Source organism: Benincasa hispida, chromosome 8 (assembly GCF_027475165.1).
Source record: "Benincasa hispida cultivar pf3 chromosome 8, pf3_genome.v1.1, whole genome shotgun sequence".
Classification (NCBI taxonomy): domain Eukaryota; kingdom Viridiplantae; phylum Streptophyta; class Magnoliopsida; order Cucurbitales; family Cucurbitaceae; genus Benincasa; species Benincasa hispida.
The window spans coordinates 34,257,916-34,330,004 of NC_143485.1; the positions used below are offsets into that span (position 1 = coordinate 34,257,916).

At 34.5% G+C, this 72,089-nt stretch overlaps 2 protein-coding genes and 1 pseudogene across 3 annotated transcripts; 2 read left to right on the forward strand and 1 right to left on the reverse strand.

Annotated features, from left to right (window-relative positions):
- Positions 1-31,099: 31,099 nt before the first annotated feature.
- Positions 31,100-41,688, forward strand: LOC120082888 (eukaryotic translation initiation factor 3 subunit A-like). Its single transcript, XM_039038274.2, has 14 exons — positions 31,100-31,346; positions 32,330-32,414; positions 33,206-33,687; positions 34,826-35,041; positions 35,164-35,532; positions 35,621-35,650; positions 36,047-36,274; positions 36,396-36,557; positions 37,048-37,269; positions 37,348-37,560; positions 37,640-37,846; positions 39,525-39,605; positions 40,314-40,515; positions 40,873-41,688. The coding sequence occupies exons 2-14, from the start codon at positions 32,369-32,371 to the stop codon at positions 41,319-41,321; spliced, it is 2,907 nt and encodes a 968-aa protein (XP_038894202.1). The 5' UTR covers positions 31,100-31,346; positions 32,330-32,368; the 3' UTR covers positions 41,322-41,688.
- A 2,086-nt stretch (positions 41,689-43,774) lies between these two features.
- On the reverse strand, positions 43,775-52,400 carry LOC120083071 (eukaryotic translation initiation factor 3 subunit A-like). 2 transcript variants are annotated; one of them, XM_039038603.2, is made up of 14 exons: positions 52,262-52,400; positions 51,367-51,464; positions 50,445-50,926; positions 49,479-49,694; positions 48,988-49,356; positions 48,870-48,899; positions 48,003-48,230; positions 47,715-47,876; positions 47,115-47,336; positions 46,819-47,031; positions 46,532-46,738; positions 46,062-46,142; positions 45,025-45,226; positions 43,775-44,493 (listed from the first exon to the last, which is right to left on the reverse strand). In XM_039038603.2, exons 2-14 carry the CDS (start codon positions 51,410-51,412, stop codon positions 44,036-44,038), a joined length of 2,916 nt encoding a protein of 971 aa, XP_038894531.1. In that variant the 5' UTR covers positions 51,413-51,464; positions 52,262-52,400; the 3' UTR covers positions 43,775-44,035. The 2 variants fall into 2 exon arrangements, with proteins under 2 accessions (XP_038894531.1, XP_038894532.1); XM_039038604.2 differs by having other exon boundaries at positions 51,731-52,269.
- Positions 52,401-58,492: 6,092 nt separating this feature from the next.
- LOC150034531 (uncharacterized) lies at positions 58,493-60,184 on the forward strand (annotated as a pseudogene).
- Positions 60,185-72,089: the final 11,905 nt, after the last annotated feature.

Below are 72,089 nucleotides of genomic sequence, written 5' to 3' on the forward strand. Positions count from 1 at the left end.
ATATATTAGGTATAGTACATAACATTGCATACATCAGGCTCTCTACTGCGGAAGTATAGGGAATCGTCTCATATCCTCAACCTCTTGGGGTGTCTTAGGACATTGATCCTTTGACAAATGAATTCCATATCTGTAAGGTAATAGACCTTTTTTGGAATTTTGCATCTTATACCTAGTCAACATTTTGTCTATATAAGTTGCTTGAGACATGGTTAGTGTTCTGTTCTTGTGGTTCCGAATAATCTGAATCCCGAGAACATACTGCGCATTTCCTAAATCTTTCATTTGGAACTACGTTGCTAGCTATTTCTTGATGTCAGTTAGGTAACCTACTTCATTCCCAATGAGTAGAATATCGTCAACATAAAAACTAAGAACGCTATAGTAGAATTGACGATCTTCTTGTAAACACAAGGCTCGTCAACATTCTGCTCAAAGCCATAAGATTTGATCGCAATATCAAATCTTATATTCCACCCTCTCATTGGCTCGAGAGGGATTCTGCTTATCGATTGGATCATAAACAAATTATTCATTAGAGGATCAATAGAACTTAAGGAACAAGAGGTAATCTCGGGGGTAAAATAGTCATTTGACCCAAACGTTATTACGAACAATCTATGAAGGGTTAACTTACTAATTATGGTTATATCGAGTGGACATGATATATCTACAGTGAGTGGAGTGCAACTACTGAGATTTAGTGGAGTGATCTGGTAGTTAACGAATGAGGGTTAATTTGGTGTAAAGAGTTTGCCAATTAATCTCAAATCGTTGGAGCCCATAACTTGTAGGTGCATTAGGTTCCCCTACTAGCTCACAAATAGATTAGCCTTAGAATAGCATGATAAGTTGATTTGAAACGTTTAAATTTGAATTAAGGGAATTAGTAATTGTATGTGATGTAATTACACGTTTAATTTTGGAATTAAACATAATTGGAGAATCAATTAATATATAAATATGATTTCAATATGAATTTCATGAATAGGGATTCATGGTAATGGAATTGGTGACAAATTAATTTAATATTTGATATTAAATTAATAAAACTAATTAAATTGTTTAATTTAATTATTAATTATTAATTTTATTAGAAAAATTAATTATTGAATTAATAGAAACCACTTCTGAAACGAAGGGGACTAAAGAGAAACAAGAAGGAATTAAAATTGAAAAAAGTTTTAATTTTGAAAATCAATTTCAAAATTAAAAAAATAATAATAAAGGAAAACTGAAAATGGAGAAAAATTCCAATATGAGATTTTCCCACTTTCAAGCAAGAAGGTTAGCCATATTTTTACACATAGTTCTACCACCAAATTCAAAGAACAACTGGAATCACTTCAAGTGATCAGTTTGCGTGAGAGTCATGCAATAAAACCAATCTTTATTGAGTGGAAAACATGATGCAATTGCTGAATTGTTGAGTTTTAAAGGTTGAAGAAGTTGTCATTCAACAAGCTGAAAAACCAGAAAACCTCTCCTCCAATTTTCCTAAGTTAAAGCTTATTTTGAGTCTCACAACTCAATCTAGTGCTCCTAGAGAATAGTATGGAAGCTCTAGTGGTGGCCCACAACAAGAATTAGCGAAGATTATAGCTGAATTTTGAGTTTGAAGAGGATCTTCAAAGGTATGTAATGAAACCCTCCAATACTCTATAAACGTGCTTATTTTGATGTCAAAATTGAGGAATTAGAATGCTTAATGATCATGTTTTCTTTTGCTGCATGTTTCTGCTAACAAACAATGACGTGCCCAGTTCCAACACACAACATCATCTACCCAACCTCTAGTTGCGGCTAGGAACTAATTCCCTAAAATGAAGAACAAACGTGTGGCGTCTAAATCTATTATCTAAGCTGAATTATCATTCTCCACTAAACAAGTCTCCAAAACAAGTAAATCATTTTTACTTTGTTTGACCTTCTTCTTTTCTACCAAGTATTTATGACAATTCCTCTTCCAGTATCCCTACTGGTTGCAATGGAAATAGATTCTCTTTACGGCCTTGGCCTTGTTGCCCCATCTGGGTAACAACTGATGGGTTAGTTTCCTCTTTCCATCTTTCTTCTTCTTCCGCTTTTTGGTGTCGAAAGAAGAAGGCATAAACTTAGTTCCAAAGGTCGAACCTCTGTAGAACTTCTTAGAGGACGAGGCAATATTTGTCTCACCCTTCTATTGCTTGGTTTTCATCAAGGATTGAAAAGTCTGTAGCTTGTTGAGCGAGGTGGTCAGGTTGTAGTCAATCCTGTTCATAATAGCATTGCTACGGAACTGCAAGAAACTTTCAGGTAATGATCCTAGTATGAAACTAACCTGACCGGCTTATTCGATGACAGACCCATTCATCTCTGCCATGTTGAAGTGGACCATCAAGTTGAGAATATGTTCTCTAATAGATGCCCCTTCTTGCATACGAGCATTGAAGATGTTTTTTAGAGCGTCATGTCTGAGTTGTGTGGACTGTTGTTCGAACATCCCCTGCAGGGACTCCATGATCTCACGGGCAGTGATCATGGGCTCATGCTTCTTGGCCAAGACTTCATAAAAACTTACCAAGATATACGCTCGGGCCTTCTCATTTGACCGTATCCAACGCTCGTATGCCTCTCAAATGTTTCGAGGAGCATTTTGAGAAAGAACAAGAGGACAATCTTCCATTAGGAAAAATCTCAGATCATAAATGATCAATTTTGTGTTGATTTTGTTTTTCCATGTAGTGTAATTTTTATTGGTAAGTTTGTCGATGACGAGTAAATTAAACGTTGCGGATGTCATTATGAAATTTGTTGAAACATACAATTTATTTATATTAGTATTCAAGCATTACCCATTTGGAAAGAACCAATCAAATTTAGAAAAATAATTTAATGTATCCTATATGACATCTATTTTGCAATTATGTTCAGTGAGACAGGATAAAAAACCACCGTAGGATGATCAGGTACTCCTTCACTAAAGTGAGACCATCTCAACCAATATACAGAACAACTCCTTGTTACTGTAAATATTAGTCACTATTGCTCGGTCTATAAACTGTTGACTAGCTTAACATTTTATTGTAAGTGTAACCTTTCATTTTAGATTCTAGAGTTTCACCCCAATGAGCTAACTGTAGGAAAAAAAATTGATTGGGACAAAAACTAAAGTAATCCTATCCATTTCTGAAGTTTGAGTAAAGAGTCATGTAAATGTCATCCGTAGGAGTACACAAGCAAAGGTGCCTCAAGGTTGAGTATGAAAATTTACTACAAACTAATGAGAGAGACTTTGGGATGTGTCCCGCTCCCCTTACTATAAGCATTCTCTCCATTCACCTCGATATTGATCAATACAAACACCATCCGTAGGGGGACACAAGCAAAGATGCCTCGAGGCCTAATATATATCTCACGGTGTGAACTTATAGAGAGAAACGTGAAAAAGGAAAGACGAAGTATCATATACCTCATTTTCCTTCCACCGAGTATTTTACCTAGTGTTATTTAACTTAGAAAAATATGGCTAATTATTTTATTAAATGATTGTTTAAATTTCTGCAAAAGTAACACTTACTTTGGATAGTTAAACAACTTTGATTAATGTCTATTAAACACTTTAATAAACTTTAATCAATGATTGCATACTTGTAGCAAATTTATCTAATTCACTTTTCCAAAACAATTCCCAGGTAGGAGTGTTCCGTTTTCGTCAACTTAAATTACCCTAACCTAGACCGAACTTGCCTTAAACAAAAGGTCCTTGATAGATACATTTTCTATAAATTTAATCTTTTAATTAAAACCAATTTAATCTTATTAAACTGATTAAAAGATTAAATTTGTTTCTAATCCATTATAAATGTGATCTTAGGTCTATGTGAGCCATATTTTAAAACTATTTTAAAAAATAATTTTAACCTAAGATTTGCATGCAATTCTGAATTATTGATTTTAATTTTTAATTTCATTTAATTATAACAGTTATAAAAGAAATGAAATAAATTAAAACCAACCATTGCATGTAAAAGCATACTTAGGTAAATTATAACAATTATAAAATAATCTAAGGTGGTGTGGTCATTCATGCAATTCCATTTCATTGCTTAACATACATAATACTTATATAATAAAGTAATGAAATAATTAATAACATACATTCATCTATACATCCAAACTATATATTATAACACTTATAATAATAATGATGCACGACTATGTTATTAATGTATGCAAACATATATCATAACATTTATATTATATGATATATGTGCATGTTATAAAATTAAATCATGCAACTAGATATTATAACATTTACAATATAAGTGATGGATGTAAAATGCATAACCTATGGTGGGATTTTACTATATGGCATATGATAACTTGTAGAAATACAAGTTATTTATACCATCTTATTTAGAATATGCGGCAAAAAGAAGGAAAAAGTTGCATCGAACGTATAGAAATTGGCTTAGAAACGAAAAAGTTGTAAAGTGTCGGAAACACACCCGCTAACCCCATTACGACGGCAAAAAAGGATGTACAAGTCTTTGTTTTGCAGGAAAGGTCATCGCTTGCGACAATCGATCAAGGACAAAAAGAGCAACGTATTCACCGAAAAAGAGCAATGCAATTGCAGCGCATGTGACGATCGATCATGGACAAAAAGGTCAATGCATTTGCACCGCATGCGGCGATCGATCCTGGATAAAAAGATTAACGCATTTGCACCGCATGCGGCGATAGATCGTAGATGAAAAGAGCGATGCATTCACGGGGAATTCTGAAATTGTACAACTTTTATGTTGTACAATCTGACAAATTGAATGTGGAGTAGAGCGGACGTTTGCACAAGCCGTGGCAGAAAAAGTAACTTTTCAGAGCGGGACCACTGACAAAGGAGGTGCCAAGGTCTATAAATAGCTACATCAATTCTAAAGAAAGAAGGCTGGTCTGAAGAGACATTTAAGAGAAAATCCGGGAGAAAGATGAGACAAGTCCGAAAGGCAAGTCTCGGGAGCAAGAAATTCATTCACATTCCCGAAGAGAAGCTCTGTGCAAAGATCATTTCTACCTGGGGAAACCAGCCTGAGAAGGAAGTTTCCCATCTCATTCCTCCTACACGCTGGCAAGCAAATCGTCTCCGATCAGGATCCGTGTCAAGACATTGACACGCTTTCCTTATTTGTTCTCACTTTCTATTCATTAATTGTGTTCATTTCTAATCTTTCATTCATCCATCTGTAACAAACGCTTTATCGTTATCTTTTAATATCATTATCATATTCATCGTCATTTCTCTGTTCACCACCATACATCCATCTTCCACTTCTCTCACTATGTGTAACCAATCCCCCAGGGTAAGTAGGAAGGATTAAGCGAGTAAGTTAATCCATGTTGAAGAAATTAGCTAAGTTTAGTTAACGCATGCTCAATGGTATCTTCATCTGTGAGAGCAGAAGTGAAGATGTTAATCCATCTCTCGAAAGAAGGTTGGAAGAATGCGTTAACTAAAGCAAGAAGTATTTCCAGAGATGAAAACAACCTTGCGTTCCCAACGTTCATCCCTGATTCACTATAGACATATGGGAACGCGGCCGATCATTGAGAGGTGTAAGCCAAGGGAAAGCAAAACTTTAGTTGCATCCTCAACAGGATTGATGAACTTGCGATATCCTTTCCCCCAACCCATTCTCTTTTTGACACATTTCACAAGACTTGCCACCCGAATTCCATCAGATACTTGCACATCTTCACAGACAGTCATCTATTTGATTATTTATTTGTTTATTTACCTATTTGTCACTGCATTTTATTTTATCATCGCATTTTATTTCATCACTGCATTTTATTTTGTCACCGCATTTTATTTTATCACCGCATTTTATTTTATCATCGCATTTTATTTTGTTTTCGGTCGCATATATCACATTAGTATTGCATTGATCATCGCAATCCCCGTGTTCGACCTCAAATCACTCTGAGAAACTTGCGTTGGAATTATACTTAGTTCCAGCGCAAGAAAACTTGTGACACACGCGTACTACATGAATGCATACTACGAGGGCATATCATCATCATCATATACATTATTTTAGAACGTAGTATTGCATTTATTATCGAGAAGCGTGATTCATCACCGCATACACATCATCCACACGTCATCATCCACTTCATTCAGCACCATCAATCCATTTCTCCATCCTTTGCGGCGGCATTACATTACATTGCATTATGCATTATGTTCCGTCCATCGCAATTAAAATTCCATTCAACAGCATACATTATGACGTATATAAATAAAATTAAATCATACATCAAATTCATAATTTAAACAACAATTATTGAACTGGGATTGGACTCCTAAACAATTAATTAAATTAATATAACACTTATATTAATTTAATTAATTAAAAATAACTAACTATTACATAATTAATTGCCAACCGGTTCAAAACAGGTGAATCGGAGCTTGAATCACTCGAACTGACTGCCCAACACCCGAATCGCCACTCGCAAAGCGAACCAAACGCAAACCAGATGAACCACAAACCGAACCACACGCGAACCGAAAAACAATTCCATCTTGGAGCGTTGCAATGTTGACCACCTAGAATTGCAACGCTATAAAAAAATCCTTTCATCGTGGTTTGCAGCGTTGCAACACTACTACATAGTAGCCACTGTACAACTGCGAATTTCGTCGATCCTTCTCCAATTTGGGACTCGTTTTCTCTAAAAACTCACTGGAAAACTCACAAACGACTTAAGACGTTCAAATTACAGACTTTATAACATAAATTATGCCGAAAACAATGGGTCTTACAAATCAAATTTGTAAAATAAAGCTGTAAATCTCAAATCCAATCTCGAAATTATCCAATAATTGCAAACCATCATACACTCATCACATGAACAAAAAATTACATAATGCAACCCACCATTAAACTTAAATACTGTTTTGGAAAATTAAAAAATTGGGACAAAAAACCACGCTCTGATACCAATTGAATGAACGGTGTATTTCCATTGCGGAAGCGGGGATTGTTCCCAATTTCTAATTTTACATATAATAGGATTTTACATAACACAATTATACAAATTACATAAATTTTGCAATATGTAATTGAAGGGAGAATAGAAATTAGGGTTAGGAGAAATACGTATCCTTGAAGAACACAAATATCTTCACGAATTTCCTCTTCTCTAGTCACGAACAATAAAAAACTAAAGGATTTCCAACGAAGATACCGCCATAAGAGATCCTCTATATTCTCTGTAGGGGAAGAGAAATACATGAGGTATGGGCTTTGTGTTTTTGGAAGAGAGGGAGAAGATTTTTAGAGAGGAGATTTTCTTTTGCAGGGAGATCTGTAAGAACCTACCACACAGACTTTCTATGTGAAGAAGAAAAATAAGAAGAAGAAGATCTCACGTTAAAACTGCCCCGCTTACCACGATCTCATGAGAGAAATAAGGGTAGGGAAGTTATTTCCCTCCTTTTAATTTTAAAAAGAAATTAACAATAATTTTAATTTAAATATATATATAATATAACTAATTTATTACATATACACACACATATATATGTATAACTATATGTTATATCATATATAACACATAACATATAGTTTTAAATCCTTTCATCAATGAATGATATGTAATATAAATCACATTTATACTAAAATTGATTATATGAATCTCGTCCATATAATTAATATTTGAATCATATTCAAATATTTATTTCCTTTCAAATAAACTTTACATTATAATGTATCAAATGCATTATAGTAATTATATTATATATAATTAAATTAAATTAATTATATCACATATAATTAATTCCCTCAATTAATTTGAACAATTCAAATTAATTCAAAATTGATTCTCAATAATCTCTGTTGAGCTACAGAGGGGACCTTATGGACCTATAAATTGAAGCTCCAATGGTACTTGAATAATTTAATTAAACTTCATTAATTAAATAAGTAAATTATTCAACATCCATTAACGGTCGATCACTCCACTAAAGATCGACAGTTGCACTATTTGCACTACAAATATATTTCTGTGTCCATTGGATATAACCAGTCAATAGTGCGATGACCTTCACAAATCACTCGTACGTATAGTTAGCCAAAATTACAGTTTTGTCCTATAGTTTCATCTCACTCCTTAAGTACCATTGATCCCTCTAATGAACAATAAGTCATAGTCCAACTATGACCAAACCCCTCTCGGGCCAAGAGAGGGTATGGCGACACATTGTTCAAGCCCTGAAATTAGCCCTTAAGGGAGCAATTTCTCTACTAACCCAGATGTTGGGGAATGAGTGAATTCTGTCTTGTGTAGTTGTGTTTCCAACTCTCCAATCAAACAAATCCCCAAAATGGTAGGCTTATTGAGTCGATCTGACCACTCTCACCCATGCAAATCAAATGATCGCTTTCATAGGCGAAAGTTCACAACTCAGTCAGGATTCAGGTCATGTCACCTATGGTCATCCTGGTGAAATGTAAGTCTCTATTATCGACGGTGTTATATAATGAGACTAATCATTTCGTGGTCTGGTCTTATACAAACCTCTTTGTATATATTCTGTCTCTACATGAATGATTATGATCAGATCATTTGTAGTATTTTACAACAATTATAACATCTATAAAAGTGGGTCGTCTTTGTGAAACACTAAGATAAGGTATCCAGCCTTATCCACCTACTACAAACCATTTAGGTTATCACTTAAACATGATCCACTTGTATACCTCTACACACATGTTTAAGCTATAGAAGATAACCTTGGATATTAGTTTATTGGTTTGGGGTTAATGCTACTAAAAGTCGAATAAAATATCTCATATTTTATTACATAAATAAAATTGTTTGTACATTACAATTACAAACTACAGAACCTACGAGATTTAGGACATCAACCCCAAAGAGTATACTGGGAAGTCCAAAGTAACATGGGCATATGGTGTGTATCTATATTTAACATTGAGGCAGCTTTGTGTGCACATATAACCTTGTTTTTTGGTTTACATCGTGGAGGACATTCCTTGTCCAGAGTAACCCACCGTGGTAAATGCTTTATAATGTGCTTTCTATGAGATATAACTCTTAAATGCTTTATAATGTGCTTTCTATGAGATATGATCATGTCATTATTTTACTAGCACGTGTCTGAAATGTTATTGAATCTTATAACTTCCCAATGATTTACTGAATGATTTTAATAGGTTTTTTTTTATGTTTCACAAAGAGAAAACTTATGTTCATATTAAATTACCATTCACTGGGCTTTAGGTTATGCTTTCAATGTTTTATGTTTTTCTTCCCTAGGTAGCGATGAAGTTTTTGGTGTCAGCTGAGCTGTCAAACGCCACTAGTGTTGTTAATCATTTGTTGTATTATTTGTGTGCATATTTGAGAGTATTTCAGAGAGTCAAACTTGTATGTTACATGTCAAAGGAGGTTTTGTTAAAAGTGATCCTTGTTTTTGACTTGTAAATATTTTTAAATAGTATATGATTTAAATTGAGTTGAGTTCTTAAACTTTCTTAATGAATTTAAACCATTTTTGAAAATTGGTTTGGAAGTCTTGGTTTGGTCTTGAGCGCAGGATATGTTAGGAGTTGGGACATTGGATATTGCAGATATAAGTGATGTTTAACGTCTTCACACTTCGTTCTAGGTTAAAGGAGAAATCTAGAACAGGGTGTGACAAATACAATCATAAATCACATTTAAATGGGAAGAAACACATAGCCAAGATATAAGATACACATTCAAATGAAACTCCCAGAATTACATAGAGTTCATCCCAAAAATTCTCTAAACTAGAAATCCATAGAACTTACCTTCCTATGGGGATGGAGAAGACAAGATTCGACATCATCTTTATCAATTATATGAGAGGAAAGGAAGAAAAAAAATAAGTAAAAGAGTGAAAAGTAAAAGAAATTCGGTTGGAGGCTGAATGGGAGGTTGATATATGCTATAACAACCCGACCTCCTAAGACTTATACTAGGTTTACTACATGCATGCATAAATCTCAAAATGACTCTCTCATAAATGTTAACAAACACCAAAAGAATTTTATTGAATAAATAGCTTTCATAAAATCTAAATAACTGAAAAATCTTTGATAAGGGTCCCTTGAAGTATAAGTTCGAATTAAATGTCATGAATCTTTATAACTAAAAATTCTAAACAATGGAACTCTAAGTTCGAATATCAAGAATGAAATTTAAATTGTTAAAACGTGAAAACATGAGCGGAAGCATCTCTCTGGTCCTAATGGCATAGTCACGAAGTCCTTTTGTCATTCGTCAATGTGTCCTTATCCTTTCCCAAAAAAAAAAACATAACATAACAAAGAATGAGCAGAAGCATCTCCCTGGTCCCAATGGCACAACCACGAATTCCTTTTGTCATTCGTCAATGTGTCCTTATCCTTTTCCGAAAAAAAAAACATAACATAACAAAACAAAGAATGAGTATAAAATACTCAGTAAGTAACCCCACTACCGGAGTCAGGCTATGCATTTATGTCCAATAAATGTAACATTCTCGCGAGACTTGCATAAAAACCACTAATTATCATGGATGACCATCTAGTGAATAATTGAACTCGCCCTACCGTAGGTGAGATATACCCACCAACCTCTGGTGAAATCTCGAAGGAGATCATTAACCTCTGGTGAAGTTCCAAAGGAAATCACAACCTCTGGTGAATCTCGAAGGAGACACTAACCTCTGGTGAATCTCTAAGAAGGCACTAACATCTGGTGAATCTCGAATGAGACACTAACCTCTAGTGAATTTCGAAGGAAACATAAACCTCTAGTGAATCCCGAAGGAGACACAAACCTCCGGTGAAGTCCCGAAGGAGATCACTAACCTTTAGTGGGCACATGACTATAGGTAGGACACAATTATCACTAACATGTTTATCATGCAATAAATCAGAGTTCCACAACATGGTAACATAACATCAAGCTCATAATTCCTCATAACATATCATATAAAACTAGTACACGTTCATTCATCCTCATAAAATTATAGATCATGCTCATTCACATATCATTCTTCGAATAAAAATTTTCATTATGCACATATGTCCTCATTAATATATATGGTCTTCGAGAGCCATAAATATTATTCTAATTGTATTACCTGACACAAAGGTGGTTCTAGTAGTAAGATTACTTACATTGATAATAAATGCAAATATGATCAAGCAAGCTTATCGCTTATGTGTCCAATAAGATCTTGAATCAAGTCCTATGGCATAATCCAGATTTAAAATTAACTATTAAGGCCAAAATTCCAACCACCAAAATTGTCCAAACTAATACTAAATAATTTTGTTGGCTTTTTGGCTCTTAATCTCAAATTAATTAATTATAATTAATTAATTAATATTTTGATGATAACAAATCTAGTAATTTTTACTAACAATCTTATTATTTTGAATAGTCCATAGCGTAAAGGTTGGAACAACACCTCTTGAATCATCCAAATCAGAGTTTGGATGAAAAACATATAGCAAAAAGAAGCGTAACAAAAAAAAACCTGAGATAGTGACGTGGCAAATTGATCATCAAATTAGACCAGTTAGAGAGTGCCACTTAGAACTATATGGCGAGTGACACATGGGGCTTTAATTTTGCAATCGGTGGATTTTAGTTTTTATTTACAGAAAAGAGAATTAAAAGAAAAAAAATTTGTAAAAATTTTGTTGAATGAAAAAAAAATAAATTTAATATAATTTTATGTTCGTGTCTAATAGCTAGATTTTGACCAATGGTGAGCTTTTATTTTTTTTTTTATTGAGTTTTAAAAGAAATAATTTTAAAAGATATATATGATTATATATTTTTTTTTTTTTGTGTCTAATGGCTAATTGAGTTTAAATCTCCACCATTCAATTTAACTTTTTGAACAATCGAATGGCTCAATTAAAATCCACTTTTTGCGCTACTTCCTTCTCTTTTTATACTTCATCCTCTCTAAAATTATTTCAACTTTTCACATTTTACAATCCTCAAAATTAACCAAAAAAAAATACCATTGTTACTCTCTTTACAAGCTTCCAATTTTTTTCCCATCTTATTCTTGAGAGAAATTTATATTGTATTGTGAGGAGTAAAGTTCATAAGCTCAAATTTGTATACCCATTATTTTTAGAGCGTTTTATTGTGTGGTTTAAAGCTTAAAAAAAATACTGTAATGATTGGATCCAAACTATAGAAAGGATCATCCAAACTATAGAAAGGATCAAGCTTACTCTTGAACCAGAAAAGGAGCAAGGTAGAGGTTCAACTCTTATCCGTGGAAAGAGTCAATGAAGATATTTTAATCGAAGTCCTAACATGCGCTTGGAAAAGTGGATGTAGGTTGTTTGACCGAACCACTATGAAAACCACATTGTCTTCTTCTCTAACTCTTTCCTAATTATTTTTTCCTTAATTTTAATTACTTCCTCTTGTGGTTAATATTGATTGAATAGATTATCACATTTTTTTTTTATCAATATTGTTATTTAGTATCACTTAGGGTTTTGTTGATTTAGTTTAAAAATTATCTAATTAGATCAAATTGAGCATATTTTAAGAAAATTTTAATTAAACCCTATTCACCCCCTCTAGGGTTGCCATACTGGTCCAACAAATTTTATCCAAATTTACCAGTAACTTCAATCAATCCACAAAAGGGACATTAAGGCTTAAAACTTACCAAATCTTGCCACAATCAACCTTCGATATCGCTAGACAGCCCTTCAACAACTCTAAAATTCTTGATTCAAATATAAAAATTCATGGGTAAGCTAAATTCCAAGCTGAAACGACTTCTAAACCACCACACAAGAATTCATCCAAAACATACAACACAAATAAGGGTTTTAAAATCTAATTCAGGACAACCACAACAACCAAAACGATTACAAATCCATAAAACTTACCAATAATTGTCGATTAGTCTTAAATTCGCTGAACAACATTCTTTCAACATCAGAACTCCTCCAAAACTCGAGTCTAAAGTCGAAAATTAATGGGCATCAACCAATTGACGCCAAAAGTTAAAGGATAATCAAGAACCTCCAAGAAAACTTCACCAACACTATCCAAAATCGTCAAAACCTTACCTAAGTCTGAGATTTTGGTGAAACCCACTGAAACACCGTGCAACTATTTACATGCACAACCATTATAAAATATTTAATTGATTGGACATAACTGGTGATGGTGACAAATCCATTATTGGCCAAATGGGACAATCTAAACTTACATAGTAAGTCAATCTACATTGAAGGAACTCTTATCAAAGAGTACCTTTGAGCGGAAGCAAGATCGTTCCAAACTCATTGTGACTGAATTACCGCATTCACAATCAAACATACAAGTTATGCATTAACAACAAATTACAGGCATGCTTTGAACTTTAACAACAAAAAGAGAACAAGATACATACCAGTTGAAAAACCTTTCTTCACAGAAATCTCGCTCTCGTCAAACGGATTGCACCTCTCTCTCTCATTGAGATCATCCAAACCAATCGTCCACCAAATCGTTGTCGTCTAGGACTCCTCACGAACAAGGCAGCAAAGAAGACATCACCATTTGGAACCCTCGGTATTCTCGAAGTGAGAATCCAAGAGGTGTGGGCTCTATGAATTTAGTAGAGGGAAGGAGGAAGAGGCGATCGTTTACCACGACCAAGCAAGTGGGAGATATCGGGTGTCTATTGTATAGACGATGCTTGATCGTTTAGGTAAAGGTACATGATCGTGTATTAAAAGTGGCAAGATCGTATAGGCGATCGTTTAGCAAAATGCTCAGATGCGCGATTGTGTAGAAAACACTAGATGATCGTTTAGGAAAAGGCGCATGTGTATACGATCATTTAGTAAACACTGAGCTATCGTGTATGCTCTCGATTTGCTATGCGATGGGCAGTATACACAATTCAGTGAGCAAATGTCTGATTCTTTGCAAAATGAAAACAATTTTCATTTTATCCTTCAGTTACGAAAACTGAATGCAACCTCCTACTAACTTATTCGGTTACAGAGAAAAAGTCGGCACAATTATCCAATAATTGTTAAATAAAAAAATAAATATAATCTTATTATATTTATAACATATGGTTTAATATCACATCATATACAATACATTAACATAGTCCTTTTTCTCCCACACTAGATATAAATCATATTTATATCATTTTCCTCCAATTAATGTACTCATACATCATATCAACTATATCATATATAATTGACTAATTCAATTATATCATATTATCGAATTCCCTCCTGTCAATTTGAACATTTCAAACTGACCCAAAAATTGATTATTAACTTGAATCCATTGAGCTACCAAGGGGACCTTATGGACCTATGGCTCGAAGTTCCAACGATACGTGAATAGTTTACTAAACTCTTTAGCCAAAAAATCCACCATCCGTTAACTGCTAATCATTCCACTAAAGACCGATAACTACACTCTTCTCACCACAGATATATTTCTGTATCCATCAGATATAACCAATCAATAGTATGATAACCCTTCACAGATGCTTGTAAGTACAGTTGACCCAATTTACCGTTTTGTCTCTGTAGTTACATCTAACTCCTTAAGTATCATTGATCCCTCTAATGAACAATACAACATAGTCCTACTATGTGTGGATACCTCTTGGGCCATGAGAAGGTGTGTGGTGCCACATCGTTCAAGCCCCGAAATCAGCCCTTAAGGGAGCAATCTATCTACTTACCCCTGCTTCGGGGAAGGAGTGAATTCCATCTTGTGTAGCTGAGTTCCTAGCTCCCAAATCAGAGGAATCCCCAAAGTGGTAGGTTTGAGTCGGCGATCTGACCACTCGCACCCGTGCAAATCAAAGGTCCGCCCTCAAAGGCAAGAGTCCCTACTCACTCAACATTGAGGTCATATTACCTATGGTCATCCTAGTGAAATGAAGTCTCTATCATGAACGACGTTATATAACGAGACTACAATACTTCGTGGTCCGGTCTTATACAAACTCCTTTGTATAGGACGCCCCCGCTCGCATGTCTCCATATGAATGATCAGGATCAGACCATTTGCAACAAGTCACAACACTTGTAATTATTCTACAAAGCGGACCGCATCTGTAGCGTTACCAAGATAAGGTATCCCTCCTATATCCATATACTACCGACCATTTTGGTTATCACCCATCGAAACAGCGAACAACAAAAGTTGGGCAGTGGTGTAGAAACTTCCAAATCTTCAATCGGACATTCAAACATCAAGCGTCAGAGTTTAAATCAAAACTCAAAGGGTAACTAAGACTCCTACAAAAAAAAACTCATAAAACACCCAAATCTTACCCATAACTTCAACTCCGGCAAAGTTTGACAACAACGACAGTGAGAGGTGGCAGTCGAAGACGTGGTCAAACGGAGGGCAGCAACATATGCTTAAGCGGTGGCTCATAGCTGTGAGAGAAAAGAAGGGGGGGAAGGGGCTTGCGTGAGAGTGAAGGAGAAAAAGAGAGAGAGAGAAAAAATATATATATAACATCGATGTTATATATATATGTACGCGTATGCATGTGCGTGTACATATATAGACTTAACCTAGATTTTATTTTCCCTTCTTCTTCTTCTTGAATTCCTAATACTCCAAAATCCAAATATTTTATCAACTTAAATCCACAAATTGTAAATCTCTAATTAAATTTAAATTAACTAATTATCTTTACCATATTAACTTCAAATTTCTTTTAACAACTTAAACTAAATTAATTATCTTCTCAAATTTGGCTTCCAAGAACCAAAATTAAAATCCAACAACTTTAAGATAATTAACTTAAATTCACCTTAAATTCGGGATGTCACATCTCCCCTAAAGATGAAGAAACCAATTTATATCATCGCGGTAGAGTCGCTGCGCTAAGGGACAGCGTCACGATGATGGGCCTTTTTTTTTTATTAAAACGTTGCGCCCTACCTCGTGTACGCCTTCGTTTATTTGGAGCATTGCACGCTCTCGCCATGCGCGCATTCTGCTTTCAAATGCATTGAAATGCACACAAAATGTGTATTATTTGCCTTAGATTTAGGATAGTTTTGAATGTGATTTTATGAGATTTGATGTGTTTGATAGTAATTTTTAGAGTTTATGATCGATAATTGAATTTATAGACAAAATGAGCCAAAAAAGACCAAAATATGCTTAAAGAGGTCAAAATCGAGCTATGAATCAAAGAGAGTGAATAGAATAGATGAAAAATGCCAAAATTTAAAAGGTAGGGTAGCATAACGCATTGCGTAGCTATGCTGCCCTTTTACGCTGAAGACTCGAGAGCATGGTTTTGAAGAGCATTGCAGCGCTTCAGATGGGTGTCGCTACGCTAGGCCAGCATTGCAACTCTGCTTTTGAGTGTTATATTACGTTGCGGTAACAATCAGACCAGTGTCATAACGCTGCAATCGAGTGTTGCAATGCCAAACTTTTCAATTTTGAAAATTATGCATTTTTTTATAATATCTTGGGCTTCAAGTTTGCCTCATCTATATATTTGGATGCTCTTCAACATTTAAGGCACAAAATACAGGACAAAATTTAGCACGAATTTCAGGAAGAAATTAGAGGACATTTTAACCTAATTTGAGACCTAAGAGAGAGTTTATGCTACAAAATTAGAAAATTTGAGGGATATTTTGGAGATCGTTCGAGTTCTTGAGGTGATGATCGAGGCAGACTTGGAGGATTCAAGAGATTAAGGAAGCCTTCGAAAGAATTCTTATTCAGTTCCTTTTATTTCTTTAATATTTTTCCTTGGAATTATATAATATTTATGAGAATATGTTGTTGCAAGCTATGAGTGCTAAACTCGATAGTTTTAGGGTATTGATGAAGTTGTTATGGATTTAGATTAAATTTAGTCTTTTAATGAATGTTTGTTGAAATTATTGTTTTTTAGTGATATCATGCTTCATTCTTATTGATTGACCATCGATGATTGTTAGGTTAATTATTTAATTGAGAGATTGAATGCATAATCAGATTTATATCATCAAATCATTGTTAATCTTTCATGCAAATAGTTAGGTTAATAGTGAAAATACTGATAACAAATCTTAATGCATTGTTTCTTAATTTGATTTCAAGAAATTGGTTATCATTTAAGTTGCATGAGAATAGGTTATTTTTTTAGAGGATGTAATATTGATTTAAGTTCCTAGACTTAAGCATAATGTTTATATACGAGTCCATAAATTGACTATAGTAGATCTAATGAAGTAATAATAGATTCAATAGCTTAGAAAACTTTTGCTCTTGGATTTTCAAAACAAATTTATTGCTTTCTTTTATTTCTATAAACAAAATTCAAAATTGATTTCGATTCCTTGGCTAAAATTGATACTATTCTAAGATAGCTAAACAATAATTGTTAAATTGACCCCTGAGGATGATACTCGACCCTTAAAATCGTTTTATTATAATATAACTTGATCATGTACACTGCTGTTGCGCTCTCCCTAGGGGCATTTTCATAATTTTGACTCATTTGAAGCTCGATTGCTCAATTTAACTTCTAATTGCTTTAAATTAATCCTAAATGGCCCGTAATGCTATCGAATGCATGAATTACTCGAGATCCTTCAAATATATTCATATAAGCACCTTAAACTTCACAAACGAGCTAGATTAAAGGTAATAAGATAGCACATTTGAGGTGCTATCAAATCACCCCCAACCTAAACATTGCTCGTCAAAAATGAATCATCTGCAACAAGTGAGTGACTTTAATCTCAAAGTAAAAGATGACAAAGTATCCACAAAGATGGAATCACTTACATGCACACAATCAATAGGAATTTTAAAACTAATTGTTTATCTTTTACGTGTATGTGCTTAGCCATTCTACCTAGGTGCTTATAAGTCTAGGAAGATTTTACAACTCTCAACTCGTTTTCCCCCTACTCTAGCTCGAAGGCTCAAGAGTTAAGTATCTCAGACTTGAAATGGCAATGAAATTCTTAAGGAAACTAGAGTTTTATTTTATTTTTTATCTTTATGTCCCGTCCCCCCCCCCCTCCCCCCCTCCCCCCGCCCACCTGCCCTTCCTTAAACTTTACACAAAAGAGAAAATCTCATCTAGAAACATCATCTTTGTTTTGGCTTGTCCACACGGGTTATGTGGACATCCAACTACTAACAACGTCTCCTAACAAGGTGTCGAAAACTTACTCATTTCTCGAGGATATTTTAGCACATAGGGAAACTATGGGTGTCATAGCCACCCTAGGTTAATCACATCCTCAAGAAATAGGAGTAATCCACTTAAAAATATCAAATAAATTTGATTTTACTTTACAAAATGCTTTGCTTTTTACAAATTTCTTTTACTTTACAACATAAGACTTTTACAATACAAAACAAGAATTTGGCAAAAAAAAAAAAAAACTACTAAGCATGCATTACTAGGTTGAGCTTTTGATCACTTGACATCTATTACCTATACCTTTCAGGGTGACAACAAATATATGGGCCAAATAATCCAATCCTAAGCATTCAAGACCAAAGACAAGATGGCTATATGCTCAAAGGTGCAAGAGAATCAAGAAATTTTTTTTAATTTGGCCTGAGATCATGCATACATGCTCATGAATCCTAAATAATGTGAATACAAATTGTCTAAAGCTAATCATAGAATGTCATCATCATAGTACATGTAGCAGAATCATCACATAATATAGCTCAACCACAACATATGAGCTCAGATGCTCGACGACTTACCAGGCATGCATTCTAACCACCCCCAACCTAAAAATATACATAATCCCCAATGTATCTAATCTAAGTTCAATAGGAATAAATGAATCAAGGGAACAGAAAGCCTCTCCTGATGACGGTTTTTAATAGGACTCGCCGCTTCAAATGACGCTTTTAATTTTAAGGGGTCGTTACAAAAGAAAAATAAGACGTAAAACTATAAAGCAACAAAGGAAAATTGTAAAAAGTTTTCACTGGTTCCCAATGGCAAATTATTGCATTTCTCTAGTCTTATTGGATGAGTCAACATAGCTTGGTAAGGCTATAAGGCTCCTCATCTTTTGAAGAGAACCAATCAGGCAATGACTTTGAACGATGACAATGTTTTTACACAAACAAGAAAATGAAAAGTGAACATTTATCTATTTTATATTGATATTTACTCATTATGATGAAGTAAAAGTCAGTATGAAAGTTTGACCATTTAAACAATTGTATTATTAACATATTCAATTGTATCTAAATCGATTTTATTAACCGATTCAATTGCATCTAAATCTTTCTCATTATTTTACACATATTGTTATCAAATTAATTTCATATTTTTCATATTTTCTAGTTTTACAAGTTTGCATGTTTGCTTGTTCTTTTTTTCTCGTTTTGATTTGTGTGATTTCGAATTATGATAGAATCTTCCTGATTTTTCTCCACCAATATCTATTCAAATCTATTTTTATTATCAAAATTCTTATTTTATTTTTTTATATAAAAAAATTAGAATTTGAGAGGGAAAATATAAGACTATGTATATAATTCAAGAGAATTAAAAAATAGATTTTTTTTTTAGACCCATGTGTCACAATAAATTTTACTAGAATTTTAAATTCTAGATTTCCTTTTCGAATATAATAAATTTTAATAGAATTTAATTCAATAAAAAGTTTTTAAAACAAGAAAAAAAAAAGTAACCCTTCGTTATCTTTCTCTCTCCGTCTCCCCCATCTATTTGTTCTTCCATTGTTGCAACACTCCACCACCACATTCTTCGTACTCTCCAATTGGCAACCACACACCAACTTCCATCTCTGATTTTTTTTTTCATTCGTTTCTTTTTTTACGTGATGCTATCACTAATTTGTTGGTCACCAACGAGCTCCATCTCTACTTTTTTTTTTCCTCTTCATATTTCACTCTCTACTTCGACCTCACACCACCATGATAATTCCATTCTCTGTTGCAATCATCCACCAAATTAGTTATTTGCCTTTAAAATGTACCTAAATCAATCTTTTTTTCTCTTTTTTTATCATCTTCGTTGTGTCACTGGTTGGAACTCCGTGTATTGTACGTGTTGTTAGCATAAATTCTTTATATCTATATTGAATAGATAAACCCTAGGATCATTCATGTCAAATTGTCGAGAATAACATACCGGATTCCATTGCAAAATTGATGATAGCTTCAGATGATGATGGATGACTATGGTCTTCCTCAACCAAAACTCTGAATGCCCTTAGTGGGATCTCTCTCTATATAGGATTCAAGAAAGACTGAGTGCTTCGCCCTGAGGTCTTTTTATATACTAGTTCAATTAGGGTTCTCATTAAACCCTAATTAACTAGGAATGGGCTTATAACCCAATGTGATAAATTATTAATCCACATACATAGCCCATACTTTAATTAAACATATTATTATTTAAATATGTCTAACCATCTCCCACTTGGGCTATGTCTATGTACCTAATATAATTAAATCACATAAACCTTAAGCGCGCATAAATATGTTATTTCAATAATAGAATTCCCTTTAGTTCAATCTGGTCCATCTCCTGTTTTAGCATGGAATCAAGACGGCATTCATCACTACCCTTGTAACTAAACCTTCCTTGATCACCAATTCCAATACATTTAATGACATAGATCAAGTATGGATGATAGCATGGAAACTACATGCAAAGTGATCTGGATCATGTCTGTTTCCAACTGGTCCAAATTCCTTAATGAGATCATTCTAAAAAAAAACTTTATGCTAAATTGCATGCATGATAAATAAGTTCATATAATAAAATATAAACCATCAACTTTATTCTATATAGAAAATAAACAAAATAAGGTCAAAGAACATCCTCAATAACAAACTCCCACTAAACCATGGAATCAGAAAAGTGACTAACACCCATGTGAGCAATATGCTCGTGAAAAACTTTAGGTGGTAAATCTTTAGTCAATGGATCTGCCACCATAGAGTTTGTTCCTATGTGTTCTATCGAAATTTGACCATTCTGAACTCTTTCTTTAACAACCAGAAACTTCACGTCTACATACTTTGATTTCGTATTGCTTCCGTTGTTGTTGGAATACATCACAACCGACTTATTGTCGCAAAATAATTTTAGTGGTCTTTCTATGCCAACCACTATTTGTAGCCCAGTCAAAATTTCGCAACCATATTCCATGATTGGATGCCTCATAACATGCTATAAACTCCGCAACCATGGTAGAAGAAGCCATAAGTGTTTGTTTAACACTTTTCCAGGATACAGCTCCTCCAGCCAACATGAAGATATAGCCTGAAGTGGATCGCAAAGTGTCTTGACATCCAGCATAATTAGAATCATAATACTCAATGATCTCCAAAACTTTTGATCTTCGATAAGTGAGCATATAATCTTTTGTTCTCTGTAAATACCTCATAACCCGTTTGGCTGCTTTCCAATGATCCATCCCCGGGTTACTCAAATATCTGCCTAACACTCCAACTATGAACGCAATATCTGGACGTGTACATACTTGAGCATACATTAGACTTCTAATGGTTGATGCATAGGGAACCTTCTGCATCTCCTTAGTCTCGAGTGTGGTCTTGGGGCATTGACCTAAATGAAATTTATCACCTTTAGCGATCGGGGTATCTCCTGGCGCACGGTCTTTCATGCCAAATCTACTCAAGATCTTTTCAATGTAGTTCTTTTATGACAATCTCAAAATACCTTGAGAACGATCTCGCAGTATTTCAATTCCTAATACAAAAGAAGCACCACCAAGATCCTTCATCCCAAAATTTCTTTTGAGAAATCTCTTAGTGTCATGCAATAAACCTACATCATTACTAGCTATGGGTATGTCATCAACATATAACATCAGAAAGATTGATTTACTCCCACTGAACTTGTGATATACACAATCTTCCACAATGTTCACCTCAAAACCAAATGAGGTTATCACTTCATGGAATTTGTGATACCATTGACGAGAGGTTTGCTTAAGACCGTAGATGGATTTCTTTAATTTACACACCATAGACTTTGAATTATCAGACACAAAGTTTTCTGGTTGCACCATATAAATCGTCTCATCAACGTTTCCATTGAGAAACGCAGTTTTTATATCCATCTAGTATAGCTCTAAATCAAAGTGAGCTACCAGTGCCATGATTATCTTAAAAGAGTTTTCGATGAAACCGGAGAGAAAGTCTCTTTGTAATCAATGCCTTCCTTTTGAGTAAAAACATTTGCAATAAGACAAGCCTTATATCTTTCGATATTGCCATGTGAATCCCTTTTGGTTTCAAATATCTAATTACAACCTATGGGTTTCACTCTTGATGGCAGTTCGACAAGTTCCCAAACGTCATTGTCTTTCATGGATTTTATTTCCTCTTCCATAGCATTTATCCACTTTTGAGAGTTAGAACTTTGTAAAGCTTGTTGGAAGTTGATTAGATCATCTTCCATTACGCCCACATCATCCTGATGTTCTTGAAGAAACACAATATAATCATCTGAAATTGCACTTCTTCTCTCTCTAGTAGATCTTCTTAGTGGCACTTCTTGAGGTTGTTGAGTTTGAACTTCAGGTTCAATAACGGGGACTTCAATGTTGTCTTGTTCTATAAGTGGTTCAATAATGAAGTCAGGAATTAGAGTCTGAACATCAGTTATAATCACATGAGGAAAAGAAACCAATTCCTCTTCAAAGACAACTTTCCTTATGTTATCTTCCCCCCAAACTCAACATCCCCAAGGAATCTAGCATTTCCTGTCTCAAACAATGATCTAAAAATGGGATCATAAAACTTGAAACCCCGAGAGTGCTCAAAATACCCAACAAAATAGCAACTAATAGTTCTTGAGTCCAATTTTCTTTCATTAGGCCTATAAGGCCTAGCCTCAGCTGGATAACCCCATATGTGAAGATGCCTAATACTAGGCTTCTTTCCTGTCCACAACTCATAAAGGGTTTTGGCTATTGCTTTACTAGGTACCCTATTAAGGATATATGTTACAGTCTTTAGTGCCTCACCCCAAAGGGATTCTGGTAGAGAAGAATGACTAATCATACTTCTTACCATATCCTTAAGTGTTCTATTTCGCCTTTCCACTACACCATTCATGCTAGGTTTGCTCGGCATAGTGTATTGCGGGACGATTCCACATTCCTCTAGGTATTTAGCAAAGGGCCCTGGATGTTGTTCACCTGATCCATCATATCTACCGTAATATTCACCACCACGATCAGATTTGACAACCTTAATTTTCTTTCCAAGTTGAAGTTCAACTTCAGCTTTGAAAGACTTGAAAACGTCCAAGGATTGAGACTTCTCCTTAATTAAATATAGGTACCTATATCTTGAATAGTCGTCTATGAATGTAATAAAATATTATTGTCCATTCCAAGAGACCGTAGGGAATGGACCACAAATGTCTGTATGTATTAGTTCTAAGACGTCTGAGCACCTGTTGGCACCTAATTTTCTTATGTTTGTCTGTTTTCCCTTAATACATTCCACACAAACGTTGAAGTTACTTAAATCAAGGGAATCAAGAATTCCATCTGACACAAGTCTCTGAATTCTCTGTTTAGAGATGTGACCTAAACATTTGTTCCATAACATAGCAAAATTCTCATTTAATTTACGCTTTGTACCACATGAATTAGATAACAGGATCTTATTAAATGAAGCAAAAGAATCAAGCATATATAGATTATCAATTAAAGAACCGGTACCAATAAGCTTATAATCTTGAAAAAAAACTAACTTTATTATTTCTAAAATAACAAGAAAAACCAAATTTGTCCAAACTGGAAATAAAAACTAAATTCCGTCTAAATGACGGTACAACAAAAGTCTCATTTAGATCCAAATAACAACCAGTTTTTAAAAGTAATCTAAAATTTCCAATAGCTTCGACTGGAACTGCTTTGCCATCGCCCACATAGATGAATCTTTCAGCATCACTTGGCGGTCGACTCCATAGGCAACCCTACATTGATATACTTATGTGAGTAGTAGCACCAGAATCTACCCACCAAGTATCTGTAGATACAGAAGCTAAATTAACTTTAGAACAAACTAAAGTAAGAAGTTTACCCTTCTTTACACGCCACTTGGCGTACTTGGGACAATCTTTCTTGAAGTGACCTTTCTTTTTTGCAGAAAAAACAAGGATTTTCAATAGCTTATTTTTTGTTTTTATTTTGCTGAGATGTCCCTTCTGCAATATCCACAATTCTCCTTTTCTTATTATCACGAGAGCCTATTGCCAAATGAGCACTTTCTGTCCTTTCTCTTTTAATCTTATCTTCTTCTTGCACACTTTGTGAGATAAACTCATTAATACTCCATTTATCCTCCTGAGTATTATAGCTTATCTTAAACTGAGTGAATTGTGCAGGAAGAGAGATAAGTACTAGATACACGAGTAAATTTTCATTTATCTCGATATCAAGTGCCTTTAATTTACCTGCGAGATTGGACATTTCCATAATGTACTCCCTTATATTTCCATTGCCCTTATACCTCATAGAAGTTAAAAGAAGTCAAAAGACTACTTGTTGTTGGCTTTTTGGCCCTTAATCTTAAATTAATTAATTAATCAATATTTTGATGATAACAAACTCAATTTTTAATTACTGAAAATCTTATTATTTTAATATGTCTATAGCGTAGAGCTTGGAACAACGATTTCAACACCTCTTGAATCACTCAAATCGGAGCTAAAACGAAGACGATACGACCGAAACAAGTCTATAGAGAAAATACCATGGTGGATGACGTGGCATAACCAGACCATTTGCATGTATACATGGAATATTGGTTGAATGGTGGATCATTAAGAGATTAACATATGATGGACTTTTGATTTTTGGATTGATTTAAAATTTAAAAAGAATGAATTTAAAAAGAAAATGAATTAAAAGGAAAATAAGTTTAATATTATTTTATGTTTGTGTCTAACGGCTAGTTTTTTACACATGGTATGTTTTTTATTTTTGGATTGACTTTAAAAAGAATGAATTTAAAAAGAAAATGAATTAAAAGGAAAATGAATTTAATATTATTTTATGTTTGTGTCTAACGGCTAGTTTTTAACACATGGTATGTTTTTTTATTTTTTGGATTAATTTTAAAAATGAAACGAATTTCAAAAGAAAATGAATTTAATATTATATTCTGTTTGTATCTAACGACTAGTTTAGTTTAAAATCTCCACCATTGATTTTTCTTTTCCAAAATCCAATGGTCTAAATTAATTGTGGTTTCTAAAAATTTTCCCATCTCTATATAAACCATCTTTCTCTCCAAATTTTTAACTAACAAATTTTACATTTCATAATCCTCCAAAACTCAAAAGTCCAATTGTTGCTCTCTCTAAGTTCCCAATTTTTTTTTCTTTTCATCTCATTCTTGAGAGAGTGTTATTGTATTGTGAGAATAAATTTGTTGAGTGCTTAAACTTGTAAATCCACTCTAGTGAGAGTTGTATTGTGTTTTTTTAAAAATTCCAACATTTGTAACTCCTAAATCGTGGAAAGGATCAGGTTTGCTCTTGAACCCGTAAAAGGAGCGGTGGTGTAACGGTTGGACTCTAATCCATGGAAAGAGTCGGAAAGATTTTATTCAAGTCCCCAAGAGGCGCTTGAGGAGTGGAGTCGGTCGAGTTTGACCGAACCACTATAAAAATTATGGTGTCTTCTTCTCTAACTCTTTCCTTTTTATTTTTGTAATTAATTTAAGCAATTTATTGTATGTTTTAGTTTGTTCTTATTTATTTGCTAAAATTTGATAAAATTAAATTATCACACTTTTTGTCCTCTTATTTGTTGCATAAATTGAATTTTTCTTATTATTTATAAAAAGTATATTAATTAGTTTAATTGGATTAATTTAGAAAAAAAGTTTAATTAAACCCTATTCACCCCTTTAGGGTTGCCATATCGATCAACACTTGCTTCCCCTTTTTCATTTTTAGCAAAATATTTATCAATTTGAGCAAGGAACTTATTGACATTTTCACTTTCCGTGATAGAGCCCCGAAAAGACTCCGGAATGGAGTGCCTAATGATCATCAGACACATGCGATTTGACTGTTCCCATTCTCTATATTAGTCGTATTTGACTGTTCCTCAGTAGAAGTAGGCTTTGAAGTTTGATCCATAACAAAACATATGCTCACAATTAAAACATAACAAAATAATTTCACATATGTGGTGGGCCCCTTTAACATGATACCTAGCACAACATTGATGTCCAACCTTGGGCAAAAAATACCAACTGTAAATGGTACTCTCAACGTAGTAATCAAAGTACAACAGCCTTTCCAGCCTTTCTTTAGACCGACTACTTTTCACGTGAGCAATCCTTATAATTGCCACATTCTCATTACCACATGCATACCCACAATTTGGCCAAATAATTATCTTCCTTTAGGGCGATAATTATCGGCATAAATTCATGAATATGCACATCTTGTATTTCATAATTAAAACAATCTAGATAATAGAGGCTACTTTGGTAACATGTTAGTTTTTACCAATTCAATCTAAAATATAAGATACAATAATATAATAATATTATTGTATACAAAAATAAAGGAGGAAGAACACCAAATAGTCTTTTACAAAATTCACTTAATAATTGCATATATATAATACAATTAAATAACATAAACATATGAATATCACAAAAACATTCAAATTGTAGATTTTAATTCACAAACTTATCAATCAAGAACTAAGAACCCTTTTCAAGAATTTTACCAAGTTATTTATCAATAAAACTTAGAAACGGGCAAGAAGTTCAATCAGCAATTAATCCAAATAGTTGACAAATTCAATATTATCAAACTATTAAAAAATAAATTCACTAAATTCAATCATTTTTTTAAACTGAAAAGTTATGTTAATACTTAATTGATGAATATGAGTTTAAACAAAAACAACGATAACATTAACTTTTCCATTATTAATCAAATTTAAAATCGAACTCATAAAGTCATCCATTAAGAATTAAAGAAAAAAAACTGATAATTAAAACCAAGAACCGCCGGCAAGACTTTAATTGGTAATTGACCGATACCTTCGCCCAACAGCAACTCCAGTCAGTCATTAACTGAAAGTCTTGATGGGTAAAACTTGTAGCAACTAAAGACCTAACTTCTTCGATCGGTCTTTTAACTTTTTTATAGTGGATTTCATCACATTTTGTCAAGAATGTTGAACTGAACATCCTTAATTTTGATAATAATAGAACTAAGATTTTTTTCCCTTAAGAAAAAACTTTAGGAAACCACATTCAATCAAAATAATCAACAAAAAAAAATTCACCACTGGCACATCATTCATGATCAGTGATGGGTATGCCAAATACTACAGACAAGAATACGGGTTGCAAGAACACATATTGCCAAAGAAAAAAATGACCACCGAGATTTCCATCCTACCGTCGATGAGTTATGAGTTTACAATGATGCTATAGTAAGCCGACCAATTTTTTTTTAAATTCTTTACCGAAACAAAATTTAATCAATAATGCCAATGGAAAATGCATAAACTAACAATCAAACATGAAATTCATGCTCTCATACCATTTGTTAGCATAAATTCTTTATATCTATATTGAATAGATAAACCCTAGGATCATTCATGTCAAATTGTCGAGAATAACATACCGAATTCCATTGCAAAATTGATGATAGCAAGATGATGATGGATGACTGAGATGGGATTCAAGAAAGACTGAGTGCTGGTATATCGAGGGCTATAGCCCTAAGGTCTCTTTATATACTAGTTTCCCATTAAACCCTAATTAACTAGGAATGACTTCTACATTAAGTCCATACTCAATTAGGAATCTAGGGCCTTAATTAATTAAATCGCCCAATCTAATAAAATAATCCAATGTGATAAATTATTAATCCACATACATAGCCCATACTTTAATTAAACATATTATTATTTAAATATGTCTAAGTGTTTCATTTGGTTGAAAATTGAATGTATATGTATAAGTTGAAAAGTTGAAAAGTTGAAAAGTTGAAATAAGAGCCTTGCATAGATATAAAACGTAATAAAGCAAATTTGAGTACTTTTAGACTTGAATCATCTCACACAAATGAATAAAAAATTCATTAAATAAATGTAAATATAAAGAAGATTGTCGGTCCTCCTTCTCCTTCACCGAAGTTATGGCTACACTTGTTAAAAGAAAAAACAAACAAACAAAAAAAGTTTGTAGTTACACTTGTTCAAAAAAAAAAAAAAACATATAAGGTTAGAAGTTTAGTGAACAACAAAAGAAAAATAGTTTAAAAGTGTGAGAAAAAAATGCAAAAACAAATATATGGATTGGTGCACCACAAATAGAGATGTCTACGGGGCAGGGTAAGGTCGGAGATGCCATTTTTCATCCTGTCCCCGCCTCCCATTTCGTTCCGTGAAATTCTCCATGGGATCGGTTTTTTTTTTTTAAAAAAATAAATATAGATCAAATTATTCACATATATAATCTAAATTTAAACCTTCAATTTAAATATATTCATTATGTTTCCCAATAAATAATCAAATTTGAAATTTAAATGTAATATTTATATAATAATAATAATAATAATAACATAACATTAGATAATTATACTAAATAAATATGATCGGGACGGGGAACGGGGCAGGGACGGGGAATGCATTTCTCGTCCCTGTTCCCATTTAGCTGGGAAATTTTTTTTTCCCACCTCCTCCTCCATTCCTCGCCTAATCGGGGAACCCATTTTCTAACTACAAATATAGGAAAAATAGGAGAAACGGTCTACCAATGAAGGTAGAGGTACAAAAAGAAGAAAAACAAAGTCATTAATGAAATATATAAACAAAAAAAGAAAAGAAAAAAAAAACGTCAACCATAATAAAAATGGCATGGGCCTACAAAAAAAAAAACAAATGAAAATAAAAGAGAGAAAGAATAAATAAAAGAAAAGAGAAGAGAGATATCTTATAAAATTGTGAACGTGATTTAGTATATTTATAAAGAAAATTTAGATTCAAAATTTAATTTGATTTAATCTTTAAATCAAATCTCAAAATTATTATATAAAATGAGATTTTGGTTTAACCAATAAGATCCATGATTCGGCGTAAATAATTAAAAATATGTCGAATATCTTAGTTTAATTATGTGTAATTTTAGTTTTTTTTAAAGATAATTATAGTTTTTTAGAATCAAATTTGGGAGATAACCAAATTTTAAAATAATAAAATCTACGTGAATGATATATATATACTTTTTAAATCTACGTGAATGAGAGAGTTTTTTATGGGAATGAATTGATTTTTTTAATGAAATCAAATATTGGAGATAACCAAAATTTAAAATTATATATGTTTTTTTTTAAAAAAAAAAATCTATGTGAACGGATAAATTTTTATGTGAATGTATTTAGTTAGTGATAAATTTTGGAATCAAATATTAGAGATAAGTTTATATTAAGTGAATTATAAACTATTTTTTATGACTTTGATGTAAAATTATATTATATGATCCTGTAACCAATGGGAAAATCGATTTTTTCTCCCATAACCCCTTTTAGATAGTATAGATGAGGATTAGTATGCAAATTTATTGCGTGTATAGAAAAATACTACAAAAGCATATAAGAAAACTACATTAGGTAAATTTTCTTTATAAAGCATAATGTATGCCCTCTTCTTCGATTTTTCTTTTTCACTTTTCAATAGACGATAGAAGGGGACGTACATTAAACAAAAAGAGAGAGATGTGATATATATAGAAGAGATACTTGAAAAAAAAAAAATTCTTAAAGGATGAGAAGAAACATTGGGAAAGATGTTTCTATTAACGAAATTAAAAAAATACATACAACAAAACTTCTAAAAAAAAGGAAGCCAAGAAGTTAGAGATAGTCGATTGACAAAATTTTAAAAAAATAAAATAAAAAAGAAAAGGATAAGAGATATCTAATGGAAAATGAGACATTTAAATTAATTATTTATAGAGAAATGTAGATTTCAAATCATAATTTGATTTTCAAAAGAAAAATATTTATTTAATGTGAAGTAGAGATCATTTAAAATAAAATTGTGAATAAGAGATTAGAGGATAAAATGTGATTTGTTTTAATTTTTTTACCTTTATTTAACTTGAAGTAGATATTAGAGATAAAATGTGATTTAAAAAGAATATTTTCGTAAATAGGTGATTAGAGTATACATTTGATTTTTCTTAATAGAAAATCCCCTTTATTTAATGAGAAATATAGATCATTAAAGATAAAATGTGATTTTTTTTAAAATATATTTTATCTGAATTAAAAATTAGAGAATATAATGTGATTTTTCATTTATTTAATGTGAAATAGATATGAGAGATAAATCGAGATTTCTTTAATGATTTAAATATGAAATTATGTAAGATATCCCAATAATTATCGACTACAAAGGGAAAATCAAATGTTTCACTGTACAATCCTTTTAGATAGTATATACATGTATATGTATTTACCCGTAGTTAGTGAATTCTAGAATACTGAGGTTTAACTATTTTAAGATTTCAATCCTAAAAAGGTATACCTATAGAAATACACCGTATTCAATATTTTAGAAATCATTAATTTCAAGCAAATACAAATAGGTAACACAAAGAAGATAATAATTATATAATAATATAATAATATAATATAAAATAAACGATAAAATACATGCATGCACAACTTGCAAAAACTCGAAAAAATATGAAAAAAATATTAAACGTGATAACAATATTTATAAAATAATTAGAAAAAATTTAGATAAAACTGGATTCGTTAACAAACATTTAAATAAATAAAAAATTAGTCGGATAAAATTAATAACCAAATCTTCAATAATTATTACTACAGACTCATCGAAGACAGATCAAGAATTATAAAAAGTTAGATCACGTGTTGTTCAACAGATTTGCTAAAAATTTTAATAATAATTTTGCCATTTTTCCAATTCAATACTATATATTCCAACTCCTCAAAACAGCCTACTTATCTCTTTTAAAACACGGCCCAAGCCCACTTATCTCTTTTAAAACACGGCCCAATTTTCTAAGCTGAGCCCACTTTGTAAAATAAAAAAGGCAAGAGAAAACCCTAAAACTCTTTCAACCTAGGCTCGGCGCCACTTCTTCTTCACGCCATCTACTTCGGCAGCTGAGTGTCGCCGCCGCTTTGTTCCCGTTAAAGCTGCTGCCGCCATCGCCTTTCCTCCGCTCGTGCCGCCGCAGCTTCATTCCTAGCGGTTTTGCACTGATTTTCTACTCTTTTTTGGTTACTGGTATTCTCCCAATCTCCATCTATCACTTTCTTCTAGCTTGGGAAACAAGAATTAGAATTTACCTAATGATAGAATGGAGGGGTTTTTGTCTTATTTGATAACAATAGCCGAATATCAACGAAAAAACAACAACCTCAAGAACTCTCTTAATTTCCTAGCTTGATTGATTCACCGAACAACTTCAAGCTGACTTGTAGCAATTGGTTTAATTACTTTAATTTTCTAAATTAGTTTGCACCAAAATGATAAACAAACAACAATGAAGGGTATCCATAACGAACGTATGAAGAACATGGGGAAACAAAAGTAGGGCGAGAGGCAAGAGCTAAAGAAAATAAAACCCTCAAAAACTCTTCCTCTGATGTGATTCTGTAACGCTCATGCTAATCTCTACATTTTCCTTGCCGTTGCTCTTTCACTCATTATTTTTAGCTCTACCATATGATGTCCCTTGCCATGAATTAGAGAAGAGTTGTCCATATATATATATATAGATATAGAGAGGAAGGCCAGAAGAATAGCCTGAGGTTTCTAATGGCCTTTTCATGATTCGATTCACTTATCCTAACAATTATCAGTTAACCCTAATTAATTCACAATTTTAGTTCTTACTTTTTAACAAATGGACAAAAGGTATAAAATTTGTCTTCTATAACATCATTTTGTAGAATGATAAATAAATGAAAAACTTAAAAAAGAACAATGTAAATGAAGTAAGAAAAAGAAGAAGGAAAAATGGGGTGAATTTCTCTCCCACACACACACACACACGCACAACAAAGGTTCATCATTATATTTGGAAGACAAAAAAAATCTGTTCCCCATAATTAGTTATCCTTAGAAGAGCGAGAGCCTTCTACTTAATGCCACTTCCTGATTTCTAAAGTAATAGATGATGCAGTTTGGTTGCAAATCTCAGTATTGCTCATGAATTTCGTTTGTTTGGTTTAAATCATCATAACGGTTCTGCATGGGTGTCTCAGGTCATTTGTCTTTGGGTGAGCTGAAAGTTGGATTGAGATATGGCGTCTTTTGTAAAGCCAGAGAATGCTTTAAAACGAGCTGAAGGTGAATGATCATAATGTTCTCTTTTGGATTTGCTATAAATTGATTTCTATTTGCGAATATGCCATTATTTTTCTGGGTACTTTGTTTTAGTAGTATGTTTTGGTTCTTTTGATGAATTCTGGTACTTTAAGTTCTCATAATTTAATGAATGTTTTCCATTTATTGTTTGTTGGGAAGTTTGTTCAGTATACATGTCCTGATCTACATCTAGAACATATACATTATTAGTGTGTTGATGACTGTAGATTTATTGATTTGACTTTTGGAAGTTTTTCCTTGAAGTTTGCCTAATGGTAGTCTTCATTTTATGTTTTGAAATTTAAGTTTGGTTACTCGTACTAGTTGTGAATCCCATTCAAGTGGAAGGGGTCTTTTTTTGGGGTGGCTTATGACGTATTAATTCTATAGTTGGATAGCATATTCATGTTTTGAATTTTATGTTCTGATAACTTATTTTATTGTTAAAACATGTCATTTGGCTCTTCAATTTTTTTTAAGTGCTTCTGAACTCTATTCATTTTCTTATTTTATTATCATAATATAATGTGTATACCATATATAGGGGTAGTTGGAAGACATATTACAAGATCATTGGAATACCTCTTTTCTAATTCTGGGGCATACACTGTCATTTGCCATTGTTGTGACACGTGTTTCTTGTAACTGGATTTTCATGTTTTTGTTTCTAGTTCACCACTGTTGATGTATCTATTTTGAAATTTATGATGTTTCTATTGGTTTCTTTTTGTGTGAAATGAAGCATTAAATTTATTTTCCTTGTATGTATTCAGAGCTCATAAATGTTGGCCAGAAGCAAGATGCCTTGCAAGCCCTTCATGATCTTATCACTTCGAAGAAATATCGAGCATGGCAGAAACCTCTTGAGAGGATTATGTTTAAGTATGTTGAGCTCTGTGTGGACATGAGGAAAGGAAGGTTTGCTAAGGATGGTTTAATTCAATATCGAATTGTTTGCCAGCAAGTTAATGTTACTTCCTTGGAGGAAGTAATCAAGCACTTCATGCATCTTTCCACTGAAAAGGCAGAGCAGGCTCGTACTCAAGCTCAAGCCTTAGAAGAAGCTTTGGACGTTGATGATTTGGAAGCTGATAAAAGACCAGAAGATCTGATGCTTAGTTATGTTAGTGGTGAAAAGGGTAAAGATAGATCTGATCGGGAACTTGTTACCCCCTGGTTTAAATTTCTGTGGGAGACGTATCGAACAGTTCTTGATATACTAAGGAACAACTCAAAGTTGGAGGCACTTTATGCGGTAAGTGATCACTAAGCCAGTCTTTTTGGTGTATGAGTTATTGAGCTACTTTTTCAGTTTATATATTCTAAAAAGTGAGAAGTATGTCATGCCTAAAACTTTTAGTATTACGGTGGAACTTAATTTTGGGCCCGGGAACCCTAGTTGAAACCCTATCATATTGTAACTTAGCTTCCTTATGGTTCTACTGGTTGGAGGATTTAAGAAAGCTTTTGATGTCTGTGTCTGGAAGTTATGTTTAAGGCTCCCTAGAGCAACTTTGTTAATTTACAACTTTAGTTCTTGAACTTTCAGACGTGCGTAAATTTGGCCCTAAACGTTTGAAGGTATCCAATAGGTCCATGAACATTCAACTTTGCATCCAATAGGTCGTGAAGTTTCGGAAGCCCTTTAATTTTGATTGTGTCTAATAGGTCCCAAAAATTTGATGTAATGGACATATAATTTAAAGTTTAAAGTCAGTTTGACATAAAATTTTATTTACACTCACTAGATCAATTAATGTTATAAAAAATTGAATATGTTAAGGCTCTATTATACACAAAATTGAAAGTTGAGAACATATTAGATATTTTTAAAATTCACATACCTGTTAGACATTTTGAAAATTTCCGGACCTATTAGACACAATTAAATAGTCAGGATCAAATAGACACAAGTTATGGAGCTTAGGAATTAACCTTGTATTTCAGTTATTTTATTTTATATTATTATTTTTTAAAAAGGTAACAATGGAAGCAATATATTAGTTGGTTAATGTTATGAAGATTGACATATGATGTAGATGTATTGAACTTTGGGTGGGTAGGCTGGTTTGTTTGTTTTTTTTTTTTTTTTTTAAAAAAAAATTATTTGACACTTCACTTTACCTTTTACATAATCCAATTTCTGGAAGAGAGGGTACAAAATCTATTCTAGAAAAGGTCACTGGCCTTTTTCAGTTTGGACATTATTTGTTTAGCATTAGTCAGAGCTTGAACATTAACAAGCCTTTCTGTCATGGTCACCACTATATAATTATGGGAGGAATTACTTTTCTATTTTTATTGGCCTTGACTTGTTCTGTACATTTACTGGATGAAGCATGCAGAATTTTGTACCGAGATGTAATAATTCTTCTAGCATTTTTCATTTGTAGATGACAGCCCATCGTGCCTTCCAGTTCTGTAAAGTGTATAAAAGAACAACGGAATTTCGTAGATTATGTGAAATTATCAGAAATCATCTTGCTAATCTCAATAAGTATAGAGACCAAAGGGATCGGCCTGACCTTTCTGCTCCAGAGAGCTTGCAATTGTACCTTGACACAAGATTTGAACAGCTGAAAGTTGCCACAGAGCTTGAGCTCTGGCAGGTCTGAATTTTTCTCTCTACATAAAGTTGTGGGTTAATCTCTAGATTTAAGAAATCCATATCAAGGTTTCTTCTCTACAAATCATGGCAATTCAAATATTTATTTATCACCGATTTTTGCAGGAAGCTTTTCGTTCTGTGGAAGATATTCATGGTTTGATGTGCATGGTGAAGAAAACACCCAAACCATCCTTGATGGTGGTGTATTACGTCAAATTAACAGAGATCTTCTGGATATCAGATAGCAATCTTTATCATGCCTATGCATGGCTGAAACTTTTCTCCCTTCAGAAGAGTTTCAACAAAAATCTAAGCCAGAAGGATTTGCAGCTGATAGCTTCTTCTGTTCTTTTAGCAGCTCTTGCAGTACCCCCCTATGACTCTAAGCATGGTGCTTCTCATTTAGAACTTGAACATGAGAAAGAGCGGAATTTGAGGATGGCCAATCTTATAGGGTTCAATTTAGATTCCAAACTTGAAAGTAGAGATGTGGTAAAACAATTTGGTTAATTGGATTTTCTTTTATATTTTTCATAGTCTGAACGGTACCTTACTCTCTATCTGTTCTTGTTTCATCCAGCTTTCAAGGGCAAATCTTTTTTCTGAACTGGTATGCCTGATTAACTTTACTTTGTTATTTCGTTGACTATTTCTCTCTTTCCCTCTAAATTATGATACTTCACAATTGGTTTGCATTCATTTTAAGTAAAAAGGGTGGATAGTATATTTCAACAGCTTCTGGAATTAGCACCATGCTTCCTATTGTGAAAGTTTAGCAACTAACGTTGATAAGCTTCCATACTATGACAGAGTCAATGATGAACGACTCTTCACATTTTTTTCATTAGGGCAGATTTGTAATCATCTCTACCTCACCTTTCTTTCTTTATGAACCATGTCCTTTTATTTACTGTGGAAATGCCATGCAAATACGCATCCTAACTTTTAGTATTGTACTCAATAATTCTAGTTCTATTTTCTTAGTAGATTTCTGCTTTCCCTTTAGGTGTCTAAAGGAGTCCTGAGCTGTGCAACTCAGGAAGTTAAAGATCTTTATCATCTTCTGGAGCATGAATTCTTCCCTCTTGATCTTGCAACAAAATTGCAACCCTTACTAAACAAAATATCAAAGCTTGGAGGAAAGCTTTCATCAGCTTCTTCTGTCCCTGAAGTGCAATTGTCTCAATATGTTCCGGCTCTTGAAAAACTTGCTACCCTGAGGCTACTTCAGCAGGTACTTTCTGTTACCTTTTATATATTGCGAATCTTGCAAAGCTAATCCTCGTATAGATAAAAGCATTGCTTGGTAATTTCATTTTATGCGCTGAACTTCTAATTTATCTGTTTTATGTCAGGTCTCCAAGGTGTATCAGACTATGAAAATTGAGAGTCTATCACAGATGATCCCATTTTTTGATTTTTCTGCTGTGGAGAAAATATCAGTTGATGCAGTCAAACAAAATTTCATTGCCATGAAAGTTGATCATTCAAGGAACATTGTGTTATTTGGCAATTTGGTATTGAAATTTTTTTGTCTTCTTCTTGTTGGTTTCTTTTTGTTTTTTTGCACTACGGGACAAGGCCTAAGATGACTTCTTTTCCGTTGATGTTAATGTGTCCGATCTGATTCTTTTTTGCCTTTTTAAGATTATAATTAAACCTTGGTGATTTTGTCTCTGCCTTTTTTGATGTGTTAGTCGAATTCATCTGTGTCTTTATATCTTGTTAAAATCATTTCTATGTTGAGTCAAACTGAGCTTAGCTCAATGGTAGTTGGCACGACCTTCCTTGCTAGAGTTTAGAGGTTCAAACCTCCACCCCGTAGTTATACTAAAAAATCATTTATATTGAATTTAAGGGAATTACTTTAATCTTTTTCTGTTTATTAATTAGGATTTAGGAAATATAGTCTTTTCTATATATAACTGAAAAAAATGTTTGTAGGGTAACTGCTTTTTTATAAACTAAAGATTAAAAAATCATGATTGTTTTTATGGATCAATTTAGGGTATTGAATCAGAAGGGCTTCAGGACCATCTGACTGTTCTTGCTGAATCCTTAAACAAAGCAAGAGCTATGATCTATCCTCCAGTTATGAAGGCATCAAAAACAGGTAATATATTGCCTGATTTGGCAGATATTGTCGATAAAGAGCACAAGAGGCTGCTTGCTCGGAAATCTATAATTGAGAAAAGGAAGGAAGAGCAGGAACGACAACTTTTGGAAATGGTACCCTCACCAAACTACAGCTATATTCAATTTTCTTTAGTGGTGTATAAAGGGAAAAATGTGATGAACTGTCTTTAGGAACGCGAGGAGGAATCAAGAAGATTAAAATTGCTGAAGATAACGGAAGAGGCTGAGCAGAAACGGCTTGCTGCAGAATATGAACAAAGAAAAACCCAACGGCTTCGTAGGGAAATGGAAGAGCGAGAACTTGAAGAAGCACAGGCTTTACTTCTGGAAGCTGAAAAGCGTGTTGGTAAAAAGAAGGGAAGCAGGAAGCCGGTTCTCGACTCTGTGAGTTCTCTTTTGTGATTCTTTTTCTTATTTTGGAATGTTGTAGATTCTATTAATAACAATGGGTATATACTTTTAGGAAAAGTTGACGAAACAAACTTTAATGCAATTGGCCCTTACTGAACAATTAAGAGAGAGGCAGGAAATGGAGAAGAAGTTACAAAAACTAGCCAAAACTATGGATTATCTAGAAAGAGCAAAAAGAGAAGAGGCTGCGACGTTAATTGAAGCTGCATTTCAGCAACGGTTGCTTGAAGAGAGAATGATTCATGAACGTGATCAGCAGGTTCTGCTCTTCATTGTTTTATGACTATCATTATATACATTTGGTTGTAGTCGTTCATTGTTGTTTTAAAAAAATTTCTGAATGTGTGCTAATATATTTGTTAGTGTATTTAGGGAACAAAGTAAATTAAATATGACTATGGTATGATTATATTATCCATAGGAAAATAAGGGTATTTTCATTCAACAAAAAGAGTGGATATATTTTGTGGCATCAACTGTTGCTTGCACATTGTCTATATCAAAGTGTTGAAGCTTCCCATAAGTTTTTATCTGTTACATGTTTTGATTTTACTTTGTGTCTGAACATTCCAAAGCAGCATAAAGGGACAGAAAAACTAGCAGAACACTAATTTCTATATTCATGGAATCTTGCCTGTAGTATGAAAAGAAATAATTTCGTTATTAGGTACTTCCAGTTTTCCAGTTCTAGTGAAAAAGTGGGTTCTCAACAACATTATTATTGCATGTTTTTCTTAACAAGACGCCAGATAAGGAAGTAAACTTATCAAAGAGGGTTATGCTTCTAATTCTTTTTTCGGAAAAGGGGTTATGCTTCAAATGAGGTTAGGAGTTATTGCAGAGTGAGGGAAGTTTAAAAAATATTGGTGCAGGGTCTTCAGAATTATGGAGGTAGAGTTGGGGTAATTTAGATAAAACCTTAGGTTAATCCCTTTTACCCTATTTACGTATTGAATACTAATCCTTAAATGGGAAGTTCCCTTTCATGTATTATACTAATTGACTCGTAATAAAGATTCCAGAGGTTGATTCTTATCCTCTTTAGTCACTTAGGTTACAACTATTTTGGTATAAGAGCGACCGGATGGGATGACATTGACTGTCACTGGTGGAAGACCAAACAACTCTTGGCCACCCAATTGCAAGCTTTATGTGCTTTGCTCATTGTCGAACTTACACATACCTTGTTACTAAGGGCAACTCTTTAAAGTAGAAATCCATTGCATGAGCTGGAAAGAAGTGCGTTGCAAACCTTAGGTTCATCGAAGAAGACCATCAATTTTAGAGAATTCACCCAAAGATTGTGGGCTAAACCAATTTGGCGTATTTTCTCTTTCTGTAGGTTTAGCAGCTTTGTGTTTTCTAAGGAGGGATACTGATTCGCAGGTTCTTTTATGAAAAATTTCAACATATTCTTTCCTATGGAATTGTTTTTTTGTTCCTTTTTTTTTTTTTTTTTTTTTAAATAATCTGTCTTTGGAGGTAAGACTAGAGTAGTTTAGGTAAATCCTTAGGTTGATCCCTTTTACTTTGTCTATGTATTACTCCCTTATAAATGTGGAGGTTCCTCTCGTGTATTATACTAATAGATTCATGAAAGAGATTCTAGTATCTCCTCCGGTCACCTAGGCTATATCACAGAGTTTCTACTTTCTAGCTAGGATCACCATTATCCTGTGAGCTTTGATAAGCTGATGCTTTTGCACATGACTTATTTGTGGAATTACAATTTCCAAGGATTTCTTTCTTACATTTGGTTTACACAATTTACTAATCTTACAATGTTTTGTTTTGTTTTGTTTTGTATGTATTCAATCTATCTGTTTTTCATTTTTGTGTCGTCGGATTTTTCTTGCTACAGTTGATGATATGTTGATAATTAATAGGTGTTTTTTAGTTCTATGTTATTGAAAATTGAGTTTCTTTTCTGTTTCCAGCTGGAGGTTGAGTTGAGCAAGCAACGCCATGAAGGTGACCTCAAGGAGAAGAATCGATTGTCTAGAATGTTAGAGAGTAAGGTTAGTAATTCTATTTTCATAAGGCTCTATTGGGTTAATCTTAACCTTTGTCCACTCAAAGTTTTAGTGTTCATTGGGAATCGGGTACTGTAATCATGATATATTTTATTTTATTATTTTGCGATTTAAGAAAATCTTATCAATAATTGAAAATATTATAAATCTTATTTAAAAGTCAACATGAAAATTTAACATGCTTTCTTTCATCAGCTAACCCTTTTCTCCACCAAGTTACAAATATATTCAAGAACCCACAATATTAAATGTATAATTAACTGTTAACTGATAATAATTTATTTTTTTGTTTAACACAACTAATGTACAATCAGACGGCTCTCCTTTATAGCGAGTATAGTGCTTATTAATATGAAGAGTATTTCAAGTTTAATTAGTAAGTTTCATATAATGTTCTCTGAAATTGCACCTTTTTAATATACTGATCATTAATTGGATTGAGGTTGTTTGGTATTTTGGAATTATGTGATAGTTCTTATTATTGATGGATGCCTGATATTGTTTTGTGGGCACATCAGACGTAGACTACTTTTTGCTCTTATTCTTTAGTATTATTATTATTATTAGTATCAGTACTAGTATTCGTATTATCATCATCATATTTAGGTGTTCTGAAGTGGAACTTGAATGTACGAATCCGCAGAATTTAATTTTTAACACATGATTGAAGTTAACTATTTTTATGTTCTGCAGAAAATTTTCCAAGAAAGAGTCATCAGTCTTCGCCAAGAGGAATTCGGCAGACGTAGAGCTGAGAGAGAAGAACAGATCAGGCAAATAATTCAGGCCCGGAAAGCAGAAAGGGAGGCTAAGAGGAAGAAAATCTTTTATGTAAGGCATGAAGAAGAGAGGATTAGAATATTACGTGAGGAGGAGGAAGCACGCAAGCGTGAAGGTATTTGTTTAAAATGTTTTGGTTTTCTATGGGGTCAAACATCATTTTGTGCTTTGGTGAAAATCTCGTTTATGCACTTATGGATTAGTCCTGTTAGACATTGACATTGGGACTGGAAGGGCCAGGGGGTTGGGGTGGTTTAGAGAATTTTGAACATGGATTAAAACAACTTCAGGGATGGCTCCTTAGTTTTTCATATCATGTGCATTAGTGTGACAACTGAGGAGTCTACATTTCTAGACGGATATGTCTATATTAGCGATAGCCGATAGCTGATATGCTTGATTAACAATGTCTGGATGATGTAGTTTCTTTTTCTATTAATTTTTGCTGATGGCATCTTTTGAACTTTTGCAGAGGCGGAGAGGAGAAAGAAGGAAGAAGCTGAACGCAAGGCTAAATTGGATGCGATTGCTGAGAAGCAGATGCAGAGGGAGCGAGAATTGGAAGAAAAAGAAAGACTGAGGAAAGAAAGTCTCTTTGGTGGTGGCAGATCAGCTGATGCACCTGCTGCTCCTGCTTCTCGACCTTTGGAGTCGGGGACTGCTGCTCCTGCTGCTGCCGCCGCTGCTGCAGCGGCTGCTGCACCATCCCCAGGAAAATACGTGCCAAGGTTTCGTCGGACTGAAGGCTCCACCACAACCGCACCACCACCTGAATCTGATCGATGGGGAAGCAGCCGGCCTGATAATCGACCATCTCAACCGGATAGCTGGCGCAGTGATGATCGTAGACCTGCATTTGGAAGTTCAAGGTCATCATGGTCCTCTTCCCGCATTCCTACTCGTGCTAGCACGGACCGCTGATTGGGGTGACAAATGTGGCAAAGTTGATATGAATTGGGAAGAAAAATTTTGGATTTGACCTGGAAATTAAACCATTTCTGGAAAAAAATAATCACTTGTTTTTGCAACTACCGAGAAGTTGAGGAAAGAAGCAGCAGCCAAAAAGTTGTAATATTTGTTATTGGTTTGTGTTGTGTGTTACATTTATTAGTGGAAGAGGTGTCCTTTTGTTTTATAATGATATGAATGTACTACATCTACATGGCTACCAATTTTTATAGGCCAGCATTTTTAAGTAAGTTGTCTTTTCCTTCCATCTGTTGATGAACTGCTGCTTACTAGCATTTTTATGGACTATATATATGTTAATTGGCCCTTTTTAAGTTAATTTCTATTTGTTTTTTGGTTTCCATCGGGAGCTTTACTCTTTAAGATAGCTCTTATGATAGATCGAAAAATCGAGCGACGAATCAAATTGAGGTTGGTTGGTGTCAGTTTAAGAAAATTTAAAAAAAATAAAAAAATAAAGTCAACCAAACTGATCGATTGTTAAAATTGACTGATCTTACTTTTCAATGGTTGAGGTCGGTTTGAACATTTATTATTCATTCGATGTTTTCCGATATTTAGGTTTTGATGTAGTTCAGTTATAATAGATAAAATAGAGTTATTACCAAAGTTTTTATATACTTGTTATATTTTATAAATTTAAATAATTGTTTAGAATGATATATTTTATTTACTTAATTAATTTTTTAAAATTATTTTAAATGATAAAACTATTGAAAATATTTACATTATATTAAAATTTCGTAGATACTGTTTTGGTTATTTTTTTAGATTTGAAAATAATCCATTAATTTTAAAATATGAAGGAAAATGGTTTGGTTTTTTTTTTTTTTTTTTTTTTTTTTTTTTTTTTTTAAGAAAGAAAAGAAACTGATATGGTGAGATGTCTAATTATGTGATTGTCGGAAAAAAAAAAGAGAGAAGAAACAAACTTATGAAATAAACGTTATTAAAATTATAAATAAAAAATTTAAATAAAATCGTATCTAATTCTAGGAGTCTGTACAAACGGGTTAAATAGGACAAAAAACGGTTAAGATTTAATATCCGATTAAAAATCACTTTTGATCTTTAAACTTAAAATAACATTCTAGTCTCTACACTTTAGTTGATAACGATTTAATCCTTGTACTTTTAAATTTATAACAATTTAGTTTCTAAACTTTAATAAGTAATGATTTAACACCTATATTTTGAAAATCATAACTATTTAGTATTTATTATGAAAAACGTCTTTAAAATTAAGTGTTAAATTTTATTATGTAACAACCTAATCTTTATAGTTCATAAAAAAATTTAATTTTGGACCAATTAAACAATCTACATGTGTATCTTAAGAATACTTTTCACAATAAAGACTAATTTGTTAAAAATTGTATAGACACCAAATTATTACTTATTAAAGTTCAAAGACTAAATCATTACAAATTTGAAAGTACATGGATTAAATTGTTACCAATAGGAACTAAATTGTCTCTTTAATGAAAATTGAGGGTCAAAAGTGATTTTTAACCTTAATATTAAATGTAGCAGGTTTAACTTATGTTATTTGGATATTATTAGTTAGGTTTATTTTAGAGGTAAAAGTCCATTGGATCCATTTTAATACTTATATGTACATTTATTTTCATGTTCATTGTAAATTGAGAAATCCTACCAACATGAGCGTAGCTCAACTGACATAGTGCTTGTACTATGCTCTTAGATAATTCGATTCACCATGTTTAATGATTAAGACTTAAAGATCCTTTATAGAAGGTCATGTTCGATCTGACTCACCATATTTTAGTTTGAGTCAAAATTACAATTGCACGATAGATTACATCTTCTAATCAGGATAATTAGGCTTGAATACCTCTCCTATTATTATTTTCCATCACAAACAAACACCACTTCCAAAATTATTTTCACACCACTTGTTAAGCTGCTTTCGTGAGGAAAAACTGTCACTTTTAAAATTTCGTTTAAACCATCCTTTTGGGATCGATTCTTAGAATATTTCCATTTCCTAAAGGCATAAATCATGAAGTTATCATTCTTGATGAGAGGGGAGTAAGTAGTGCCAGGTTTTTTTTTTTATGAGGTTATAAATCTTAGGCTCTTTTTAAGTAAAATAAAATTGTCAATAACACCAGAAGATCACCTTGTTATGTAGCAAAATTTGATCAAATTTCGCTACTTTGAAGCGAACGGTGTGGAAATTTTTTTTATCACTTGTTATGTGTGCAAGAGGGCTTTTCCTAGGCTAATGTTGTTCAAATCCTTTTTATCAATTAGTCGTAACCATGGATTTCTTAAACAAGATGATCAAGAATTTACGCTTCTTTGAGAAAGAATCGTCTCCAAATAAAGGCCTACTACCTTAACAGATCCAAGAAAAAAAAAGAACCAAGGAAGAGATAATGTAGTTAAAAATGATGGCCTATAAGATGGTAGGCATGTCATGTAGTATATAATTCATATAATTTAGAAAATAAAAGGGCGCCTATTCCACCCATAACAAATATTACAACCTTTTCGTTGCTGCTTCTTCCCTTAAATTCTCATACTAGTAGCAAAAATAAGTCATTATTTTTTTTTTTTTTCCAGAAATGACTGAATTACCCTATCAAACCCAAAATTTTACTTCCAAATTCATATCAACATTCCCACATCTGCCACCACAATCAGCGGTCTGTCCTAGCACGACTAGGAACTCGAGACGAGGACCATGATGTCCTTGAACTTCCCAACGCAGGTCTACGTTCATCACTGCGCCAGCTATCCGGATGAGATGGTCGATTATCAGGCTGGCTGCTTCCCCATCGATCAGATTCAGGTGGCGGTGCATTAGGGCTGGAGCCTTCAGTCCGTCGAAACCTTGGAACATATTTTGCTGGGGAAGGTCCGGCAGCCGCAGCAGCTGCAGCAGCAGCAGGAGCAGCAGTCCCGGACTCCAGAGGCCGAGAACCAGGAGCAACATCAGGTCTAGCAGGTGCATCAGCTGATCTGCCACCACCAAACAGACTTTCTTTCCTAAGTCTTTCTTTTTCTTCCAATTCTCGCTCCCTCTGTCTCTGCTTCTCAGCAATCTCATCCAATTTAGCCTTGCGTTCAGCTTCTTCCTTCTTTCTCCTCTCCGCCTCTGCAAAATTCAAAAGATGCCATCAGCAAAAATTGACAGAAAAAAAACTACATATCCAGACATTTTTAATCAAGCATATCAGCGATCACTAAATATAGTTTCTCGAGAAATTTGAGAATATACATTTTAAAAGCTCAGATATTTCATACCCCCCATACCTTAACATGAACTTGGTTCACTGGATCTATTATCTGGGGAAAATAAAACTGCCATCGAAAGGGATTCAGTACATTTGTTGATGGCAGTGGTTGATTTGAGAGCCATTTTTTGTTTGTAGAGGGGTTTCTTAATGTTATCAAACACATCGATATAATAATGAAGACTCCTCACACGAACGTACATGATATAAACAAAACAAGGAGCCATCTCTGAAGTTTGTTTCAATCCATGTTCTAACTTCTCTAAACACCCCCGCCCAATGTTCATAATGTCTAACTAACAGGACTAATCCATAAATGCATAAACGGGATTTTCAAAAAGCAGAAAATGATGTTAGATCCCATAGAAAAGCCAGAACATTTTAAAAACTACCTTCATGCTTGCGAGCTTCCTCCTCTTCACGTAATATTCGAATCCTCTCCTCTTCACGCCTTACATAAAAGATTTTCTTCCTCTTAGCCTCCCTTTCTGCTTTCCGGGCCTGAATTATTTGCCTGATATGTTCTTCTCTCTCAGCTCTCCGTCTGCTGAATTCCTCTTGGCGAAGACTAATGACTCTTTCTTCGAAAATTCTCTGCAAGACAAAAAAAGGTTAAATTTAATCATGTGCCAAAAGTCAATTTCTGCAAAGGTTCGTAAATTCCGGTTTCAACTCATACAAAGTTATAAAACAATAATAATAATAATTCTTTCTTAAGAAATTAAAATAATAAATAATAAAAAAGAAAAAAGGAGCTAGAAAAATAATCCTACAGACTTGTGTGCTCACAAGGCTACAAGACATCGGACAATAACGATAGAACTATCACATAGTTTCAAAATACCAAACAGCCTCAATCCAATTAATTATCTCTATGTTAAAAAGGAGCGATTTTGGAGAACATTATTGGAAACTTACTATTAAAACTTGAAATGCGCTAATCATAAGTGAACACTATACTAAAACATATTTGTGATAAGCTTACTGATTTTCCTTTTCTATAGGAAACAAATACATATATTCAAAAAAGGAGAAAAAACAGCTTTATGGCAAGGGGTATGCTCTTAACATTAAGAGCCTTCCAATTTTAAATTAGAGTGTATTAAACCTAAAATAAAATAAAATAATAACGGTTCAAAGTTAATTATACATTTGATATTGTGGGATCGTGAATATATTTAAGAAAAGTAAAATGATAATAGAAATATTATTTAAAATTGGATGACATAGGATTGATGAAAAAAAGTACATTAAATTTTCGTGTTGACTTTTAAAAAAGATATATACTCTTTTTTATTATTGATAAATCACAAAATAATTAAATAAAGAATACGTGATCACAGTACACGATAACCAATGAATCTCTAAAACTTCGAGCAGACAAGGGTTAAGATTAACCCAACAGAGCCATATGAAACTAACTACTAACCTTACTCTCCAACATTCTCGCCAATCGATTCTTCTCCTTGAGGTCACCTTCATGGCGCTGCTTGCTTAACTCTACCTCCAGCTAAAAAGCAGAAAAGAAACTCATCTTTTAATAAAATAGAACTAAAAAACACCTATTAATTGAAATAACATCAACTATAGCAGGGAAAATCTGACGACATAAAAATGAAAGCACAATAATTTGATTTAGGAAAATTTGCAAACAGCACTAGATGCCACAAAAAATATATCAACCCTTTTTTGTTGCATGAAATGCCCTTTATTATGGATGATATAGCCATACAATATACATGTTTATTTACTTTGTTCCCTAAATACACTAACATATATATTTTCACAGTTCAGGATTTTTTTTAAAAAAAAAAAAAAAAAAAAAAAACCAAATGCATATAATCATAGATAGTCACAGTTTCTTTCAATGTGTTGAAAAAATCATTCAGAAAGCAAGACCTGCTGATTACGTTCATGAATCATTCTCTCTTCAACCAAACGTTGCTGAAATGCAGCTTCAATTAAAATTGCCGCCTCTTCCCTTTTTGCTCTTTCTAGATAATCCATAGTCTTGGCTAGCTTTTGCAATTTCTTTTCCATTTCCTGCTTCTCCCTCAATTGTTCAGTAAGGGCTAATTGCATTAAAGTTTGTTTCGACAACTTTTCCTGGAGATACATTCCCATTGTTATTAATCAATCCAACATCCTTCCAAAATAAGAAAAACAATCAACAAAAAAGAACTCACAGAGTCAAGAACCGGTTTTCTGCTTCCCTTCTTTTTACCTACACGCTTTTCAGCTTCCTGAAGTAAAGCCTGTGCTTCTTCAAGTTCTCGCTCTTCTATTTCCCTACGAAGCCGTTGGTTTTTCCTTTGTTCATATTCTGCAGCAAGCCGCTTCTGCTCAGCTTCTTCAGTTATCTTCAGTAATTTTAACCTTCTCGATTCTTCCTCACGTTCCTAAACACAGTTCACCACAATCTTTTCATATATGCACCACAACAGAAAACTGAATATGGCTACTCACAGTTTGATGAGGGTACCATTTCCAAAAGTTGTCGTTCCTGCTCTTCCTTTCTTTTCTCAATTATTGATTTTCGAGCAAGCAACCTCTTGTGCTCTTTATCAACAATATCTGCCAAGTCAGGCAATTTATCACTTGTTTTTGAGGCTTTCCTAACTGGAGGATAGATCATAGCTCTTGCTTTGTTCAAGGATTCAGCCAGAACGGTCAGGTGGTCTCGAAGCCCATCTGATTCGATACCCTAAATTGATACATAAAAGAATAAACAACCATGCTTATAAACATCAATTTAAAATATATACAGGAAACTAAGAAAAGACTATAGTTTCCCTAAATCCTAATAAATAATGAGAAAAAGAGAGAGTCATTTTCGTAAATTCAATATAAATAAATTGAATAAGATATAAAAACATGTTGAAGATGATGTAAACTAACACATCATAAAAGGTAGAGACAAAATAATGAGGGTTTAATTATAACTTAAACAGCAGAGAAAAATAAGATGGGATACATTGACATTAAGGGAAAAGCAATTATCGAGCATGGCTCAAATCTCAGCGGCCTTGTCCCTTAGTGCAAGAAGAGAAGGAAAAAGAAGACAGAGAAAAAGATTCAATACCAAATTGCCAAATAACACGATGTTCCTTGAATGATCAACTTTCATGGCAATGAAATTTTGTTTAACTGCATCAACTGATATTTTCTCCACGGCAAAAAAATTAAAAAATGGGATTATCTGCGATAGACTCTCAATTTTCATAGTCTGGTACACCTTGGAGACCTAGCATAGTATAGATGAATAAAAAGTTCAGTGCATCAAAACGAAATTACCAACTAATGCTTTTTCTTTATTTATGAGCAATAGCATTGCAGGGTTCACAATATATAAAATCTGTACAATACATACCTGCTGAAGCAGCCTCAGGGTAGCAAGTTTTTCAAGAGCCGGAACATATTGGGACAATTGCACTTCGGGGACAGATGAAGCTGATGAAAGCTTACCTCCAAGTTTTGATATTTTGTTAAGTAAGGGTTGCAATTTTGTTGCAAGATCAAGAGGGAAGAACTCGTGCTCCAAAAGATGATAGAGATCTTTAACTTCCTGAATTGCGCAGCTCAGGACTCCTTTAGAGACCTAAAGGAAAGCAGAAATCTACTAAGCAAATTGAACAATAATTATTGACTGCACACTAAAAGTTGTGATACGTATTTGTATGGAATTTTCACTGTAAATGAAAAGACATAGTTCTTCGTATAAAAGAGGTGAGGTAGAAGATTGCACTCAGCTCTAATGAAAAAGATTTAGAGTCATTCATAGTTGGCTAAACATAGTATGAAGCTTTTCAACATTAGTTTCTATTGCTAAACTTCCAATAAGAAGCATGTTTTTTTTTAAAAAAAAAAAAGAGAAAAATTATAAGAAACAATCTCATATGAAATATTCAAAGAGTTGCAAAACGAGCCCATGACGGGATTTCAAAAGATCCCTCCCAAAAGAAACAAGGAAATTTAAGCCGTAACTTTAGAGCGGTCGTATATTTTTACTCCAAAAAAAAGCATAATAAAGATGAATAAAGAACTTCCATGGGGTTCTTTCTTTTCCATGAAAAATTCTTGTATAATAGGAAGCATGGCGTTGATTCTAGACGGTATTAAAAATTTACTATCCACTCTTATTACTTCAAATGAATGTTAACCAATTGAAGTATCATAATTTTAGAGGGTAAGAAGGAAACAGTCAACAAAATATTGAAGTAAAATGAATTAGACATACCAGTTCAGAAAGAAGATTTGCCCTTGAAAGCTGGATGAAACATAAACAGAAAGAAAGTAAGGCAATGTTCAGGTTGTGAAAAATATAAAAGAAAATCCAATTAGGCAAGTTGTTTTACCACATCTCTACTTTCAAGTTTGGAATCTAAATTGAACCCTATAAGATTAGCCATCCTCAAATTCCGTTCTTTCTCATGTTCAAGTTCTAAATGAGAAGCACCATGCTTAGAGTCATAGGGGGACACAGCAAGAGCTGCTAAAAGAACAGACGAAGCTATCAGCTGCAAATCCTTCTGGCTTAGATTTTTGTTGAAACTTTTCTGAATAGAGAAAAGTTTAAGCCATGCATAGGCATGATAAAGATTGCTATCCGATATCCAGAAGATCTCTGTTAGTTTGACGTAATACACCACCATCAAGGATGGTTTAGGTGTTTTCTTCACCATGCACATCAAACCATGAATATCTTCCACAGAACGAAAAGCTTCCTGTAAAAATCAGTGATAAATAAAATTTTGAATTGACATTATTTGTAGAGAAGAAATCCTGATATAAATTTTTGAAATCTGGGCATTAACCCACTTCTCTTTACAGAGAGAAAAATTCAGACCTGCCAGAGCTCAAGCTCTGTGGCAACCTTCAGCTGTTCAAATCTTGTGTCAAGGTATAATTGCAAGCTCTCTGGAGCAGAAAGATCAGGCCGATCCCTTTGGTCTCTATACTTGTTGAGATTAGCAAGATGATTTCTGATAATTTCACATAATCTTCGAAATTCTGTTGTTCTTTTGTACACCTTACAGAACTGGAAGGCACGATGGGCTGTCATCTACAAATGAAAAATACCAGCAGGATTAAAATGAGTAACATTGCCATTCAATATTATAACAATGGGTACTATTATTCCAACGGTTAGACCTTTCTTGGATATAGATTCTCTATTTCGAATTTTAAATTTTTGTGGTACGGAAACGAAAAGACTGGAATGATACATGAATGATAGAAAAATTTCCGGATCAAAACCTTACTTTCCTTCTAATTTATTAAAAACAATAAAAGAAGAATTCATTTTATGGTAAAAATACATTCAGCTTTGCAAGAAGAAAAGAAAAAAGAAAATGAAATGGGACCTATTAAACACAATTGAAATTTAAGAACCTAAAAGATACTTTTTAAAGTTCACGAACGCAAAGTTGAAAGTACATAGACCTATTAGATACCTTTTAAAAGTTTAGGGGGGTCAAATTTACACAGCTAAAATTGTCCGCTAAACTTGAAATTTAAACTCAAAAAAAAAAAAAAAAATCAAATTCTTAGGCAAAGTAGCTCCAGGAACCCTAAACATGACTTCGGGATATGGATATCAAATGCTTTCTTAGATCCTCCAACTATTAGAACCAATAGGAAGCTAAGTTACAATATGACAGGGATTTAACTACTACTGCCAGGCCCAAAATAACGTTCCATCGAAATACTAAAAGTTGTAGGTATGACATTCTTCTCATTTGTTTAGAAGATATGAACTGAAAAATTAACTCAATAACACATACACCAAATAACTAGCTTAGTCATGACCTACCGCATAAAGTGCCTCCAACTTTGAGTTATTCCTTAGTATTTCAAGAACCGTTCGATATGTCTCCCACAGAAATTTAAACCAAGGGGTAACAAGTTCGCGATCAGATCTATCCTTTCCCTTTTCACCACTAACATAACTAAGCATCAGATCTTCTGGTCTTTTATCAGCTTCCAAATCATCAACGTCCAGAGCTTCTTCCAAGGCCTGAGCTTGACTACGAGCCTGCTCTGCCTTCTCGGTGGAAAGATGCATAAAGTGCTTGATTACTTCCTCTAAAGAAGTAACATTGACTTGCTGGCAAACAATACGGTATTGAATTAAACCATCCTTCGCAAACCTTCCTTTCCTCATATCCACACAGAGTTCAACATACTTGAACATAATCTTCTCAAGAGGTTTCTGCCATGCTCGATATTTCTTTGAAGTGATAAGATCATGAAGGGCTTGCAAGGCATCTTGCTTCTGGCCAACATTTATCAACTCTGAATACATGCAAGAAGAATAGATTTAATACTTGCTAAGCTTCATTTCACAAAAAAAGAAAACAGACACGTCATTAATTTCAAAATAGGGAAAGGAAATAGATCAACAGAACAGTGGTGGACTAGAAACACAAACATGGAACTCAAGTAACAAGAAACACAAGTCACAACATAGGCAAATTGACATTTTATATGCCCAAAATTAGAAAAAAAGATATTCTCAATGTCACTCAGAACGCATATACTGAAGCGATTTCCCAACAAAACAATAAATGGAAAACATTCATTGGATTTTGAGGACTTAAAAGTACCAGAATTTGTAAAAAGAACCAAGCATTCTACTGAAACAAAGTTCCCAAAAAATTAATGACATACTCGCAAATACAACTCAATCTATAGCAAATGCAAATCCAAAAGAAAAAAACATTATGTTTATTCACCTTCAGCTCGTTTTAAAGCATTCTCTGGCTTTACAAAAGACGTCATAACTCAATCCAATCTTTAGCTCACCCAAGGCGAGCATGCAATGCTGAATGACCTGAGACACCCATGAAGAACCATTATCAAGACTTAAACCAAACAAACAAAATTCATGAGCATTACTGAGAACCAACTTCCATAGTTTTTTTATTATTACTATTGTTAATGAACAGACTTGCTTTCCTCTTGAGGGTGTTGTTGGATTTGTAGTTTAGTTTTCTTTGTTTTTAGTTTTATTGGCAAATAATCCTTGTGTTTGGAATTTTGGGTTTCAAGATTTAAGGGAAAAAAATCTCAATGTTTTATTGGCAAATATGAACAAACCCTAAATTGAAGCATCCATGGCTTCATTTCAGCTCTTTCCTGCAACCCTTTCTCTTCCCCATCTTCAATTTACCCGTTTTTCTTCCTTTCTACCCATCAAATTACAAAGCTGAAACTCCAGATTTATCTCCGATTTTCAACTCATCATTTACAGAACATTTACAGAAACTCGTTTAAATCACTGAAACAAAACCCACCAAGAGGTTCCATCACTGGCGAAGGCAATGGGGTTGTTGAAACGCCCAGCACAGTCGCCGAGGGAGGAAAAATCAATCTCCCTTCTCTTCTTCTACTACTACTAAAAAGAAAACAAAAAGTTCTAAGAAACCCCAAATCTTAGAAGGAAACCCATTTCATCAGGTTTCCGAAGAAGAAAACGAAGACGAGTAAATCGATACAACAACAGAAAACTTAGGTGCTCATAAAATTTCCAGAAACAAAAAGAAAAAAATCCGCCAAATTCACAAAAAGGAAAAGGGCACGATGATCATCGCAGATCGATTGACGATAAGTATCAGAAGAAAAACTTACTTGAAGACGAACAAAAATTCCACGAAAGACCTCAACGATGGAAATGTGGAGCTGATTGTGAGAGAGAGACCGACGGTTGATACTGATTGGAAAACAGCAGCTGAATCGATGAAATTTGGAAATGGAACCCAACTCAAATGAGTCGGTTCGGGTAAACTGCGAACCGAACGGTTCGGCTCGATTAGTGATGAAACTGATTGGAATCGGTTTAATTTGGTTTGGATTTTTACCCCCTAATTATTAGGGAAAATATCAGTTTTGACTATACACTTTGTCAAGTTGTATCAATTTAATCATAAATTCATATAAATATTGCAATTTTAATCTTAAAAAAAAATTACAAAAATCACCCTTAAAGCAGAGTGGTGGTTACAATTACATCCTAAATTTTTAATTGTAAAAATTGAGTCTTCAAACTTATACAAATGTTAAATTTGAACAATCTAACTTGTATATTTGTAGAAATTGGAGCTCCAACTTGGAGTGAGTGCAAAGAACTCACTCATTCTTCAGTTTTAGAGAGACTTTTGAATTATAAGGTACAACGAAGAATCGTGACCTACGCCAGTTCAAATTATCTCATTGATGTTCATCACCTGGGTATATGGAATGGAATCCTTGATATATGATTAGGCCAGTGCATTAGAATTCCTAGCTTCAACCACTGTAGCCACTTTTGGGGGGGTTCAAGTTCCCCCCACCTTGCGTTCGTTGACAAAACCAACTCGCTCACATTTGTGTTCAAGAGTCGTAAGTTGAAATAGCAGCATCACCTGATTCTCAAATGAAGGTTATGTGATGTCGAACTAGGATTGAAACCAAGTTGCTCATGTGTTGGAGTGATGATGAGAAAGACAAAAGAAAATAAAAAAAAAAAGGAAGAAACCAAATAGCAAACCTCAGCTTTGAGGCCCACTCATTCCAGCAGAAGTTAGTGAGGAAGGGGAGAGGTGAGGTTAAGAGTTGGAAAGTGGTTTTTATTTATTTATTATTATTATTATCTCAATTGTGTATCGATTGAAAGATAGGGCGACACAACCCCAACCAAGGGAGGGTTGCGAGGTGACCCCAAAAATCTCAGCTAGTTTGGGCTGACACTTTTCATTAAGAAATTCATTTGAACAAGTAGGGTTGGTTAAAGCGTCCAACCTATACCAACCTAATAAAGGGGAAAGTTCATAGGTTCGATTCCTACTAGATACACTTGGAGTTCGTTCAGCCTAGTTTCCCAACATTTTGGAACCTTTGGTTCATTAGCAAGGAGTACCTGACACTTTGGTCTGGTTCTCGATTCAAGAGCTAAAAAATGAGTAAAACCAAATCGAACCGACTGTTATTATATACATATCTATATATTTGAATTTATTCAACCCACTCCACAACCTATGTTCTTTTATTATTAAAAAGGCTAAATTTTATTCTTGAAGTCCAAAACAAAACTTATGTTCAGAGTCCAATGTAAAAAAAGTAAAACAAAATAAAACCCTAAACCACTTCCCCTTTCACTCTTCACGCACGCCACCATCTCCTCCACTTTCAGACTTTATGATTTCCTCTGTCCTAGTTGGCACCTCCATGCCGCCACCGGTCTGCATCCCACGCCACTGCCTTTTCTCACTTCTGCTCCTCCTCTCTCGATTGACATCATAAAATCTTCTCTTCTTTTCTTTTCTTGCAGCCTCTTCTCGCAATATTCATCTTTGACGCCACCTCTCTTCTCCTCTTTTCACCTCTTGCAGTCTCGACTCTCTAGGGCCATCCTTCATCTTAAACTTCTTTTCAAATTTTCATTTTCAACTTCTCTTTAAGTCTCTGGGCTAGCCTTTATCTTGGACTTCGACATACGCACAATCGCATGCAACTTTTCATCTCCAAATTGCAACATCTTCAAGTCTAAATCTTCAATATTTTGTTTTTTTTAATAAATATTTCAAGGGTTTTTTTTTGTTTTTTTAGAAAAGGAAAATTGGTTAAAAACTGAACAGAACCAACCTAAATCGAAGCAGGTTGGTTCGGTTCATAAACCAAAATCGATGCATATCGGTTTTTCACAATTCTTCCCTCTTATAAACCGAGTACCTTAGTTTTGTCCAAAATCGGACCTGATAGCACTAGAAATGTGCTATCTTCTTCTACTTAACTCGGGGTTGTTTAGCTACTTAATTTGGTTAAATTAATTATTTTTTAGGACTACAGTGTACAAGTAATCAAATTAAGCATTTGGGAAAAAAAGATGTTAAAATGATGAAGTTAGGAGCTAAAATGATCAAATGAAGAAGGAAAGAAGGTTGCTGCCCTACCGAGCGTGGCAATGCTTTCATCAAACCTAAGTCCAATGCTAGCTCAACGTTATTAGACATAATGCTCGGATGCAGGGCAACGTTGCAATACTGCCCCAATAATTGCAACGCTTTGGAGATGCCTTAATGCCATCGCCGCACCGCTCGTCAATGCTGCACCTCCAACGCTCGAGGACAAAATAGGCAGCGTGGCAATGCTCTCCTAGAGTGTTGCAACGCTACGTAGTTTTATGGACATTCAACCTCAGGTGCGTACAACACAATGTCAATGCAATGTTGTGACACTCAGCCAATTTGCACCGCAGCATTGCAACGCTCTTCCTAGCGTTGCGATGCTGTGGTATTTTTATAAAAGGATCATCTGGGTTAGTCAATTAAAATAAACAACACACACTTAATTTTGAGCGTCGCCGGCCACGGTTTTAGACGATGGAAATCAATTATTTTGCTTAGCTCTGCCTTAGATCTTAATGCCTGTTGATTGATTGATTGGTTGAGGATTCTCGCTTTTCCTTTAATTAACTTGATTTTATGGACTATCGGTTAGGATTCTAATCGAGTGGACTAAGTTTTAATTTAAATATTCTCACGTATCTTTTGATTAGTCTGTGATAGAATTAAAAAGGAATGAATTAAGCTAGAATTATCCAAGCTAAGTATTTTGTTCAATTGATTATTTTCGCATTATTTCACATTGAGCACTTTTCGTTTTCTTGAAATTTACTTCACAATTTTCACACACCCCCCCGGTTACTTCCTACAAGTGTCAATTTTTTAGGAATCTAAATCAACTATTTGTGGTTCGACTCCGGATTTGCTACTTGTACTACTAGTTAGTATAAGGGGTTAGTTTGGTGCATACAAATATCATTTGCATAGGCACGGGTTCACGGGCGACGGTGAATCCGGTGGCCTAGCAAATTGGCGCCGTTGTCGAGGAGCCAACAAATTTCTTGATTCTGAAACTTGTAGTGTTTATCCTTGCTAATCGATTTTCTCTTTTGGTGCATGATTCACACTCTCAAAGGTTCTAGACAGTTATAATTTACAGAGATTTCCAGGGAAGAGCGGAGAATCAGAAGAGAAAGGAGACAACAAACTGTGCCTGATAGAGATATTCGTGTTGAAGACACATCCGGAGAAGAAGGCATTCCTGAAGATCTATCAGTGATGGATGAACGAGAAAAAACTCTCAAGGAACTCGCAACACCAGATTTCACTCAGCAACTCTTGTGCATTGCCTATCCTGAAACGATAAGTAATTTCGAGCTTAAATCTAGCTTAATTCACTTACTTCCTGTATTTTTTGGTCTACAGAGGGAGTATCCACACAAACACTTGGAATTCTGTATGGTGTGCAATGGAATGAGACCTAATGAGGTGACCCATGAGCAGATAAATATGAGGGCATTCCCTTTTTCTTGAAGGGAAATGCCAAGGAGTGGCTCTACATTCTTCTGCCTGGGAGTATCACGTCCTGGGAAGAGTTGTAGAGGTAGTTTTTGGAGAAGTTCTTCCCAGTATCCCAAGCTACCAGTATCAGAAAGGAGATTTATAGCATTATGCATTTCGATGGGGAGACCTTTCACGAATATTGGAAATGATTCAAAAAGACTTGTGCCAAGTTTCCTGATGCGTTATTTTATAAAGTGGAAATATGGATGATATGCGTTGTGCACTCAAGTTTCCCCAGCGGAATTCAAATGTAAATTCCTCTGAGTTTCCTGGTAAATCCAAGGTCGAACACAGGGACTTGTGAAAAATAGTTGCGTTGGTGATTTTTATGAAGACTTGCGGTAACCAGTTAAATAAATAAATCGTTGGGTTTGTTGTTTGTGTTGATGAAAATAAAAAACGAATGCGGCAGAGTTTGAAAAGAGTTGGTAAATAGGAAATACGATGAATATGCGGTGAACAGGTTGAGAAAAGTTTCGGCAAACACTCCCTAGAATGCGTTCATGCTTTGCGATCATGCAACATGCATACAATAGTAAACCACCTCTCGGCGTGAATGCTACGGCTTCTAAGGCTAGAACACATGCGATAAATATGTGATAAGTCTACAGGGTTTACACATAAACCTCCATCTCTATTTATAAGATGACAACATGACATTCACACAAATATGTGACCACATAATATCATTCCCATCCTAGGATGCATGCGATGCAAGTTGACAAATATAGCTTATCTCTAAGTCTCTATCTCTTGTTTATGCAAGCCTAATCTTGCTCTTTCGAGTCCAGATTCTAACCTAGCTCTCTCGAGACATTAGGATCTTTCTTTAGATTCTCTCTCGAGTAACTCTAAAGGATATTTTTCACAGCATAAAACAAGACAATCGAAAGCAACGAACTTCCTAGGCCATGTTAGCTTAGTTCTTCTCAACCCATTCAACTAGTTTAGCTACTCATGCATACTAAGAGAGTGAGCAGATGTAGAAATAGAACTTTCATTGAATAGATATGAGATGAAGTACAAATAACAATGCAAGTATAGTAAAGAGCCTGGTAGCAATTTCTTGCTGCCAGGCGTTTACACTGTTTCTACTCGTGCTCTAAAGATATTCTCGCTCTTGCGAGAGTCGGCCCGCTCTCTGCTCTTACGCCCCAAGGTTCTCTCTCGAGCTGCCCTGGGCGATCTCCGGCGCCACCATTCTTCTCTTGCTCCGCCGTAAAATGGAAAAGAAAACTATGAACAGAAGCACTGGTGAACTTGTTAACTGATCAACCCCTTTTCTGAAGAATGCACTTGGTATTTATAGGGCATCAATGGTGAAAGACGACTTCTCTCTCCTGGTTGTACAGATGGGACAACTTTAATTCTTGATTGACGCGTCGAATGATTGTCACCGATAAAGCTGAGTGTACTTCGTGACTGTTATCGGCTGTCAACTTAATTTGGATCTGACTGTCATCAGCTTTTTGTCCCATCGCTTATTGTCCTTTTACCCAGATGCACCCACCATGTTGCGCTGACCAAGTTGCGGTGATTCTTCTTGGGCGAATGTTTGCGAGCATGATCAACACAAAGTCTTGCGATGAAGTTGCGCTCGGCCAATATATTCCTATGATCGCAATCTCTGTATTGCACTAACGCATATTCTGCACAAAAATGTAAAGATCAACTACTCTAATGCGTTGGACGCATGCAACCACAATATTATAGAATTTATGCTTAATGGATGCAATTTAACATATTTTATCAATGCGCTCCAACATTGTTTAGTAACTTAGCACTATGATAACGTGCATTTCTGCCCGTTATCATTTCCCCATCTTCAGATCTCAAACCAGTTATTGATCCAATACTTTTATGAGGGATTGATGTAGATCGAAAAAAGCAGCATAGATGCAACTGCAGGAGGAGTCTTAGTCAATAAACCCTCATTGAGGCAATGAACCTGATAGCTATTATGGCAGTAAATTCCCAACAGTTTGGAACTAGAGCTGCAGTCAGTGTCAAGTCCGCCACGAGGTAAGTGAACTTAAGAAAGAAATATTTGACTTAGATTCTGTTGTGAAGCAGCTGACAAATGTGGAGATTGAACAGCTCGCTACTGTTTGCCGAGTGTGTCATGGAACTAGCCATTCAACTGACGTTTGCCCAAGTGCTCTGCAAGGAGCAATGCCTGAGGTAAATACTGTTGGAGGCTATAATTTCAATGGGCAACACAGATGGCGGGACCCATTCAGCCAGACTTACAATCCTGGGTAGAGAGATCACCCAAACTTCAAATGGGGAGGACAGAACGAGCATGCTCAGCCTAATCATGGAGCCCCGTCTGGTTTAGGTATGTCCTTGGAAGATATGGTTAAAAGTCTTGTTGACAACTATTTTAAATTTTAGTAGGATATAAAAAGTTTTTCAGCAGGATGCAAAGAATGCCATTGAAGCTTTGGGGACCTAAGTTTCTCAACTAGCCACCTCTATGAGTAAATTGAAGATGCAACTTGGAAAACTCCCGTTCCAGCCAGAGTCTAATCTCAAAGAAAATGTAAGTGCAATAACGCTAAGGAGTGGCAAGGAGTTGGAGCCACCCGCTGAGTCAATGGAGCCAGAATTGGAGAGCCTAGGAACTTCTTCTTCGAATTCTACCGTCCTACCACCACAAAATAAACAGGGAGTATCTTCTCACCCTTATCCTCCTTTAGATGCGCACGTGCCTAAAGTGCTTTTTTCTTCCAGGCTTGCAAGGTCAAAAGAACCAATGGTAGACAAGGACAAGGAGCTTTTGGAAATGTTCAGAAGGGTGGAGATAAATATTCCTCTCCTTGATGTCATCAAGCAAATTCCCAAATATGCCAAATTCTTGAAAGAGCTTTGCACGAGGAAGAGATAAGCTAAAGAAAAGGAGAGAATGGTGGTAAGTCAATCTGTGTCTACAATCCTCAAGAAAAATTTGCCTGAAAAACAAAAGGATCCAGGTATGTTTTCTCTCCCTTGCATCATAGAAAAAAAAGAAAATTGATAGGGCCATGCTAGATTTGAGTGCATCAATAATGTTATGCCTTATTCAATTTATCAAGAATTAAAATTAAAAGACCTAATTGAAGCTGGAACTGTGATTCAATTAGCTTATAGGTCTTTTATACACCCATTAGGAGTCATAGAGGATGTCCTAGTTCAGGTTAATGAATTGCTTTGTCCTGCTGACTTTTATGTTCTTAAGATGGAAGAGCCCACATCTATCTCATCTGTATCAATCTTGCTTGGTCGGCCTTTTATGAAGATGACCAAGACTAAGATTGATGTGGATGAAGGCACTTTGTCTGTTAAGTTCGTTGGTGAGTTGGTTAAGTTTAATATTTTCGATGCTATGAAATCTTTCACTGTAGAACATGTACAATCTTTGTGCCAGATTGATGTGTTTGACTCTTTTGAGCAGGAGGTTGTATGGGACGTCTATGACGATGATGAGGATGACTCAGGAGATTTGATTTCCCTTGGAGAGCTTGCCACCTTGTCTATGACAGAGTCGGTAGGTATGCTCTCTTGTTTTGATGTTGAATCTTTTGACAAGGTGCTTCCTTCTGTTTTTCAGGAACCTAAATTGGAGTTGAAGGAGCTTCCAGACCATCTTAAGTATGCCTATCTGGGGAAGCTGAGACCTTGCCTGTTATAATTTCAAAGAACCTGACTGAGGAACAAGAGAAACAATTGGTTGAAGTCTTGCAGAAATACAAGCTGGCCATTGGATGGATGTTGGTCGACATAAAAGGTATTAGACCTGCTGTGTGCATGCATTGGATTTCTTTGGAAGATGGAGCTAAGCCTTGTCAACAGCCTCAACAACATTTAAATCCTGTCTTGAAGGAGGTAGTAATGAAAGAGGTCTTCAAACTTTTGGATGCAGGTATTATCTATCCTATTTTTGATAGTGAGTGGGTTAGTCCTATTCATGTAATGCCTAAGAAAACAAGTATTACTGTAGTAAAAAATGCTGAGGGTAGTCTAATTCTTGTTAAGGTTTAGAATGGATGGAGGATGGGTATAGATTTTAGAAAATTAAATGTTGTAACTAGAAAGGACCACTTCCCCACCCTTTATCGATCAAATGCTTAAAAGGTTAGCTGGTAAGCCTTTCTTCTGTTTCCTTGATGGTTTTTCGGGTTTCCATTAGATCCCGATTAACCAGGAGAACCAATAGAAGATGACCTTTACATGTCCCTATGGTACCTTCGCTTTCAGGAGAATGCCATTTGGACTATGTAATGCTCCTAGCATCTTTCAGTGTTGCATGATGTCCATATTTTCTGAGTTTATTGAAAAATGCATGGAGGTATTTATGGATGACTTTACTGTGTATGAAGACTCATTTGCTGATCGTTTATCTAATTTTTCTAAGGTGCTAGAAAGATGCATTGAGTCTAACCTTGTACTTAATTTTGAGAAGTGTTATTTCATGGCTTCACGTGGCATTGTATTAGGACATATTGTATATGAGCATGGAATAGAGGTAGACCCTGCTAAGGTTGATGTTATCGCTAAGCTCCTTTACCCCACAAATGTGAGGGAGGTTCGTTCGTTTCTTGGTCATGCAGGTTTCTATCACAGGTTCATAAAAGACTTTAGCAAGATTGCTTAGCCGATAACTTCTCTTCTTTAAAAGAATGTGGCCTTTGATTTCAATGATGATTGTAGGAAAAATTTTGACATGCTGAAAAATGCCTTGTTGTGTACTCCGCTTATTCAGGCTCCTCGTTGGGATCTTCCTTTCGAGATCATGTGTGATGCGAGTGACTATGCTGTAGGAGCGGTGTTGGGGCAGAAGATTGATAAGAAACATCACATCATCTACTATGCTTCGAAGACCCTTAAACTGACTTAGTGCAACTACACCACGACAGAAAAGGAGTTTTTAGCTGTTATTTTTGCTTTAGAATAATTTCGCGCTTATGTTGTTGGATTTGAGGTTATTGTCTTTTTTTGATCATGCAGCTCTGCCCTACCTGATGTCAAAAAAAGAGTCTAAGCCTAGATTACTGAGGTGAGTTCTTCTCCTCTAGGAGTTTAATCTGAGACTTTAAGATAGAAATGGATGTGAGAATGTCGTTGCCGATCACCTGAGTAGAATTGTAGCAGATGGAGGTTGTCTCAATTCTGATGGAGACTTCCCTGACAACACATTGATGCAGACATATGGTATTTCTAGACTCCCTGGTATGCTGATATTGTGTACTTGACCATTGGTAAGTTCCCTTTTGAAATGAATAAGCATAGACATGATAAAATTAAGAGTGAGTCAAAGTATTATGTTTGGGAGGACCCTATTTTGTGGAAACTTTGTTTTGATCAGGTAGTTAGGAGGTGTGTCCCTGACGGCGAGTTCTTTTCTGTTCTATAATTTTGTCATAAGCATACATATAGAGGGCACTTCAGTCCCAAGAGAACCGTCAGAAAGGTCTTAGATTCTGGTTTATATTGGGACACATTATTTATGGATGTATACTTCATCTGTAAAACTTGTGAACGTTATCAGAAATCTGGAGGGTTGTCCCGTAGGAATGAGATGCCCCAATTTCCTATTCTTTTATGCGAAATATTTGATGTTTGGGGATTGACTTTATGGGACCTTTTTCTTCTTCTGGTGGGTATAAATAAGGTTGGGTTTCTTATTTTGGTAACACTATCGGATGCGATCCACTCTGTAGTTGTTACAATTTGTTGTAAGGTGCTACAAACAAAGTGATCCTGATTTGTTCATATATTGACATGAGGAGTGGGGGCATCCTATGCAATGAGTTTTCGTAAGATCGGACCAAGAAATAAGCCACTCTTATTTTATAACGCTCTTTATTGTTTAAGACTGACTATTTCACATAGATGACCTAGGTAACTCGATCTTAATCTTGAGCTAACTATGAATTCTTGTTTATTTGGGATTATCCTTAGATTTGCATAGGTGAGAGTTGGCTCAACAGCGCTGGCTCAATAAGCCTCTCATTTTAGGGGTAAGACTGGGCAGATAGTTGGGGACATAGGGTGCAAGATGGAATTTACACCTACCCGATTTAGGGATAGGAGGAAGGTTGTTCTCTCAAGTGCTAAATTCAGGTCTTGAACAAGGGGCCCTACTCTCTCATTGGCCCGAGAGGGATCCGGTTTAGTGATTGGATCACAAACCAATTTTTCATTAGAGGATCAACAGAACTTAAGGAGTAAGACGTAATTTCGGGGGTAAAACAACATTTGACCCCGGTTGACTTACTAATTATGGTTAAATTAAGTGGACACAAATATATCTATGATGAGGAGAACTTATGAAGGGTTGACTTACTAATTATGGTTAAATAAAGTGGACACAAATATATCTACGATGAGGAGAGTGCAACTATCGAGCTATAGTGGTGTGACTCGGTAGTTAATGATTGGATCACAAACCAATTATTCATTAGAGGATCAGCTAAACTTAAGGAGCAAGACATAATTTCAGGGGTAAAACAATATTTGACCTAGCCGTTATTATGAACAACCTATGAAGGGTTGACTTACTAATTATGGTTAAATCAAGTGGACACAAATGTATCTACGGTAAGAAGAGTACAACTATTGAGCTATAGTGGGATATAGTGGTGTAACTCGGTAGTGGTGTGACTCGGTGATCTTTGTTATAGGTTAATGGTTGCTAATCATTGATTTTTATAACTATTACAAATTTTAATGATTAGTTCTATAACATGCTTACTATGGTTTTAATTAATTAACAATCATATTCTAAAAAAAAAAAAAACCATATTACATGTATTTCATGTGTCATGCTCTATACATATTGATTTCCAATTAAATCTAACACTTATATTGTAACGACCCAGATTTGTACGCATACAGGAAATTAAATGTCAAATATTAAGCAGGACGAAATTTTATTTAAAGGGGTGGAAATTTAGAAGGAAAAAAATGAATAATTGGAAATTGGAAATTTATTGGATTAATTGGAAATTTATTCATTAACCAAAAATAATGAATAAGGGAGCAGAATCAGGGAGGATTAATTGGAAGTTGAACACTAGCTAATTCAGGAGACAACGGGCAGTAGATAACTTTTGTTTGGACACTACTCATTGGAAGAATTGGAGGTGAACTAATTGCCCATATACTCTTAAAATTTGAAAGAGTTAAAAAGAGGAAGTGGAGTCCACAAGCAGTGAAGGCAACCACGTGTGAAAACTAGCGAGATTGAAGAGAACATTGGAGAGAGCAAGAGTAAAGAGAGCGAGATTCTTAGCGAGACAGTAGGAGAGAGCTGGAACGAGACCAGCGAGAGCGAGAGTCGCGAGAGCCAAACCAGCGAGAAAGCTGGAGAGAGCGAGATTCTGAGAACAAAGAGAGCAAGATTTGGACAGAAGCATGGATTATGCGTTGAATTTGGCCACGATCTTATAGATTATACATAGAAAAACCCTAAAATTGAATACAAACAAAGAATGATGACGTAAGGGCAAACGTTAGCCAAGATTAGGTGTCTTATTGAGAGGAATCCTTAAACCCTAAGTAATTTTAAAGAAGCCACTTGTAGGATGATTTGTCACACTGAGAAGAGTTGAAAACTACTATGAATAGGACCCTTTGTCGAAGATTTAACCCATTCTCAAACAAATCTCAGTAACAAAGAATCGTGTGAAAGAGTAAGTGTGAGTGAGGAAGTTCTGTGAGGCTAAAAGAGAAAAGCTCGGGTAAGATGCTACCCAAATTTCAACCCAAATTTCCTTCTAGTTGAAAAAGAGAAAGCTCTATTGATCAAATCATAAAGAATAATAAGGAATAACTAGATCACAGTCAAGGTAAGTAGTTTATCTCACCCTCTCTTTAAATGTTCTATGGTAGTGTACCTTTATTATGTTGCATGGTTATGTTAATTGTTATATTGCATTACATATTTAGAACACGTTTCTCTACAAGGGACCCATGCATTATGTTTGTTCACGATTACGTTAAAATAAAGTTTTAATTAGGTATAAGTTATGCTTTCATTCTAATCTTACGTTTATGTTAATAGTTGATGGTGGATGCGACTCTAGCCCTACTGACTGCATGACCCGCTAATCATCAGATGGGTTAGTTTCCGCTTAAGTCTTCATCTTCCTATCAGGCGAAGAAATTTATGCTTCCAGGGCTGATAGGGCATGTATGGTTGCACCCCTCCAGGCCTAATCTTACATTATGTTTACGCTAGGGACTAGCAGGGTATGTATGGTTGCATCCCTCTAGTCCAATATTACGTTATGCTAATGGTTGATGTTGGATGCGACTCTGGCCCTACTGACTGCATGACCCGCTAATCATCAAATGGGTTAGTTTTTGCTTAGGTCCTCATCTTCCTATCAGGGCGGAGAGAATTATGTTGGAAGCATAACCGACCACTACATGTTATTAGACGTTTTCGGTCCCAACCATATGTTTTCATGACATGTTGCTTGTGATTGTGCATTTGGTCACTACCCTACGTGAGAACTACTTACTGGGTATATTATATACTCATCCTATATTTTTACAGACTTTGTAGGTAAGGACACAGCGTAGATGGCAGAATTGGACGTCGCTCAAATGGTCAACCATCAAACTCACTATTATAGGCATATGCATTTTGTACCACCACGCTAATGTTTTATGGATCCTGGTGTTTTGATAAATAAACTTTTTATATAGTTTTTCTATCTAATTAATAAAATTTAGATATGTTCTTTGAAATTTTCACCAAAACTCATCTCATGATAGAAAAGTCTAAGTATGCATGTCGTAGCGGTCGGATCATAAGGTGTAAGGATCCGGTCGTTACATATATAATATTTTGAAATCTAACCAAGCATATTCATATACATTAATAAATATAATTAATTATATTTTCTAATGTCATACAACACGCTTCTCCAATTTCATATATTTAACATATCACGTACATTAAATAGATCTTGAAATTATAAATCATGCATTTCATATCATATATTATAAAACTTATAATATACAAAAAATACATGAACATGCTTAACCTAAGGTGGAATTTATTTAAATGACATCCACAAAGCATTAAATAGCAAATGAACTTGCAATTTTTGGCCCCTAAGATAAAATAAAGCAATAAATTAAACTAACTTAGCTAATTTTATCCTAAAATTTCTTCTGTCAATCTAGAACTAGACCAAACCAACCTGAACCGGCCTAAATCGGATCACCAACCTACGAACCAAGCCAACCCAACCCAATCAGACCACCAGCTGAACCGCAGTCGAACCGAACCCGCTTTGGTAACCCTAATTCCTTGCAAAATTGTGCGGGGATGCAAAATATCAGCAAAATTGCAATTTTTTGGCCAAAATGATCTTGATCTTCATCGACACGAACCCTAATTCTAGACCCAAACTTACAGAGGAACGATTTACAACAATAATGTTCAATAAACACAAGGGCCTTTATATTGATCATATCAAAATTGTAAATCTAAGGCCAAATATTGCAAAAAAAACATTCAGTTGCAAACCATAACATTCATAATGCAGTAAATCCCACCAAACCAATGCAAAAAAAAAAAAAAAAAAAAAACAAAAAAAACAAAAAAAAAACCCAAAAACCAATTAAATGGCCAAATTGATAATAAGATGTGGCTCTAATACCAATTGACTGAATGAAAACACTAGGCACAACGGAAGCCAAAACATAGAACCCAAATGTATTTAAAATTGGCATTTAAAATAGAACAATTTTGTATTAGAAAAAACAGTAAAAATAGATTAAGCATGCAATTCCCAAAAACCTAATTATATAGGAAAAAAAAAAACTACATTGCAAACCTTTTGGGAATTCTGTGGAATTCATACGAATTAGGAATGGGCACCACCACTTGGAGCCCTTCCTATTCTTGTAGGGAAATTGAAGATATGAGAATTGTAGGGTTTTTTTTTTTTTTTTTTTTTTTTTTTTTTTTTTTTTTTTTTTTGGAAATGGGAGGAAGAAGGAAGAAAAAACGTAGAGAGTTTTCTCATCGATCAAATTGATCTTCACTACTTTTTTTTCCCTTTTGTTTTGATATAGAGAGAATGAGAAAGAGGGTGAAAGTGAGGAGACGTGGGATTTCCCACGTCTCTAGTAACTCCTCTACGTGGGAAATTGCATTTTATTTTATTTAATTAAATAAATAAAAATCAATAACCATTTAAATTATATTTAAATGGTTCCCTCTCACATAACCTATAGTGTTAATACGTATTTAATGTGCATTAATCTTAACCTATAGTTTTGATCTAATTAATTTAATTAAATTCAAAATTCAATTAAAATAAATAAATAATTAATTCTCCAATTAATTATTCATCCAATTAAATATCACATATTTAATTTAAATTTTCCATTTGAATCATATTCAAATATATTTCTCTCATTTAACCTATAGTTTTAATGCGCATCCAATGCGCATTATTTTTAACCTATAGTTTTCAATATGAATCTTATTCATATTAAATTAATATTTGAACTCCTTTCAAATATTTCATTCTCTCATTTATTAATTTTGAATCATATCCAAAATTGATAATAAAGTCTAAAAACTAAACTTTATATTAAAATGTATCAACATATATTAAAAAATTCCCAATTATGAATTTGAACATTTCAAATTCAATTTAATGACAAATTACCTCAATACCCTTTACAAGCTAAAAAGAAAACCTAATGGACCTGCAGATCAGAAGCTCCAACAATGTGTGATTAATTGGCTAAACTTATTAACCAAATTAATCAATATTCGTTAACTGTGGGTACACTCCACTAAAGACCCATAGCTACACTCTTCTCACTACATATATGTTTCTCTGTCCATAGATATAGACCAATAACAACAAGTTAGTCCTTCATGAGTGTTCGTAATACCAGCTGGGTCAAATTACCGTTTTACCCCTGGGCTACCTCTACATCCTTAAGTACCAGTGCTTCTCTAATGAACAACTTGTTTATGGTCCAACCATTAAACAGAAACTCCTCTCAGGCCAGATTGCCAACTCAACATGCCTATCTTTTTTGGGACTTGTCTGATTTGGGAGCTGGAAACTCAATACACAAGATGGAATTCACTCTTTCTCCGAAGCAGGGATAAGTAGATAGAATACTCCCTTAAGGGCTGATTCCGGGGCTTAAACATAATGGCCACAACTTCTCTTTGGAAGAGAGGACTCAGTCATAGTAGGATTATGACTTATGTTCTTACGATGAGCTAAACGATCGCATAGCTTTTGCTAGACGATCGCATAGCTTAGGTTATTTCATCTCCCACTTGCTCAATCGTTTACACGATTGTTTTTCTCTTGTTTTCTGCCTTTAACCAAGTCCACACAGAGCCCACCCTTTGGATTCTCACACTGAGAATACCGAGGTAACCTTCTTGGTGGTGTCATACTCAACTTGACACAGTCAAGGTTCTGTGGAGGCTGTTCATGGTGTTCGGGGTATTCGTGACCGTGGCGGTCGCTTAGTTCGAGTTCGCTATGATCGTGCAGTGTAGCGGTTGTGTTGGACGAACGTTCGTGTGTTGCTGTGTTACTGTGATCGAGCGTTCATGATCAAGGAACTTAAAGATGAGTCTTCAAAGGTTTGTTAATTCCTTCCCTTGATCATGTAGTAAAGCATGCTGTAGTTTCTGTTGTATGCGTTATCGTATATTTTCGTTTGTGATTGTAATTGTAATGTTCATATACGATTGAATTCTGGAAAGATCCTTTAGCTGCTCATGGAAATCCTTGTGTCTGATTTCCTTCACCTCATTCCTTTGAGGAGTGCCCGCGTAATCCACAATATGTTTACTTCATAAAAAACAATCATTTTTCCTACACTTACAATTTTGGTTGGAGAAATCATCACAATTTCTCTTGGGGTGGTAATCTGAAGGAACTCATTTTACAGAGAACCTTTGAGCGGAAGCGAATCGTCCAAATCCCATTTAGATTGAAACAAACATTTACAGTCAACAATATAGGTTATGCATCAAAACATAAATTACAACATGCTTTTGAATAATAAACAAGGGTAGAGATTATACCTTTGAAGAACTCTTCTTAAGTAAATCCCATGAACGTTCGCGAACGCGTCGGACAAGCATGAACTCTCCTCAAACAGCAACAACCAAAACTTGAACCAAAGGGAAAGGACACTACCACTTGGTTACCTTGGTGTTGATAATTTAGGGAACGACTTTGTTTTATTTTATTTGTTAAGGACGGATGGGCTGTACATGAATTCATGCATTAGACATGGCTCATGCGTTCGCACCCATGCATCTGAGGTCATGCGTCAGAATGAAGATGCGTTAGACTAATATGCAATGACCATGCGTTCCTATCACAAGTTTTTTTACGCTCGCGCCAAGTATAACGCAAACGCAAGTTTCTCGGGTAATCTGAGGTCGAACACAGGGACTTGTCACTCAATAATTCTTGTGAAGCAATGCGTTTAAGGCGATGGAAAGAAAAATAAAAATAAGTTAAATTGATGTACACACTATTCCTACTCCTAACTAAACAGTTTGAGCAATAGAAGACTTACAATAATAATAAGTAAAGACACAACAACCATTATTGCATAGTAATGTTTATTATCTAAAATCGCCCAAGTAATCCCAGCTCATTGCACTAACGCGTCGCACACCTCTCGGTGGTCAGCCGCATGACTATATCTCTATAGTGCATGGTTGCGTCGGGCATAAGATTGTGCCTATCTCTAGGAATAATGCGAACTTTACTTTAGTGTGTTCCATTTCTTACCTTCTCAGGCAGTTAGACGCGACTATTGAACTTATAGACAAGCAGTGCAACATCCCATAGACAGGCGTTGCTACAGCCTTTCACCAAGTAAAGAGGATTAAATCACTATACTCGCACAACGCACACTCTCGGTGGGTTGCTTCATGCATTCTATCTCTAGGCTACAAGATTAAGCATGCGATTGTCTTTGATAAATAAACGTTGAAGATAAACTATGATAGAGATGAAGATGATGAAGAAGACGACAATGAAGGAGTTAAGATTTGCATTGATCACAAAATATCATACTAACTTAAGCTAAAATGTAATACAACATAGAGATTAGAAGAGAAAGGAAGGACTCTACATCAAGGCTACCGGTGGTGCCATGGTTGAATGGTGGAGATGTCTCTCTCGAGCTCTATCTTCGACGAATGCTCCGATTGTCACTCGGTCTGGGTTGTGGAGATGAAGAATTCTCACTGAAAATCTCTTTTAAGCTCTCATCTGTGATCACAAACCTTTGCCTTGAGGCAGAAATTCGGATGTCTTAAAATGAAGGTCCCAAGGGCTATTTATAGAGTTTGGACGCTGACAACTATAATGATGACAATATGGCTCACTGCTGCTTTTGTCGCAGTATGGGCATTGTCACATCGCCTTATCTTGTTGATACTCCCAAGGTATGCGTCCGAGCTTAATTTAGCTGAAGTTATCAATGCGTTCTACCCATCTTGTGATCTTCTATTGTGGCTATCATGTTGGATCGATATGGCAACCTTAGAGGGGGGTGAATAGGGTTTAATTAAAATTTTTTTTTCTAAATTAACCCAATTAAACTAATTAATACACTTTTTATGAATAATAAGAAAAATTCAATTTATGCAACAAATAAGATAAAAAAAAGTGTGATAATTTAATTCTATCAAATTTTAGCAAATAAATAGAGAAAAAGCTAAAACATACAATAAATTGCTTAAATTAATTGCAAAAATAAAAAGAAAAGAGTTAGAGAAGAAGACACCGTAATTTTTATAGTGGTTCGGTCAAACTCAACCTATTCCACTCCCCAAGCGCCTCTTGGGAATTTGAATAAAATCTTTCCGACTCTTTCCACGGATTAGAGCCCAACCGTTACACCACCGCTCCTTTTACGGGTTCAAGAGCAAACCTGATCTTTTCCACGGTTTAGGATCAAACCGTTACAAATGTTGGAATTTTTGAAGAACACAATACAACTCTCACTAGAGTGGATTTACAAGTTTAAGGGACAAATCTCAGATCATCAATGATTAATATTGTGTTGATTGTGTTTCTCCATGTAGCGTAATTTTCATGGGTAATTTTTTCAGCGGCGAGTAAATTTAGTGTCACAGAAGTCATAATGAAATTTGTTGAAACATACAATTTATTTATATTAGTATTCAAGCATTACCCATTTGTAAAAACCAATCATTTTAGCAAAATAATGTTAATGCACCCTATGTGACATCTATTTTGTAATAGTGTTTCAGTGAGGCAGGATAAAAGCCACCATAAGGTGATCAAGGACCCCTTCACTGAAATGAGACCATCTCAACCAATATGCAGAACAACTCCTTGTTACTACAAATATCAGTCACCATTGTTCGGTTCAGAAACTATTAACTGGCTTAACATTTTCTTATAAGTGTAACCTCTCATTTTAGATTCTAGAGTTCTGCCCCAATGAGTCAGCTGTAGAGAAAAACCAACTAGGGAAAAAATTAAAGCAATCATATCCATTTCTGGAGTTTAAGTAAAAAGTCATGCAAATGCCTTCTATAGGGGGGACACAAGCAAAGGTGTCTCAAGGCCGAGCATGAAAATTTACTACAAACTAATGAGAGAGACCGAGGGATATGTTGACACACGTCTCACTCCCACTTACTATAAACACTCTCCCTATTCACATTGGTACTGACCTATACAAACACCGCCCATAGGGAACACAAGCAAAGGTGCCTCAAGGCCGAGTATAGATCTCATGGTGTGAACTTATAGGGAGAAACGTGAAAAGAAAAAAATGAAGTATCATATACCCATTTTCCTCCCACTGATTGTTTTACCTAGGGTTATTTTAACTTAAAAAAATATGGCTAATTATTTTACTAAGTGATTGATTAATTTGCCCAAAAGTAACACCTACTTTGGATAGTTAAACAACTTTGATTAATATTCATTAATTAATGATTGCATGCTTGTAAAAAATCTATCTAATTCACCTTTTCAGGTCAGTTCCTAAGTAGGGGTGTTCCATTTATGTCAGTTTAAATACCCCAGCCTAGATAGAACTAACCTTAGATAAAAGGTCCCTTATAGATACATTTTCTACAAATTTAATCTTTTAATTAGAACCAATCCTATTAAACTAATTAAAAGATTAAACTTATTTCTAATCTTATTAGAAATGTGATCTTGTGATCTTAGGTCTATGTGAATCATATTTTAAAACTATTTAAAAAAATAGTTTTAATCTAAGGTTTGCATGCAATTCTTAATTATTGATTTTAATTTTTAATTTCATTTAATTATAACTTTTATAAAAGAAACGAAATAAATTAAAACCAATCATTGCATGTGAAAGCATATTTAGATAAATTATAAAAATTATAAAATAACTTAAAGTAGTGACATGCTTCATGCAATTTCATTTCATTACTTAACATACATAACACTTATATACTAAAGTAATGAAATAATTAATAATATACATACATCCAATTATATATTATAACACATATAATATAAATGATGCATGACTATGTTATTAATGCATGCAAACATATATTATAACATTTATATTATATGATGCATGAGCATGCTATAAAATAAATCATGCAACTACATATTATAACATTAATAATATAAATGATGCATGAATAATGCATAATCTATGGTGGGATTTTACTATATGACATACATTATGACATATATAAATAAAATTAAATCATACGTCAAATGCATAATTTAAACAACAAATATTGGACTGGGATTGGACTCCTAAATAATTAATTGAATTAATATAACACTTATATTAATCTAATTAATTAAAAACAACTAACTATTACTAAATTAATAGTCAACTGGTTCAAAACAGGTGAATCAATTCTTGAACTACACGAACCGGACCGTCCAACATCCGAACCGGCCATGAACTGCTTAAACTAAGCGAATTGAATATGAACTAATTGAGCCACAAGTCGAATTACGTGTGAATCGCTTTATTCTTTATTGTAACGTTGTGACCTAGCATTGCAATGCTACGGAAAGAACATTCCATTC

Excerpts from the sequence above, each read along its gene's own strand:
- LOC120083071 (XM_039038603.2), bottom strand. The coding sequence starts at position 51,412 with ATGACGTCTTTTGTAAAGCCAGAGAATGCTTTAAAACGAGCTGAAG. Across the intron at positions 49,357-49,478 it reads CAGAGCTTGAGCTCTGGCAG|GAAGCTTTTCGTTCTGTGGA; the intron begins GTCTGAATTTTT and ends TGATTTTTACAG. Across the intron at positions 47,032-47,114 it reads AACGACAACTTTTGGAAATG|GAACGTGAGGAAGAATCGAG; the intron begins GTACCCTCATCA and ends AACTGTGTTTAG.
- LOC120082888 (XM_039038274.2), top strand. The coding sequence starts at position 32,369 with ATGGCGTCTTTTGTAAAGCCAGAGAATGCTTTAAAACGAGCTGAAG. Across the intron at positions 35,533-35,620 it reads AACTTGAAAGTAGAGATGTG|CTTTCAAGGGCAAATCTTTT; the intron begins GTAAAACAATTT and ends TGTTTCATCCAG. Across the intron at positions 35,651-36,046 it reads CAAATCTTTTTTCTGAACTG|GTGTCTAAAGGAGTCCTGAG; the intron begins GTATGCCTGATT and ends CTTTCCCTTTAG.